The sequence below is a fragment of the Erigeron canadensis genome, chromosome 8 (genome assembly GCF_010389155.1).
Source record: "Erigeron canadensis isolate Cc75 chromosome 8, C_canadensis_v1, whole genome shotgun sequence".
Classification (NCBI taxonomy): domain Eukaryota; kingdom Viridiplantae; phylum Streptophyta; class Magnoliopsida; order Asterales; family Asteraceae; genus Erigeron; species Erigeron canadensis.
Window position 1 is genome coordinate 46,761,780 of NC_057768.1, and position 72,089 is coordinate 46,833,868.

Consider the following 72,089-nt stretch of genomic DNA (forward strand, 5'->3'; position numbering starts at 1 on the left):
TCATAAAATAATTTCAAAACAAATGAAAATATCGGAAACATCCAAACGATAATACCAAAAAATACCGGAAATATCGTCCGACATTGAATAGTGAAAATACTAAAAAGACACCGAGCTCAAAATACCATATACTTTCCGATACTGATAATACCAACCGGTATATATTGGTTTTTAAACATTGGTTACACGCGACGACTACCTGCCTTGGTCCGTGGTACACCGTCCTCACCAAATAAAAATAAAAATATTGAACTTTGTCAAAGTCCGATTGTTTGGGATTTGGGTCGGATCGGGTTGGGTCAACATTTACCAACAACGGTGTGAAAATAATTAAACTTATCGTTATTAAAGCAAAACAGAATATAATCACATCCATTACTGTGTCTGGGCGACGTGATTAAAGCTTCTAATAAAAACCCTAATTTTGATCTGTCAAGTAAGTTTCTATCGTACTGATTCATTGCTCGATCTCTACTATGTTATTATTATGTAAAGTTATTTTATTATGATAACAAGGCTTAGGATGTATTAATGTAATATTTTTTTTGCGGGGAATTAATTAGCACAGGTCAAACAGAATTTAGGAATTAATTAATAATTATTATTAGAGACTTGCCAAATTAGGTGTGTTCAAGATAACATTAGTATTATTAGCTTCCTTACTTTTTGAACTTGTAATGTTATAGTCTTGAAGCTCGTATTATGCTTTTAGGTTTTAGACTTTCAAAATTTGTGATATTGCAGTTGCCGATGATTAAGTTAGGATGTTCGAATTAAAAAATAATCAAAATGAGGTGGATTTTGAACATATATTCTACTTTTAGAATCTTAGTACACCATCTTGATAGCCCCTTTGTGTTATATACTCCAGCAATATGCTTCAGAATGTGGCACATCTTTACCAGTTTTCTATTTAAATCTTTACACCAGTTTTCTATGTTTGGTGTTTTTCTGGTTTATTCCTTTTTTTGAAAGGAAGAGATTTACGGGCACACCTACAAGTCTACAACTACCTAATGGTTATAAAAATTATTGGTGCTTCCAAATTTCGATATAATGAACTGTTTTTTCCACCAATTGTCTCAAGTAGTCAAGTGAGACTTGAACCCACAACCTCTAAGTTGATGGGTTGTCAGTCACTCGGTTGTATAAGAGGGGTATTAGAAATGGAAAGGCGGGTTGCTAAAATGTAGTGAACTCTTGTTAGAGATTTTCAACCGTAAAAAGGCGGGGTATGCTAAAATGTTAAATGTTCTATAATAATGCAGAGTAGATAGATGTGAAAATGGATATTGTGATATTGGCGCTAAGCTTTATGATGTTAACATATTTGGAAATGATTGTAGGACTGGAACAATAACGATCTACCTTCCAAGTGAACTTTAAACTGACTTACAATGGAATTGGCAGATAGGGTTGTTGGATTTGTTTTAGCGAGCATCAGCGTGACCATTTTCACATATTACACCTTTTGGGTTATTATATTGGTTAGTTATGCTCTTCACTTAATTTAATATCTTATATAATATTAATCAATTTTCTTGTGACTTGACCATCAACTAAATTTCCATGATTTTTCAGCCCTTTGTTGACAAAGACCATTTTGTACACAATTACTTCTTACCTCAAGAATTTGCAATCTTGCTACCTGTTTATGCGGGAGTCGTTCTCATTTGCTTCTTGTCCGTGTTTATTGGGTATGTGATGCTTAAATCCAAGAAGAAGAAAGCCTAGCTAATGCAACATCTGCACTGAAATTTTGAGGTATCTTAGGATCCCTTTCTTCTTCTGTTCAATGTGTCACTTTAGTCTATAGTACTCACTGAGCATTATTTGAACTAATGCTATCTGGCCTTGGTCTTGTATTTGGAAATTCAGTGATAATGAATCGTGTTATATGCTTTATATATAATTCATTTCCATCTCTATTTTTGTTATTTCTTTACAAACTTTCTATAGGGTTAACAGAATGCTTGATTGTTACACTTGCATCTCAGTTGCTACTTGCTATACATCATACATATTTTTCTAATGACTGCAGTTGACATCTAAACACATATAATAAGATATGATCAAGAAAAGGAGCTGACATCTCAGGCACAATACATCGTAAATTTTTTAATCCCTAGGTTTGCTTGTATAAAAATGTCGAACACATTAGCACCTTGTACAATATAGCATTAGTTGTAGATATCTGGAACAGGCTCATGTTGTAAGATCTGTTTTTATGGCTGTTTTAGCCCTTTTAAACTGCACCTTGCACCTACTGGTTCTTTGTAGCTTTTTTATGTGGATGGTTATGGCACAACTAGGTTGAATCTTCAACACTTTTTGCTCTTGTAAACATGTCGAAACAAACTTTGTTTGCAATTTAAACCAGGACTGATGGGAAAAGAACCAGTCTGGAAGATGAAATATAATAAAAGACCAAATACTTTTTGTAACAATGTAATTGTGAAAAAGTATTTCGATTCTTTCAACTTCGAGTCTACTTTGATGATGGGAAATTTTTTAGCTTGATGTGGTCTGTGATTTAGTTTGACGAGATGATCGACTAAGTTCTATCCAAATTTTTGGTAACTCAGTGTAACTGAGACTTGAGAGTACATTAACCTAAGTTCTAGTCAAAGATGTGGTAGCACTGACACAGTGTAAGCTATCTTTAAGATTACATACTTCTATACTAGACGTAATTGATGATTATATTTGAACGGGCTCCCAAACAAATTTTTGTACCTGTTCCATAAGTTTGCAAGGTAAAAAAGATGGTAACAAGTGAAAATACACCGACTTTTCTGGGTAGTTTTTTTCTCCAGCAGTTTTTGTTCTTTCAGATTTAGTTGTTGAATACAATGGTTACAAAAGTATACGGACTCTTATTTTCTCTGTCCAGATGACATCCTAGCTCGATGAAATAATTTATGTCATTGTTTCCTGTTTGTGTGTTTGGTTCATATTTTGGAGGAGTCTGATCAAAGTTATCAACCAAATTTAAATGTAGAGCTATGGAGTTATTCTGGATATATTATTTGGATGGTGGTATTATGTGTGGCATTTTAAAAATCTCAGAATCTTTGGTTTCTAAAATATTCGTCAAAAGTTTCTAAAATACACACATATTTCGGGTGAAGGGTCTGTGAAAACGTATATTCGTATATTAGGCATCTGAACCTGCAAGCTCAAAGTGACTGGGGAACTGTTTTGAGTAATATGAACAGGTGAAGGGCACGTGAAATAGTTTTACCTTTAAACTTGAGATTTGACATCTTCTGAATTTCATGATAACACAATTGAGATTTTGAACCCCCTATAACATCTTTCTATCTTCTCAAAGGCACATATCAAACTTGCCTAAAACTATATTGTTGGAAAATGGACAGGCTTATAATTTACACTGAAGATTTCACAAACTAATAATGTTTAAGTGATAACTGATAACACAATTGTGTATACAAACATCTTTCTATCTTCTCAAAGGCACATTTCAAACTTGAAACACTTAAACACTAGTTAATTTAGAACCGACACCGAGGGAACAAGAAGTTCCCCTTAATAACAGAGCAATCTGCTGTTCAAAAAAAAAAAAAGAACAGAGCAATCTTGTTATTACGTCTTTCCGAGTCACCTCTCATGAGTTTCAGGTTGAGAACCGACCAATATTCAAATTTTTCCAGAAACAATTATTGGATTGAAGCTACTACAGTTGAAAGTGTCGGTACAATCACGTGTCCTCATTCAATGCATACTCAATTTGTAAAGACAATGAGTCGCCATCTTCAAATGATCAAAGTAAATTTTTGCATAAAGGAGGCTGTAACTTTTCTGTCTTGGTATTTTGAATGCTTTGATGATATTGGTGGGTGTCATGATCTACATATTTTAAAGAAGAAAACATCTACATTCTACACACACTTATCTCATGTAAAAAGTTAAAATTACTACAGTACAAATCGGAAATGATAGTAAACAAAAATATATGAGTTTTCTATCTCAAATGCAGACCAATAATATCATGATGGGGAATTGGGAAAGGGAGTTTATATGGATATGGTTCCAAAAGTTTGCTTATTGGCAACACCACAAGCAGTGAATATGAGCCAGAAACAGATGAATTCAACCACATAATCTATCACCAGCTCTCTGAATAAGCTTAACCACAAAAAACTAGCCTAGTAATGAAACAAACAACCTTTTTGCAACGTATAAAAACTAAACGAGTCTTCAATCACGGTGTGGAGATTTAAGCTTCTTCGTCGACAAAAACCACCCTAAAAGGATCACATGTGAACCTAGAGAAGAAATGAGAATGATAAATAACATAACACACAGAGTATGTAAAATTCTAAAACAGAACTAATGACCAAAATGGCTTTAAGTTAACCTTAAACTGTTTATTGCAGATGAAAATAAAATCAATCTAATTAAGACTGTTTGACATGGTCTAGAGTACTGTTCAATTTGTTTAGATAACTTAAAAACAAAAAACAATACTAAAAAACATACCTGCTGGAAAGAGCAAAAAGTAAAACTTCAAGAAAAGGAATTATCAAAAGCAGCAGAAGTGATCGCGCGACAAAACTCCTGGAAATTAATCCGACCATCACCATCAGTGTCGGCTTCCTTAATCATCCCAGTGAGTTCCTCAGCAGTCAACGCATGTCCGAGTTTAGCCATAGAATGAGCCAACTCAGCTGCAGTAATATAACCATTCCCATCACGATCAAACATCTTAAACAGCTGTTTCAGTTGATCATCCGTGTAAGGCGACTTAGCTGGCAAAAGCTCGGGTGCAACCAATGCAACAAACTCAGAAAACTCGATCAGCCCGTTGCTATTCGTATCAGCCTTTTGTATCAATGCATCAAGCTGGTCAGGGCTCGGTGTGAGACCTAATGATCGTAATAATGAACCTAGTTCGAGTTGTGTTAGGCTGCCGTCGTTGTTTCTGTCGAAAGATCTGAAGATTTCTCGTAACTCGGACAGTTGTTCGTCGTCGAGTTTCACGGTTTCTTGCTCACTGCTCATGTCTTATAATTTATCCTTATATATATGTGTTTTGTATGGAAATTATTAAGGAATGTTTTTTGTGGTTTTTAAAAATTCGTGGGGAAGAAATAATATATATGATAGAGGAGGATTTGAAGAGGAGATTAATAGATAAAAATGAGAGGGTGGATTGATGATGATCCAACAAACATTCGAAAAAGCAATTATTGTTGTTATTAATATTTAATCAATTTAGTGAAATTTTAACGAAAATTGAGATGAGTTGTATTGTATTGTGTCTGAAAAATGGATTTTGGAGATGGTAGTTTTTGAACCTTCTCCACATTTAACGGATCCATCGAATTGTGGACAGAGGACCATTGACGCATTTTATCAAAATTTATCTATATTTTCTAATAATTAATATTAATATGGTGAAATAGTTATGGGTTTCCATTTATAAATAACCAAGTGTGTGTGGCTTAAATGGTAAGAATTTCATATAGCTGAGCTATATCTCTTTGATATTGTGTATAGATCTTTTTCCTTTTTACAGACACGATAATTCAATCTTATCCTTAGTATTACGATTTTTTTTTTTTTGAGATAATACATTCATTTTAGCATAAACCAAAAATTTGTTACAGTGATATATTAATTTCTAGCTTATTTCTAACATCAATTTATCACTAACTTATACTTACATATACGATGATACGTTATTATTGCTTTTCAACATAGATTTATTTTTGAGTTGAAAAATTAAGTTTGGAATATTATCTTGTAACTAAGGATAAAAGTAATAGAATTGAATTAATAATGTACACTAGTAAAGACAAAAATGGGGCGCCAATCGCGTGAAGCCTCGCACGTCTTTTGGACTTTTGGAGCTGGACTCTTTCAAGACCGCTTTTCTGATAATAATTAAAATAAAATAAGAAAACGTCATCAACCTTGGTTGGGCTCAGATCGCCTGCATCGCCTATAAACTTCCATCACCTAGACCTGCATGTCACTGCCACCCCATTAACCAACAACAAATATAGTTTATGGTTATGGTTATCACACTGTCTTTGACTATATGTAAAGAAAATGGAGTAACTTTCAATACGGTCTTCTATGGATTAATGGTCCTAATACCGTATTCAACAATATATAAGAGAAGTTAAGATTTAGACAATTTTACTTTTACCAAAGATAGAGATGCTATTTTCAGGTTCTATCAAAGGTAGAAAAAGACTTTCAGCCTTATTAGGCATGGATCAAATCTATACCTCTGTCTCTAAAATTAAAGGCTCCAATCACTGACACAATCTAGTTGGTTATCACATACCAATTATGTCAAAAGTGAAATTTGATAGCATGTTTACACTTCACACCACTTTCTCTTTCAATCAATTTGATAGCATGTTTACACTTCACACCACTTTCTCTTTCAATCAATTTTATCAATGTTTTTGGGCGCCCTTGGATGCCCTTGGATATTCTTTGCGCTTGAAGTTTGTTCAAAACTAAAGATTTTTTGATGCATGCTCTTACCCAAGGGCATGCCCTTAGGTGCCCTTACTTATATTTTTTTTTTGTTTTTAGTGGAGTTAAAGGATATGTAAGGATGTTTGTATGGTTGGAGGTAAAATTATAGGATTTTAAGGATTTATAAGGATGTGTAAGGATTTGTAAGGATATGATGTGTCAGCTCAAGGACACCCTTAAGCGTCCTTAACATTGGAGATAGCCTAACACTTTTAAACAAACACACTAATTAATAGGTCTTGTTAATAGCACCTCTTTATTTCTCTTATCATTTTATTTCATACACATATAAATACATATACATGTCTCTTTATCGATCGATGAACTAAACTAAAGAAGACGTGTTAATGACATCTTTAAAGTTTAAACTAAAGAGACTGATGAAGCAACCAGATTACTAGAATCATCTTTGACACCGGTCTTAGTAACTAATAAGTGATGAAGACACTTGTCATGATAACTAAGAAGATAACGAATGAGAAAAATTGTAAAATAAGTGTGTGTGTGTAGCATATGAATTAAACATATTTTTAGATATAAAAGATTGAATTCATGTATAATGCTCGGTTCAAGATGATTTAGAGTTTTAGACACTAAAATTAATGTGAGCATATAAAAATCGTTGATAGCTTCACATCTTATCTTATCTTAGTACTATCTTACGGTTTACCTTATGATATAATAATTTAGTACGAGTAATATACGGTATTTGAAAACAAAAGATCATAGAGAATATGTGTTGTAGGGAAGTACACATAAAAATAGTATGGTCCGGCCCCGGGGCACCTGCCAAATGCAGTTGGCTGCCGTCCCTGCGAATTTAAGACTTAATGTTCCACACGGTCTTTTGAATTACTACAAAAATAGGCCCTGAATTATTGACTTCTACTTACTTTGACTTTGACAACCGAATTGGTTTGACCAATTGGCATTTTTGAGTGTCTTGCTATACATTTTATGGACCTTTTAATTTTTATTTTTTTTTTGAATTGCGATATCGGAAAAACCTCACCGTATAATGGTGAAGCCTTGCACGTACTCTAAACAACAAGATGTTGACCATGGACCGTTACAAGTATTCAAAGGGAAAACCCCAAGATTTTGTTATTCATAAAGATCAAACACAAGACTTTGAGTAAAACCGGGAATGCCTCTCACCAGCTGGGCTGACGTTCATGGGCAACCTTTTAATAGATAACATTCTTGCTATTGTGATGACAAGTCTTTTGCCAACCCTAAAAGTACTTGGAAACAATCATGTTAGGTTAGCCATAAAGGTAAGTAAAGCGGTTTCCTATCTATAAATTCCCAATCATGCAAAATTAAAATATAAAGAAAATCCCAATCATGCAACAACCCCATATGATTAAGAAGAACACAAGTACTTGATTCTATTAGATAGCATTAAATTAAAGACATTTCCAAAAGGAAATGGTAAATGGACTACTGATCTATATGTTACCTATCTTCAAACGTTTGGTCTCAAAACAAGCAGGGTATTTTAGGTTAAGCCAACACCTTTTTATCCATTTCTCCAAAATTAATATTGCAAACGTGTAATTCAAATAACAAAAACCAAATTATTTATTAAAAAAATAAAAATTTGTTAAAAATAGATCAAACTATAGCAAATTACCCCCAATCGACCCATTTCAATGAAAATGCATTAATTATCACCTCTACTTCATTTGCTATATTGTAGGGTTCAAGTATTGATACACATTTCAGCAGCAAAACATTGGATATCACAAGAGCATACAAGACAAGATGAGTAATGCAAATAGCAGAGGAGATTGATTTCATTGTCAATGGTAACAGTAATTTACAATAACATTTACACATAAAAGCCCTTCAATCTATTAGATCTTTCAATGAGATCGATATCTCTCTGACCACATAATTGTTTTCAGCTCTATCCAATAAATAAATATATTATATATGAACTCAAAAGCTTGGAAATCTTCTTTCACTCACTGACCTTTATTTCCTGCACCATAAGGCTGAATCTGTTCAAGACAAACAACTTTTTGAGAGATGCATGGATTACTCATGACGGGATATCAAAAAAGAAGAAGAAAAACACTTCAGAATAAATCTCTTGATTGTATGATAAATAAGATATATTATCAAAACAAACTCAGGATTATAAATATGATTGTCTTTACTGGACACAGGAGTGACAGGGCACACTGCAAGTAGATAACATTTGGTCTGGTCAACTAAATCTATCAACAGTTTTGACCTGAAACGCATGGTAAGTTTGACCTATAACTCAAAATTTACCCATGTCCGATTAACCACCATGAAGGCACAAAAGATTGCATGGGTAAAGATAAAGGTGAATTGGTAGATTTAAAAAAAATGGGCATAAGGGTTATGATCAAAAATGGTAAACTTGAGTAGGCGTTGAAATAGGCCTTCCTAATTGGCTGGACTGGATATCAAACAATTCTCTTCTGTATTAAGCTTCATAAATACTTAATGTGTTGCTAAATACTACAATAATCAAACTTACTTTTACAAAACAAAATGGGGACTTAAAAAATTTTAATTACACCTATGGGTGACTTTAATAGAATCTGTCCCATTCAGCCAGTTGAAACATTTTCATTTAAAATACACCTTTGGGTAACTTCCATACATTGTCGTCTGGCCCGTTAGACAACACATTAAAAGTTTTAAACTAAATGACGCATTTAACCATAAATGGGTCTATATTGTCACCTCTTACTTATTAGCTTATTTTCTTTGGGCAATCCATATACCTGATCATTGGTCCAAAAGAGGACTTCCTTCTTTAGCAAGAATAAAGAGACCACCATCCCCTCTAGATATCCTCAAATCCTTATCAAGGTATGTGATTAGAAGCCAAGAACTTGAACGTTCCCCAGGAATGGGAACCTTAAGAGGAGCTTGACCCGATATTAGGCCTGATAGATTTGCCACAATCTCTTGCAAAGGGTTGAGGGACTGCTGTACAGCTGATAAACTGATATTTTGACCAAAAAGATCAATACTCTCTGGTAAGCTTACATTTGACTTTATTTTTGGAGGCTGAAAAGTCCCTTCTTTAAATTGCACCTGAAAGTTCTCAATAAGGCAATTCAATAAATTAAATTTTAAAGAACCAACGTTAATAAGTTTATAAAAATAGTGCACTAAGTTCGAATGTCTAATTTAGTCTTCAAAAGTGACAATTGCTCAAGTCATGTGGACCAAAAATCAAAAATGACAATAAGAGGTCTACTTAATAGAAAATTTACATGAATTTAAAACTATACAGCTTGAATAATAATCTAACTTTCATAACAGAAACAATTTAGTATAGGTTAAAAACAAGTAGACTTAAGACCCATTATTGTAGCCAGCTTTAACTTTTATAATTTTTTATGCATATTTAGTTATGAATACTAAATTACTAATTTTGGAAATGCATTTTTTATAATCGTATTTACAAAACCTAAAAATGAACCCAACCCAAAACTGATTGACCTAAACCATCTGTACCCGTTACCTAAGCTGCCCATTTTGCCACCTCTAATTGCAACACAATACAGTTAAAAGTAAATACATAAATGTTACAAACTTACAATCTCAATCTGAAGTGTAAAAGAAAAGGAAGAGCATACCTGTATTCTTGAGGGACTTCGGACTTCAAAGTTTGCAGATGCAGTGGACGTAAAAGTAGCAACAGGGCTAGATAATGTAATGGAATTATCTATGGTAAGGGTACTGGTAAATATTTCTTGGCAAATCTTGTCGACCTTCAACAATGGAGTTGTGCCCAGAGCCAGCAGCGGTACTAGCTCGGAAAATGCAGTATACCTGACAGATTCAAAGTCATGATTAACTAACGTGCAATACATATTGCAAAATAAAGCTGAATAGAAATCAATAAACTGAGACGATACTCCCCCCCCCCCCCCCTTTATGCAGAAGACCATATGTGGCGAAAGAAACCCGTTGTACGGTTTGGGTAACAAGTAACAATCAGCAACTGTTTAGGGCATTTCAATCTAGTTTTGTTAACCCACCAATATTTATTTGTCCTTGATTTAGTTTCATAAATTATGACTCCGTAATATACCAATTCTCACTTGTTTTGTGCATACTCTTTGGTATCAAAACAAGTTGGTCTACATTCTAGAGAGCACCAGATATCTCAATACGTATTTTAAGCATTGCCTGGGTGAGGGACCATGAAGACACAGAGTTTGCCAAGTTATTTTCATTGATTTAAAAATGGTATAATTCCACATCCATGATGTTTGTTTTTTAAATAGTACAGGTCAATCCAATCATAAAACGTATTCAAGATTATAGGAACTATTGCACCATAAGTTCTTAAAAAACTCTAGTTTGCATACCATTTGTATTCTAAAAATATAGTTCAGATAAGAGAAAGCTTAACTCAAAGTTCTACCATAACCACTCACACTGATGGATATCCATAACTTTTAAAAAAATTGAAAATACAAGATGAAAAGAGCATGATGATTCAGATTGAATCAAAGCTATGCTTTTCTCTAGCTATAATGTTTGTTAAAGATCAAGGTCCTGAGACAAAAAAGTTAAGTTAGGTTTATATTCCATCCATGAAGGTTCTTAAGATATATGCAGCAGTACTTATTTTTAGTTCACCCTAAAACAAGTCCATATTTTGGGGCTAGATGCCATTCTGATATTACTTCTTCACAGTGGTGATTCATATTAATATTTCTCTCTAACTATTAATTATATAAGCTTAATACGAGGGGGGCAAAAAGTTAAGTTAAGAGTTATACTTGCTTCAAGAAGGTTCCCTAGATATATGAAACCAACTTTTTGGCTTAGCCTAAAACAGGCGCAAGTACGCAACGTGTTTTGGGGTTCTAAAAGAGATAATACTTATCAACCAATTAGTGACCAAAAATAGTAAATTAGTAATAGCATTGATTTTCAATTCTCGAGATTAACATGTTTGCTTCCGTTCATGAAAGATGTTTTATGTAAGGTTGAACTTTTTCCCTAAGCCGTGTGCCCGTGTGTAGTCAAGCATTACATTTATGTAGGCCATGGAAAGCAATTAAGATGAAATACATTACAAATAAGAACCAAAATTGATAATTCAACAGAAGCTAAACAAATAACAATATATCATGATATCACAAACCTCAAGGCCACAAACAAATACAAGCTTTGACATCTCGTTTCATATTGTGTATAAACTATAACTGGAAGCCCCTTACAAATCCTAGGTCATGGTTTCTAACAACTTTCAACCAGGTTTTAAGTTGATTTGCAAGTTACGGAGTATTGAATTCGTCTACTACTTTGGGCCTCTTTTTTGATTTCGAATGTCTAATAGATAAAGCAATTTATGAGACTGAAACACTTGATTACACTTTAAATGACTTTTAAACCAGTCGACTCTTTTTTTTTAGTAATATATTTTAGGATTTTTCCTATTTGGGCCGTTGTCAATCCCATTCCTTTCCTAGTGTAGTACAGCCATACAGGTCAATCTTCATGCCCTCGTAGGCTCTTACATGTATGTACATTCAACCACAAAATAAGCTTACACATGTAACTTTTTTGTTGGCCTAGTTTTTTAGTCGATGATCTGCAAGCTTCAACCATCATGTTCCTATAACAAATTTTGTGCTGGAAGACAATGGTCTACGTTCAACACTATATATCTCAAATGCTAACTCGGGTGCTTCGTGGTTGATAACTTAAGAAGGCAAGAGATTGAGGAAAGTGATTTTCATTGGTTAAATTATGGTATAATTACACATTCTGGATAAACATTTGAAAGTTATTCTATTCGACGACTACTAAAAGCATCATTTGAGTTTACAAAGTATTATGCTCTAGAAGTCAAGATTAATTAAAAGAATCAAACAGTGTGGTTTGGATCATTGGTAAACACGCTCACCTCTGCCAGAGGTTCGATTCTTATCCCATGCAAAGGCCGGAGGTCCTTTTCTACCATTTAGGTAGAACCTAAAAGCCTCCTCTCTACCTAGGTAGAGGTAAGGTCTGTCTACATCTTAAGCTCCAAAATACCCCGTCAAGGTATGGGGGCCCAAAACCCATACTTTCCTTTCCTTTCTTAAATAACTAAAAGAATCACAACATTACAGAATCAACTAATATCAAAGAGCTAACAAACAATAGACGGAGTTGTTTACTTACAACAGAACCCAATTGCCATCAAGAAGCTCGACGGCATCAGTAGGTGCAGGAGTCGGGTTAACCGCCTCCAACTGCGCAACGAGCTCCGTAATCTCAGCCCGTTCCTCAGGCGAAGCCCTGAACCCTAACCCAGTCCCATAAACACTATCCACCAAACACCTCTTTAAGTCTTCAACTTTACCATCATTCTCAACAACTCCAACACCAGGGCTTCCATTACTCGAATACCCATCATTCGATTTCACCGTATCACGTGTTCCCCATTCATCATCATCTTTTGGGGGATCTGAGGCTGGTAGCTTGGATAACTGTTCGTTTTCGGGTTCGGCCTTTTCGCCCCATTCGTCTGTGATAGTGGGTTGTTGGATTTTGTCTGATTCTTCATCGTCGTTAAGGGTTTGGTCAGATTGGTTCCATCCTGAAGGTGGGGGTGGTTTGTTTGATGCAAAACGAATGGATTTGGGCTTTCTGAAAGATAAAGAAATGGGCCGGAATATGGTGGTGGGTATCGTGGTGGTGGCGGTGGTGGTGGTGGTGGAAGGGTTTTCAAAGATGAGAGATGGGTTATGGGAGGTGAAGAGGAGAGACATGTTTCGTTTTTTTTTTTCTTTTTTTTTGGTTCTGGTTCTTTTCCTGGTTCTGATTCGTGGGTGTATGTGTCACTTGTGAGTACTACTACTTTACTATCTTGTTTTCCATTTGTCGACATTTTTTCGTACAGAAACGCCAAACATGATAATAGAAAATTCCCAATCGAACATTTGTTTTTTAATTTGAGAATAAATTTAAATTATTTTTTTTAACTAATAAACATCAATCAAACTAGTCAGAAACACTTTCGATTTTATCGAAGCTAACCGCTTCTCTTTACGGGACTTCTTATTAGGGCGTGAAAGCATTCTATCAGGCTTCTCGCTTACTCTCTATATTTTCAAATATCCAATTAACCATTATAGATATTTAGATATAAAGATTAACAACAATGATTTTTATTATATATATATATGTGCTATCATTAGAAAAGATAAAATGAGTCAAGCTTATTTTGAGTCTAAAAAAAGTCAATTGATTTCTTCCATCTCCTCCAATTCCAACCACCTCCTACCACAACCACCATCATTTCCGACCACCACCATGATCATCCGACGACGGCGACCATCTCCGGCGAGACTTACACATGTGTAAGTACAACTTATGTACACAACAATAAAGGTTAAAGGTGTAGCCCGTCAATCAATGGCACTATGGCAGGGGCCAAGGGCGGAGCCCGTCAGTCCATGGCGGAGCCATAACGGCTAAGGGCGGAGCTTGTTAAATAGATCACCCATCAACAGTCACCCCCTATGACCTATCACCCTCAATAACCTATCACCCCCACCAGCTTTGGTTTATGAATATCCTTAAGGGCGAAGCCCGCTCCGAATCATAATTTTTGACAACCACCACCAACCACCATCATCGCCGGAAAGTTAACTTACACATGTGTAAATTATGTATAAGTCTCGCCGGAGATGGTCGCTGTCACCGGAGGATCATGGTGGTGGCCGGAGATGATGATGGTGGTGGTGGTCAGAGTAATCTTACACATGTGTAAGTTACATGGACTTTTTTGGACTCAAATTAGCTAGACTTAATTTACCTCACCCCTATATCATTAAACATATCTTTAAGCTGTTGTATTACAACAATAATATAAGGAAAATGATTAATATTCTTAAAAAAATAGCTTAAAAATTTTCCTGATAACATCAAAACTTGACATGTGTAATTCACTCATAATTTTTCTTCATCTCCTCTCTTCATTTCTCCAAATGGCATGATCTTATTATTAAGAGGATTTTTAGGCTAATGTTTTAAAAAGATGAGGATTAATCATTTACCTTTTTCATAATATAAAATATGTTTGATGATGTATTGTTAAAATAAATTGTGGATAGATCACCACACTTTCAAAAACTAAAAGCCATAGTTAATTATGCGAAAGAGCAAAACAATTCAAAATATGGAAAAGAGTACATACATATGTGTATTTGTGTTTTCTTATTTACAAAATGCATAAATATGTTTATCTGCAATTGCATTTATCCAATAATCTATATAACATTATTTGTTAGATATTTGGATGTTATAATCTAGTATGATATTACATTTGTTCATTTGTATGCAAATACTCACAAGTCAGGTTTACTCCAGATAAGATAATAGCAATGTTATGTTTAAATAAAACGAAAAATAAAAAGCTTAACGAAATGAATATTGGTTTCGGTTCATCATGATAGACTAGTTAATTTACAGACCGATTATGTTAAAAAAATGAGTAGCACGGTATCCGTGAAATGCGACGGTTGTTGAGCGACAATGTGTTAATATGGGTGACTATTAGTGGTGGAGGCGACGTTACGTGATGCAGATAATAATTGTAAAAAATTAATTAAAATATATGTTATATCATGAAGTGTATTTGATTTTTCTTTTTCTTTTCTTCGTTTTTTTTTTCTAAATCTGCATGTTCATATGTCTCCATAAAATAAAAAATATTGGTTAAAGTTGAACAAAAGAACATATAGTGATTAAAAAAGAGAGAATGTGATAATATTTTAAATTTATTTTAAAAATCCTTTTTAATTATATAACATTTGACACTATATAAAATAAGATGAAGGATGTTAGATATTTTTTTTTTCCATAATGAATTGATTTTGAATACATATATTCATGTTTTTAATTTATTTTTATATCAAAAGTTGAAATAAATGTAATCTTTATCTCGGATCAACTGTCTGAAGTCATCCATGGTTTTATTCCCGGTTACGAGTTCGAATCACTAAAGTGACATGTCCTGAGGGTTTTTCTTTTAAATCACATATAACGATTTATTCTTTACATCTCGTAGTTTATAGTATGAGAAGGGTTTCCATTATACGGTGAGGTGTGCTCTGATGTTGAATACCATCTTGTTGTTCGAAAAAAATATAATCTTTATCAAAATTCAAAGTTCTTTAAATTAGTGTCACGTTTTACTGGTCATAAGATACACTAAAGTTTGTAAATAAAAATCGAAGCAGACATTACTTTCTAAAAGCTTTGACTTTCAAGATATGAAAAAAAGTCTACATACTTTTGTGGGCCATGATCTTTATAAGTCAAATCTGTAAAATCATATAATGACCAGTATATATGTCCAAATTCTCATAGATAGAAAAATAATAAAAATGTTTGTTTAGCTTAGTACATATTTTCAACTTTATTTATGACTATGTTTCTTACTTTAATTTAATGAAAAAAAGATAACTTAACTAAATTTATCATGATTATCAATTTTTATAATTTTTTATAACGGTCAGTCGGTATTCGACATCAAGGTACATTTCATCGTATAATGGTGAAGCCCTGCACGTACTCTAGACACTACAAATGATATTACATTTGTACAAAATAATTATAAAAGTCCACACTGTGAACTTTTAATTTTTCACACTTGTATGGAGAAATTTCTACACGCTTTTATTTCTACATATTTTTACACACATAAAACCGTGATAAAAATTTTTAATTTGTTTACACTCACTAAAAGTGTGGATAAATGCAATATTGTTTGTAGTTGTTACAGTTGATTTAAGGGAAAAGCCTTAAGGACATGTTACTTTAAAAAGTCGAACCCATGATCTGAAGTAAAACCAGGGATGACTCTAGCCAGTTGATCTAGCTTTCATTGTCATCAATTTTTATATTTAAAAGCTCAAACTGTTGTTTGTTATACGTGTTCATTTATATTTATCAACAGTTTATTATATAATGACATACGTTAACACTTTATTATATTAGCTAATGAAATACCCGATTCATAGATTCACAAAGTCACCTCCATATATATATATATATATATATATAAGGTAACACTTCAGTGAGAATACTTTTAAAATAAGAACGGTGAGAACATTTAAAAACATCATTTTGATGCATTAAAATTTCATAAAACTAACATAGTGCATAACTAATTATCATTATTTAAGTGTTTAACAGCACATTGATCCGTCAAAATCAAAAAAATCACATTTTTTGTTTTGTGCATCCATTTTGGATGCATATTCATCAAAAAATGTGATTTTTTCGATTTTGACGGATCAATGTGTTGTTAAACACTTAAAAAAATGATAATTAGTTATGTACTATGTTGGTTTTATAGACTTTTAATGCATCAAAATGTAATTTTTAAGTGTTCTCATTTGTTTACATTTTAATTTGGTTCTCATTTGATGGTCATTATATATATATATATATATATAGGGGTGGGTTAGATTAGAGACTCCTTATTTTAGAGACTGTGAGAGACTCGATCTAGACCGTCCATTTTCATCAGATCTAATCACCACTGATCATCTCCGGCGACATTTCCGGCCATACTCATCTCCGGTGAGACTTACACATGTGTAAGTACAACTTACACATGTGTAAGTTGAATAAAAATTTTGATTCGGAGCGGGCTTCGCCCTTAAGGATATTCATAAACCAAAGCTGGTGGGGGTGATAGGTCATTAAGGGTGATAGGTCATAGTGTGATAGGTCATAGGAGATGACCGGTGATGTAACATTCGAGAAATTTGACTTTTGTTGACCCGTTAGTTTTGTGTACATTTGATTAATGATGATCATTTACTCTATATATGATCGAGTTTGGCTATGATTTTAATTGTGTTTAAGGTGAATATGCATTTATATATATATATAAATATATATAATGATCGTTTTTAGTCAAGTTGTGTTTGCATGATATTCAAGGTGTTTTATGAGATCGAATGATAGTTAATGTAATGGTTGATTGCTAACTTATGGTGTAACTAGATTGATTAAGTAAATGAACTATCCATGGGTTAACCCATGCCTAAACCCATACCCAAGACCCAACCTCATCCTCTTGCATTCAATCCCCTCCCACCCACCAAATTCCTTTCACTATCTCTTTTCTCTCTCTCACTTATTGCAAGAACTCTTGTACATAGCTCTCTCTCTCTCTCTAAATTTAATACACAAAATTAGATGTTTCTAGCAAGATTTGGTTAGGGGTTTTCATCTTTGTCATCATAATAACAATATATCAAAATTTGGGGTTTCATAGTGCAAGGATTCATTCAAAAACGGGTCAAATCCGGAATTTAGCTTTTGTGGAAGATTTTTGTAAGGTATATCCATCTCAAATTCATCATTTAAGATTTATAAACTTGTTTCTAAGCTTAACCCCTCAAACTCTTGGTAAAAATCGGATTCAAAGTGTAATTAGGTCAAGATTAGGGTTCTTGGATGTGTGAAATGGGTCATGAACGATTTTAGACAAGAAATGATGTTATGAATCGAATTTATATAGTGGGTTATGTTTGTTTATGTTCAATTTCGTCTATTCAAGCTTGAGAATGAGTTTTGGGTCAATTTTAGTGTCAAAACCCGCTTTGAGCAAGAACATGCCCAGGTGTGCCACATTGAGTATGCATGTGCCACAGTTTTTGTGTAAATTCCGAACAGGGTCAAATATGTGCCACATGCATGTGTGCATGTGCCACATAATTGACAAAAATCCGAAATAGCTAAATATGTACCACAGGGAGTAATGCATGTGTCACAGTTTTTGTGTAAAGTCTCAACAGAGTCAAATATGCGCCACATGCATGTATGCATGTGCCACATATTTGCCCAAAAATCTGAAAAAAAGCCAAATATGTGCCACATGCATTTCCTGCGTGCCACATTTTTGCTAATTATGTATATTTTGTGTTCTAAAGTGTCTCATCCTTAGTTGCTTAACCCAAACTCATTCTTATATCTTAATGATCCTTAACAAGGCGCGTGTAACACTTTGATTTTTCTCCGTCAAGATTTAGTGTCAAACCTCAACTCGTGTTTAACCAAAGCATTTATATCTTTAACCAAATGTTTTAAATCCATCTTATAAACCATTCTTGGGGGTGTGGCATAGTGTAGGATATAATGTGACGATAAGATGTTGATGTAATAGGTTTGTGATCGTTGTGCTCCCCGCTCACCCGCTTAAACTCATTCTAACAACTTCTAAAGCTAAGGTGAGTTCGTAGCCCCTTTTCTCTATATGATTTTGGGGTGGAAAGTGTACAACTTGTTTACTCGTTTTGTTGATCGTTATGTGTTCGTTTAATTGTGAATCAAGGTTGCATGAATGATTGGCTATTTTATCAAGGTTATGTGTTTGTTTGTTTTGTGAATCGAGGTTGTATGAATGTTTGGCTAGTTACCAAGGTTATGTGTTTGTTTGCTTTGTGAATCAAGGTCGTATGATTGTTTGGCTAGTTTATCAAGGTTATGTGCTCGTTTGGATTGTGAATCAAGGTTGTGTGATTGTATATGTTCGTATCAAGGTTATGAGGTTCATTAAATGATCCAATCAAGGTTTCAAGGCTTGGTGATCGTTTAACGATCCCAATTATGAGATCATTTAATGACCCAATCAAGGTTTCAAGGTGTGTGATCGTTTATCGATCCAAATCAAGGTTTCAAGGTTTTATGATATTTAATGATCTAATTATGTTCGTATCAAGGTTAAACGGTTGTTATCCTGACACTTGTTTCTTATAGTCAAAACCTACGAACTCACCAACTTCATGTTGACGCATTTTAGTACACTTTTCAGGTAATCAAGTGAATCAAAGACGTGATGGATGATTGCATTGCATGTGATAGGATTGAGCTTGGACTTTTATGGATCTGTGATTCATTGCACCCGTTCATGGGTTATGCCTAGGATCGTTAGCCATCATTGAACTATCTTTTGTAAACTATTGATGGTGTTGTGCTCCTCGTGCATTATTTGATCCGAAACTTGTAATCGTATTTGAATTATGTATGGATTGCTCTAATCCTTGAATGCATTTAGTCGTCTCTACTTAATTTCCATGTCGTGCTGAGCTTTTTTATTAATGCCCCGTGTTTCCGCCTAGTTGGGGTGTTACAGGTGATGGATGATCTACCTAAAAAAAAATTGTCCTTAAAACATGTGTACACATGTGTAAGTCTCGCCGGAGATGGTCGCCGAAGGATCATAGTAGTGGTCGGAGATGATCATGGCGGTGGTCAGGGATGATGGTGGTGGTGGCCGAAAAAGGAGGTATATATATATGTTTTCAAGTGTTAATTTCAAACAAATAAAGATTGTTGCGCTAGGGATCAACATCTATATAAAAGGGACGATTTATGGTCTAGAACATGAAGATATAGTTTTGTATATATCATCGTTGTTGTTATTCAGAATACGGTGATGACTTGTACGTCACTCATTTTTAACCATTCATTTAGGTCCCATAAACCTATTCATATATGTTACACCTTGTAAATTTTGGATATGTTAATAAATCCATTAATTTGTTGCTACTGAGGAAAAAACTTGTAAGTATTTTACAAGTCGTAAAGATAGAGTTTATAGGCCAAATTAATGTGATAAATGGTGTTAGCTAGGTTTGTAGATTACTATATACATTTTTATCTTTTTAGATAGATGACTTTTAACTTACAAATAATTCTTAAAAAATATGATATAATTTCCATTAGTTAACCTGACACAAACACAAGTACATTATAATTTCATTACTTCTGTTATGTAATAAGCATTAAGTAATCCATAACCACTTTCGAAATTTTCCATAACCAAAGTTTTAATTATTAAGTTTTTATTTTTTGAACTACAGCTTAAATTAATTAATACTAGTTCGAGTGTTTGACTAAACTATACCTTTTTGTTTTCATGCTATTAATTAATAATAACTTTTACAAAAATTGTTGAGATGACTGAATAATAATAAGGAAAATGATAATGACAGCTCTAAGGATTATCATTAATAGCTTATTACATGCATAAAAAGTAAAATCTTTATATATTAATAACCGCTCTCTGAATTTTCACAAAATAAAATATAAATTTTAATGCATCAAATTAACTAATACTGAAGAATCCATATATATCATCATTTTGCATATATTTATGGTTACAAAATGAAGAATTGCTTTGATTTTCTTACACAAAATTGTTAGCTGACTTTCATATAAGAAACGCACGCATCGTCAAATGAAAAGATGCCACGTGTATGAAACAGCCAACTGTGGTCAAGAGTAGTCAATCCGTTTCCTCTCACTGTATTTAAGTTCTCATTTACCATCAAACTCGATACACAAAAATTTAACTTGTACATCTCTTCTTTACAAGAAAGAAAGAAAGAAGGAGAATAGGAGATATATCCTCATCATCATATCAGAAAATTACACCGACACCCCGGTAACTTCATAAGTCTATCCGGCCCAATTCCTAGCTCTATCTCTTTATAAAATGGTTTTATATCATTAATTTACTCTTTCTGACTCTCTCTCTCACAATAGATATATATCCTATAAATATGCATATGTATATGTATGTAATGTGTGTGGTAATCTATACCAAAAAAATAGATTTTTAGTTTTCAACTTTGTTTTAAGATTTGGGATCGATGGACCAATATTCTTTTTAAGGTTGAAAAAGTCATATGTTTTTTTATTTTGTTTTTTAAACTTTTGTATATCAGTATATGTGTGTCTTTACTTTAGTCATATTGAGTCACATATATATATATATATGTAAAATGATTTCATTGTTGTGTATTTTAATATCTTCTTCTGCTGCTACTGCTGCTTTTGCTTATTTTTTAAAAATAATTTATTGAAGGTTTTTAGTTAATTTGTGTATGCAACTGTTTATCTTTTGCATGGTAATTAATGATATGATTTTGGTTACATGAACAATAATTTTAGTGAAGTGAAATAATGGATGAATAAATAATCCAATATATGATCGAATTTGCATATATTATTTAATTTCAGATAAGGTAGCTTATATAGTCAGCTCGTAGTTATTTAGAGGGAGGGAGGCCGGCGGCGGGATGTTTGGAGATTGTCAAGTGATGTCAAGCATGGGTGGTGGAAGTGGGATGATTTCCTCATCCGACTCCCTTTTCCCCAACTTCATGCCTTTCTCTACTTCCGATTTCTCTTCCATCATTCCAGTATGTAGTACTGTAATTCATTCATCCTCTCTCCATCCATCTCTTATATATATATATATATATATGTAATGTTTGGAATATTGATATGTATATATATACACAATGATTATGTACGTAGAAAGAGGAGATGGAGAGCATGGTGCAGATGAGATCATCAGGAAAGGAAGAAATGGAAAGTGGGTCGGGAAGTGATCAAATCGAAGGCGGATTGTCCGCAAACGAGCAGGATACCGATCAACAACAACAGCCTGATCATCCTCCTACGAAGAAGAAGCGTTATCATAGACACACCGCTCACCAGATCCAAGAAATGGAAGCGTATGTATGCATGTCTCTAGCTAGCTTAATTAATTTTATAATATCTATATATATATCTGTATATGAAAAATCATTGAGATATATATTTGTGCCAGGTTGTTTAAGGAATGCCCACATCCAGATGATAAAAGAAGGATGAAGTTAAGCCAAGAACTTGGTCTTAAGCCACGCCAAGTTAAATTTTGGTTCCAAAACCGGCGTACACAATTGAAGGTACCGTACCTGCCTGCGCACTTTAGCACACATTCATCCCTCCCTCCCTCCCTCCCTCCCTCCTTACATGCGAGTATATATTATTGTTGCTTGTTGTAATGTACATGTTCTTGGCTAGCTAGACCTAAAATTTAATGCCAACTGTTTAAAACGTACTATACACACACACACCTCACCTTGCACATATTTCAAGAAGACGTGTTTTTGATTACGAGTACTATTTTGTGTTTGTGTACATGTATGTACATATATATACACACTTTTCATTAAATAAATTTACTTTGGTTAAATTTGTATCATTATTGAAGCTCGGTCTATATATAAAAATGTTGAAAGCTTATCTGATTTTTATTTATCTTCAAGTATATAAGTTCAGATTATGCAAGTACGGTTTGTGTTAAAATGTCTTTAGCTACTTATCATTTATAAGATGTGGAAATGATGTTATAAGTTTTCACGTGAGAGAATTACCATAAAGTGAGAATGTTTAATTTTCCTTTCAATTAATTAATTAAAGTATGACACACATACACATTGAATTAATTACAAATTATAGATTAGGAAAATAATATTTGTTGTATGATATTTGACTTAATTTGAAGGTTTATATTGACTTTGGATCCCTTAAATATTTGCAGAACGTTTTATTTTAAGAAGACTTTCAAAATAAAATTTTCAATCTATAATAGAGAAAAAAAAAGAATACAAAAAATAGAGAAATATGTATGTTAGTTATTATCGATACAAGGGAAAATACCTTCATGTGTTTTACTCGTACTATGTAACATTTCAAGTGAAGGCAAATCATTAATTAATTACCTTTTTTTAATTTTATTCTGTAGTTAATTAGGAAGCTATATAAAAATACAAATTAACAAACAAAGTAAAAAACATATTCAAAATTTCCGCCGACTATAAAGAATTATGTATTATTATATTCCAACATTTTATTAATTGATTTTGTCAAATTAAACATGTACATTTTTCTTTGTAGTTATTTTATTTCCTTAAAAAAATATACAGTAATTCAGTCTAAATATATACAGTAAGTTTGTTTCTAGCTAATTAATAAGTGTGACAAAATAATAGTAATAATGCATCTAGCTAGCTTGGTGAACTTGATGGGGTTGTCTACAAGCGTACGTTAACCACAACCATGCGTTAGTTTTGCCGGTGAGTGTAGAATTATATGTACATAAAATAAAATAATGCATTAATAAATTTACTGAATGAATATGGTTGCTAGCTTTGCCATTAAATATACGTATGCAGCAGGCAGCTGGTGGGGTGCAATATAAGTCAACCAACCCCAGCTACACCTGTAACATGAGCCTCCCACAAGGGGAGCACATTCTTTTATTACCAGTTTCTTTTCCCTTTTAGGGTTAGGGAGGGTTATTATCAATAATACTATTCACTCCATCCATATTTGTCAAACTATTACACTATACATATAATAATATAATATAATTGTGACTTATCAATTCATGGGCTCCATTTTCTTGTATTAATATATAATTCATCATGTATATGTGTGTACCACTTTGCCCTAGGGCAATTATATATTGTTTGTACATTGTGCATTATATCGTATGTATATTGACCGTCTAGGAGACAATAACTAATAGGGATTCTTTTAAATTGATTACTATATTGGTTTAATTAATTAATTATGCTTGTGTGTCGGGTTTAATTAGTTAATTAATACTTGTATGTACATATGTAGGCACAACAAGACCGGACGGATAATGCTATGCTTAGAAACGATAATGAGAATCTAAGAAATGAAAATGGTCGGCTGCAAAATGCATTGCGTGCCCTTGTTTGCTCTAATTGTGGAGGCTCTGCGATCTCTTTCGATGAACAACACCTTCGTATGGAAAATGCCCGGCTCAAAGAGGAGGTATATATATATAATTCTCGATCTCTAGTGTCTTTTGAATAATTGCCTCATATTAGTGATATAAATTATACTAAGTAATATGCATCAATAATGGTACACTTACAAACAAATTGTCATGACAGAGGTTTAAATGAACAATTTTTGCTTCTTCTTTGTGTTAAATCGGTTTACGTGATCAAGTTAACGATAGAAGTGCTTTAATCCACCAAGAATTAATATCAAGATATTATCGATCATTATTTGTATTCATGCATGCAGTTGGATCGTGTTTGTCTTATCGCGAGTCAATTTTGTGGGAGTGATCCGATGCAAACACAAGGACAGGGTCATTTACCTCCAATGATGAGCACTACGAATCTGGACTTGGATATGAATATGTACCCCAGACCATATGATCAAGATGGCTTGACATCCTGCAACGAAATGATGCAGATCAATCATTTGATGGCACCCGATCAAGGTCCCAATTTTGCTGCTGCTAATGGGTTAATGATCATGGAAGACGAAAAGCCTCTTGCAATCCAATGTGCACTATCTTTTATGGATGAAGTTGTTAAGATGTGCAGGGTTGAAGAACCACTTTGGACCCAGGTTAATGAATTTGGCAAAGAAATACTTAATCTCGAAGAATATTCCAAGATGTTCCCAACTCTGAAGAATGAATCAAAAGAGTCGAGATATGAAGCATCTCGAGCTAGCTCGGTCGTGATTATCAATAGTATCACCCTGGTTGATGCTTTTCTTGATACAGTATGTCACCTTATCACCTGTTCTTGTTAGATTTTTATGTTTATCTGGTGCAAACACATATAATAGATATTGTATTGGTTCTTATATCTTTTCTGATCATTGGATGCTAATTAATTTTAGGACAAATGGATGGAGTTGTTTCCCTCAATCATCTCGCGTGCAAAAACGCTTCAAGTGATCACTTCTGGCGTTAATGGAACTGCAAACGGTTCCCTGCAGCTGGTGTGTATTTAATTTATGCACATGTTTAATTAAGTTGAAATGAGTCAATGACAAATCAGATGGGTAAGACAGGTTGGATAATGGGTCAAACTGGCAGTTTTTTTGGAATGATTTTGGGTGGGTTAACCTAAACCAATTCATTTAAATCTGTTCCAAAATTTTACAGTTATGTCTTTTCACAGTTTTGATCCATTTGACGCATTACTTTAATTACGTGACTGTTTTTATTTCACTGATCATAGACTTGAATATGGCCGAAATTGACCAAGTGATAAGTTGATAAATAAAAATCGTCACATATATCTTAATTAAGCTCTGAGTTGATGGAAACTAAAGGATTAGTGGCTTAATTTAATTTTTTTTTTTTTTCTTGTTATGATCTAACAGATGTATGCAGAACTGCAAATGCTATCACCACTTGTACCAACAAGAGAAATTCATTTCCTTCGTTACTGTGCACAAAATCCTGATGATGGGAGCTGGGCAATCGTTGATTTCCCACTGGACAGCTTGCACGAGACTTACCAACCCTCGTTTACTAGATACAACCGTCGGCCCTCAGGTTGCATTATACAAGACATGCCTAATGGCTATTCAAGGGTGAGAAATCCAAATCATCTTTATCTATGTTTTAGAATATTCAACCAACACAGTATCTATCGACATGCACTAGCTGATCTTGTTGGATTCAGGTTACATGGGTTGAGCATGCAGAGGGTGAAGATGAGCCAGTTCACAGTATATTCACTGATTATGTTAGCAGTGGGATGGCATTTGGAGCTCGACGGTGGTTAGCTGTTTTACAGCGCCAATGTGAGAGGCTAGCAAGCCTTTTGGCCCGAAATATATCTGATATTGGAGGTATGATTACAGGATATAATAGTTAATTAGTGAGCCTAATGCTGTATTTTATTTGTCTTGTTTTTAACTATATATGCATGTATATATATGATTTGCATGTTTATGTACAGCAATACCATCTCCGGAAGCAAGAACGAATTTGATGAATTTGGCTCAGAGATTGGTACGGATGTTCTGCCTTAACATCACTGGCTCGTGTGGGCAATCGTGGACAGCTCTTTCTGATTCAACAGAGGACACGGTGCGAATCACAACCAGGAAAGCAACTGAACGAGGCCAGCCCAGCGGCTTGATACTGACTGCAGTATCCACAACTTGGCTTCCTCATCCTCATTATCAAGTCTTTGATCTTCTAAGAGATGAACGCCGCCGATCTCAGGTTCATTATCATATATAGATATATTAAGTGTTCAAAATTAATTTGATTTTGTTCGCTATGTAACATATGTTGGCGTTAAATTGAATCGATCTGCGTGCAGCTCGACGTGCTCTCAAATGGGAACCCATTGCAAGAAGTGGCTCATATTGCAAATGGCTCTCATCCTGGAAATTGTATATCTTTGCTCCGTGTCAATGTAAGTTTATCATTTATTCATATCATATATATATACTCTAAAATCCTAATTAATAAGTTATGTCATTTCAGTTATTTTAGGAAGAGCATAAAATTAAACATATTTGGATTAATTAACTGATTAAATATAATAAGTTGTAAAAACATGTATTATAATACTTTTTGTTTTATTTTGGGAACAGGTGGCTAGCAACTCGTCCCAAAATGTCGAACTATTGCTTCAGGAGAGTTGCACAGATGATTCGGGTAGTCTTGTTGTATACTCAGTGGTCGATGTGGAAGCTGTCAAACTTACAATGAATGGTGAAGATTCGTCGTCCATCCCTCTCCTCCCACTTGGGTTTGTCATTGTCCCAGCGGCACAGAACCCGAATAGCAGCATCATTGAGACAGAGTCTGCAGGAGGAGGCTGCTTATTGACCGTGGGACTACAAGTGTTGGCTAACTCAATGCCCACTGCAAAACTCAACCTCGCAAGCGCCAACACTGTCAACAACCACATTCAAACTACAGTACAACAAATCATTAATGCCCTGGGTGGGGTCGCCATCAATAACAACAACACTGATCATGCCACTAGTGTGATTAGTGCTGATGATGGCGACGATGTTGGTGACTTCCACGAGCCACCAACTGCTCGTCCCTTCACGAAAGTCGAGTCAAGCCCTACTTTAAACTAAAAAAGTTGATAGACTATATCATGGTTTCCTTTTTTTGTTGTTGGTTATTTGGGTTAAAAACTTAAAAAGGTAGGTAGCTAGCTAGGTCCATATTTGGGCATGCATGCAAGTGTGGTTTGTGTATTGAATTAGGGTAGGAGGAAGTCAAAGGGGGGTAAAAATGTCAATTAGTTACAAATGACATTATGGTGGTTCTGCAAGATTCAGAGAGTGTAATGAAGAGAGGTGGGTGGTTGGTTGGTAGGTAGAGATAGTGTCTTGTCAAACATTAATCAATGGATGGATGGTGGCCGGGGAAAAGAAGCTAGCTTGCATTATGGTAACGAGGGTAGTCAAGAGCGCACCAGATTTTATGTTGTTCCTTGGATGGTTTAATTTGGTCTTAATTTTGGGACCAATTAAGCGGCAAGGATATGTCATGATCATGGTTCGGGAATTGACTTTCTTTGTTTTTCCTTTTTCTATTTTGTAACCCCCAGCCGGCCCACTAATAATAACTTTGGGAAATATATATATTCCCGTTGATTTGATGAATGTTGTGGTTGACTTTGCATAATTTTATTAATTGTAGTCTTTCTTTTCGATCTCACCGTATATATATATAGATTATACACATATGCATACATGGACTCTAATTATGAATTGAATGCTAGCTTGTACTACGCGCATATACATATGTTTTATATCAAAAAACTAACCTTTATACAGAATTGAATATTGTATTTGCAGAAAATAGTTACAGTATATAATTATATGCCAACATAGCTATGTACGTATTTTGGTATCATGCATGTGTAACAATGTGTTACTCAAATTGTACGTGTCATAATATAGATATCAACAATAACGATAATATATAATCCTCAACTTCATTTATATATGTTTGTACTAAAAAAATAATTTTTACATAAATTCCATACCTGATCAGTTAGTTTCTAATTGCCGGTTTGAGTAAATAATTACTACGATCGATACAATATATGTTTTGATTGTTTTGCATTAAACATTATGTAGTTTCCAAATGGTATATATATCTGTGTTAGCATTTTCGTTTGGTACCATTGAATAAGTAATTAACTGTAATATGTTGTTCAAAAAAAAGTAATTAACTGTAATGCATGGTCAATAGCCAATAGGTAAAAGCAAACTGCTTTTTGTGGCATACAACTAGGTGATAATTTCTAACTATGATGTATAGTAATTGAAGAAATCGTAATGCTGATTAAATGAACAGCATGTAATGTGTCAAAGGTGGAGCTCACTACCCAATAAGTCGATAGTCAATACTCAATAGTCAATTATTCAATTGTCAATACCAAGATTCTTATTAAGTCTTTAATTTTAAAAGCCCATTACTCTGGGCCTTCACTTGGGCCCACTGTTAAAACTAGTACTTCGGCCATAAGCCCATAACCAATAAAAAGCTTCAAAAACTAGAATCACCGACCAATAACTACTTCGTGGAAGTGGATTAATAGGGATTTTTTTATAAGTTTTGAGTTTATCTCAAGCATGCATGTAATTAGGATTAGGAATAAATTAAAATGTCGTTCTAAAATATAATATAGATTTAGTACATAAAAAACAAATATCACAGTGCTCTCAAGATTTTAAACGGATTATGATAAAAAACGACAATCATTAGTGATCTAACAAAAGATTGTCCAAAACTATTATATTATGTTATTGTGGTTGTGTTATTAGAAAGTACACATAAGAGTTTGTTTCAGTAGTGTAGCAGCTTTCTTTATGTTACGATACTTGCCTAAATTTAGGTCTTCAATGAGTTTTATTAGCAGTGCTTAACCTTAACGTAATAAAGACCGTCAATTATTTGTTCGAGGTAGATAATTAGCCGCCGTTTTATTTTCCCATTTATGATATCTTGTGAAATAGTTGATCTCGTATTAGAGTCCTACCCAACATATTTGACGGTGATCACATGTATTAATTTACAATGAGTCTGAGTGAATTTTCTCCTCGATATGTTTGAGTGATAGACCAATAGGTAGGGGTGTTCACGGTTTCGTTTTTACCCGGTTAAACTGTAAACTGAACCGTTTAAAAAATCGAATAAAACCAAACCGTTTTTGAATTTGGTTTTGGGTTTGGTTTGTAACCGAAACCGAATTATATATTCGGATTTTGGTTTGGTTATGGGTAAAGGATAATGAATTTGGTTAAACCGAAAAAACCGAATAACTTATATTACAACTAGCGTTGTACCCGCACGATGCAACGGGAAATAAGAAAAAAACGCCGGTGGTTTGTGGGGCGGCGGCGATGAAAAAGAAAAAAAAAATAAGCCGGCGGCGGTGGATGGTGGTATTTGGGGCGGTAGTGGATGGTGTTTATGGGGGGAGAAAATCAGAGAAGGAGGGAGGGAGTAAAATCGGATGAACGTATGTGTATGTAATGAGCGTGATGGAGAAAAAATAGGGTAGTGTAAATTAGAAGGGCATAAAAGACATTTTAAAGGTAGAGGTGTTAAAAGAGGGTGGGGTAGTTTGCTTATTGAGTATAGATTATGTATTATTAAATATTTAATTCGTATCTTTTTTTTATGGACAATTATTAGTGTATTTTTTACTTTATATGTCTATTTGTTTATCATATTAACTTTTTTATGAAATTAGATAAATTCAATTTTGATGAATAATTTTTAATAATGATGACAAACAAGAGTTTAGTTGTTCCAGTATTTATGTTATTTGTTTATCCATATGGTTTAAATTTACTAATTTGGTGAAAATTGAAATTATGAACCTATTTTGGTTAATCACAACTTAGAAAAAAAGAAATGGTATATTTGTGTTTTTCATATTTGGTTTTTTTGGTTTTAAACCGAAACCGAACCGAATTTTAATTTGGTTTTCGGTTTGGTTTTCATATTTCGAATTAGGTTTTGGTTTTGAAAAATAAAAATAAAAAAAACCGAAAAATCCGAACCAAATAACAAAAACTGAACCGATGAACTCCCTATCGATAGGGTGTTTTCATCTAAAATAGAACATTGGATACATCATGTTTGGGCCTTTGGAGGGGAGGGTTTTTTTTTTTTAAGTCATAATATATTGAGCATATTAAATGACTGGATATATAATTAATGCTGTATGTATTAAGTAAAAAAAAATTTTTTTTGACTTAATGTATATTAAATTTTTAATTATTAAGGTTATTAAGTAAAATATAAATTTAAGATGCGTGCCAATGACAGTATAGATAAGACCTTGAAAACCAAAGTAAAAGTGGGCCTTGTATTGTCTGGGCTTAAAACCTGCTAAGTGATACTTTAACGAGTCTAATAAAGTAGTAATAATCTACTGTTGGACGGGTGGGTAACTGGTATGAATTTGTGATTTATAATCATTTATTTATTTATTTACTTTTGTTTGGCAATGAATTGTGAATGAAATAGTGTATAAATTGGTGTTTGTTAATAAATTATAGGGTGGTGTATGATATGCTTGTGCCAAACAATTATCTACATATTTAGCTGAGAAAAGAAGTGGAAAAAGAAGAAGATGGTGGCAGTAAAGGAGTTAATAGAAGCCTTAAAATTCAGTTGCACCATTTCATTTTGGAGAATGTGTTTTCTGTGGACATTCCCACTTATCGTATCTTATATAAGGTTGCTCACTCAATACATTTTTACCAACAAACCCATATATAACCGTTGTGCTGTTGTACCTTTGCCCCCATCATCATCATCATCGAAGTCATCCGTCAGACGGTTACCGGTCTGCATCATCACTGGTGTAAGTATTTTATCCGTTATGCTTACTCGAAAGTCTGAAAGTGGTTTCGGTTCTATTTGATTTAGTATGTTTGCTAAAATGTTTATGTTGTGGAGAGTTACCTAATTTCTAGTTCTGATGTATACAACCTTCTGTATCTTTTATTCGAAGTACTAAACTTTATTGCAGTGTATTATTTGTTTTAAAAACGACAAAAAGGTTTATGTCGGTCAGCGTAACCCAGCCTGGTCTATTCCAAAATTTTATTTGTTTTAACCCAATTGTGATTTAACTTAGAGGTGTTAATAGGGATTGGAAGAGTATAGTCAACGTTATATCAAGAAAGTGTATGAATAATGTTGTGGAAAATGTGGTAGGAAGGCTAATGATAAGTGCAAGTGCGTGACTCCATTAGGTTGAGGCTTATGGGTTTAAAAGTAAGAAAGACTGTCAGTATTATTGAAGACTGAAGAGTATAGAAAGTGGGGAATTAAGCCCAATTTTTTTTGGAAAGATGGAATAAATCTACTATCTGAAATGTAAGTATTGGTTTAAAAGGTTTATGGCTAAAGATTTAGTGAGCACAGTGGTTTAAATAATGATCCGAATTGGACAGAAAAATGCTAGGATGGCTAACATGATGCTAACTGCGTGGTTTGATGAAGTTGAGGGTTGGTTAATTGGATGAGGTTGTGTACAGAGTGTGGCACGTTGGGTGAATGGCTGATTTATAGATGGGATAATTTTGGCAAATGACTGGCTGTGTTGCTGTTTTGAAATTCTGTTTGGGTAATGACAGAATGGGCATCGGCCGAGTGAGTAATGCATCAAATTGGATTTTATTAGTATAGATCTTTATGAATGTTTGGGTTGGTGTATTGAGTTTTTGTATTGGTTGTGGATTCTGCTTGGCTGGCCTGTCGGGCATGTTGAATGTTACCATGAAGTAGCTATTTGTAAAATTTTGATGATTAATATATTTTCACCTTTTGGAGAAAAATAAAAGAAAATTGTGATTTAACTAGATTTTTAACATACCTGAATTGCCTATCTGCTACATATTGAAGTTTCAGTGGTGAAAGATATATCCTTTTTTGACTAATGTTTTAATGTTTATGGGTCACTACATGCAGGCGACATCTGGCTTGGGTGCAGCAGCTGCTCTTGCTGTTTCAGAGGAAGGCTTCTTTGTGGTCCTTGGTATGTCATACTATATTACCAACTGTGTAGTTCTTTGTCCATCTTTATCATATAAAGTAAGGGTACAAAAAGCACCGGTGCACATAGCTAGATGTAAGTTAGGACATAAAGTACTTGGTTCTCGCGTAGGTTATAAAAGTTTGAGACATAGAAGTTCAGAAACAAATTATTAGCAAGTCACACTCGCACTCTCTACTTCATTATGTGGCAACTATCAGAGTTTTATGCTGAAGTTTCGTTACATGCCTGCAGCTGGAAGATCTTTAGACAAACTGTCAAAGGTATACTTCATACCAGAGGCTTATTATGTATCACTTTTCTCTCAATTATGTCTTTTAACTTCTTGGCCGACAGGTTATGTCTGAGATTAGAAAACAGAGCAATGAGGCTCATCTTGAAGCTTTTGAAGTTGACTTATCATCCTTTTCATCAATAATGAGGTTTAAAGAATCTCTTGAAAAGTGGCTTTTGGACTCAGATATGCATCCTTCAATTCAGCTCCTGATAAATAACGCCGGGATACTTGCAACAACAAGTGGACTTACTGCTGAAGGCCATGATCGGTATGTTATCCTATATTTTTCTACTGTCATAAAAGCAACGGTTAGTGCTATAAGCAGAAAAATGGTAGGCCTGCCAGTGTACATATTACTTCCCGTTTTATATCTTTGTATTCAATGTACAAGTATATTCTAACATCAAATTTACAGTAGTAAAAAACATAAAAGGCTGAAAAAGTCCCAGCCCTGTTTAGGATTGTTGATGCTCAATCTTAACTCTTTAGTAAGGCAAAGTTTTTCCTTTTTATATTTATTTAGGTCTCTCTATTCAGGAAAGGGACATGATGGTTAGGCCAGGGGCTTTGTGCAACTTTATCACAATAATACTCTAAGTTCCAAACTTTTTAATGTGAGGGCCCTACCAAAAACAAAATATCACAAATGAATGCATGTCTATGTATTCTATGATTGGTTAAAAAAGATATTACTCGTCCCAACCAAAAAATTGAGTCCGTGTGTTACATAGAAAATCACATAGAGTATCTACACTTCAATGGCACATTCCATATATAAGATAACAGTATCTACTCTGCAACTCGTTTATCATCACCTTACTTCCAGCTGGAAGTGGATGGCTAGGACCACTGGATCATACAATATTTTCATCAAAAACAACTGGTCATTGACTCATTGATCAACAGTTTTAATTGAAACTGCATGTTTTCAAGGGAGTTAAACGGTACATTTTGGTTTACAAATAGTTATATGAATAAAGGTAGCAATATATTGTTAAGCTAAAGAAACCCATTATAGATGTGTATATGATATCTTGTTAACTGTATCCAGCTACAGGGATCAATATCATATTGCTTTGTATCACACATCAATTTATAGAAGCACTAAACATGATATTAAAATGACCCTCAAATATTAGAATATCAAGTAGTTGGTGGAATTTGAAAGAATTGAGACTTTTGAAGATAGCTAATATGACCCCAAGTAGTAATAAAATTGATGGGATTTGCACATATAAGATGAGAACTATGTTTTTTGTAGCACTGTCTTAACAATGAGATAACTAGATAAGTATTTCCCTTTCTGGCTCTTATAAGCCCACAACCTCAAGACATAAGTATTTATCTATACCATCTACAGAGAGTGAGAGACTTCAAAATACCGAATACTTGCTAATTGGTAAACGGGAAGAGATTCCCTCAAGTTGTTTTCAACTTGATTGATCAAGTTGGAAACATCTTGACCATTGGATTGAAATCAAGGGTTAAGATTGATAGATAGACTTCGAATCTTAACCCTTAATTTTAATCCAAGGGTCAAGATTTGGCTAACATGACTAGTCATGTTGGCAAACTTGAGAGAATCCTCTCCCTAACTGGTTTTCTCTTTTCAGAGATACCAATTTCATTCTTAAAACCTTCATTTAGTTAGATAATAGGTAAATTTTTTGAATAAAATGATCTGAGTGGTTATGTTACAAAGTCATCTAATTTTTTTTACCCAGGGGTGTTTGTTTATAGATTTGTTCCTTTTGACAGAATGATGGGGATTAATTACATTGGGGCATTCTCTCTGACAGAAGCTTTACTGCCACTCCTAAAGAACAGTCCAATTCCTTCACGTATAGTTAATGTTACATCCTTTACACATCGGAATGGTGAGTATATAGAGCTCTTTCAGTTTATTGGAAGATCATAATGCTATTAAACATGTGACATAGTATTAGATGTTTGTTAAAATATGCATTATACGCTTTCAAAGTGTTTCCTATTAAGTTCATTCTTATTGATATAAGGACAAGTTGCTTAAGCTGTATTGTTCTCCAGTGTCTAACTTTCAGGCAGAGAAAGAGACTGTTTCTGGCAAGCATTATTCAAAGTCTAAGCACTACCCATGTGCTGAGATCTATGAGAACTCTAAATGTGAGCAGATATTTACATCTTAAAGTGGGTTTAATAACTTTTTTAATCATTTAAAAATTTGAAACTTACTCTTTGTTTTGTGTTTAGTATGCATGTTACTTTTTGCATATGAACTCCATAGACAACTTCACCTCACTGAAGGATCTTATCCAATATCAGTAATGTATATGCTTTTCCGTTTTTTTTATTTACATATTTACAAATCCAACTAAATTTGGTTCCCTATTTTTTTTTCTCTGTTTTATCATTCTTGAAGAATACCTAAGACACATGTTGCTAATTTTGTGTGTGCATGATAACAATGAAGGGCCGCGGATCCTGGAGCAGTGAAAACCAACATCATGCGAGAAGTACCATGTTATATCTCACAAGTTGCTTTTACTGCCCTGCAGTTTTTGGGCCTTCTGCAGTCACCTCATAATGGTATCTCTTCAATTCTAGATGCATCCCTTGCCCCTCCAGTAAGTTTTTTGAGCTATTTTTAGAATCTCTCTTAGAGGCTCGGGTACAAGCACAAAAGAGGTTGACGACCAATGGAAATTTACTGGGTGCAGGAAACATCAGGGTTATACTTTTTTGGTGGGAATGGCAGGACTCTTGATTCTTCGGCACTATCATACAACCTCAAGCTTTCAAGAGAACTGTGGGATACCTCTTGTGATATATTTCAAGATTCATTGTTGAATTACAATAGACTTTCTAGTAACGAAAAGGTTGATTAGCTAAAGGGAAAATGTGCTGCATTTAGATATCAATGTCTTGTGTATTCAGTATCACTTTGTATGCAGACACTGTTTATTTTGCTCATAGGTCAATAGCCTTTTTAACTTTTATGTAATGACCTTATTGAAGCAAGTTTGCCGATTTTGTAATTACTTAATGTTGGATATTTTAGTATAATTGGGTTAACTTGTTTGATCAGTATTGTCATAATAATACATCATATAGGATTGGTGGTGCGGAGTGCACGCCTATTTGAATTTATTATGACCTTAGGGGCGAAGGCCCTAAGGTACGGGGGTCCGGGGGCAGCGCCCCTGGGAGCGGGGTCCAAGGGGCAGAGCCCATTTTTATTTCCGACATATTGCTATATTGAAAATCCCTCTGAAAATTTAATTTTCGGAACTTGAGGGACCAAATGTGGCAACTCGAAATTCCTAACAATAACTGCCCTTTTGTTGATAAAAAGATATCCCGTAACAGAATTGATCATTCGATTCTTTTTCTTTCTTCTTTCTGGTTCTATTTTCTCTCAAACACAAACGCACAGAAAATTCTTAATCTTTGATTGTATCCGATTGAATAGTTTAGGTGAACCGCCAAATTGATTCCAACTGAAAGCGATCACGTGCCTTCAAAGATTGTTTATATCCGGTTATCTGTTTGTTATCTCGAATTTCCCCAACATTAAAAGAGTATTACTTGTAGTAGCTAATTTGATATGCTTGGACAAGCTTGAGATTCTATTCAATGACGAAACCATGAACAGATATATTTGATTATGTTATCAGTTGAAATCACACATGATTAAAGGCAAAAGTTTGCCATCATTGTTAAGGGAAAAAAGAAAAATACATGTGTGATCCTTATATTAATTAAAAGGTGAACATGTATTACTATCTTTCCACTATGTGTACAGTGTATAAAGGTAACATTGGACATTCCCAATTAACCAATTTTTACTATGCTATAAAATTCAGAATTAACAAACACTTTTACTGCCAAAAATACAATCTGCCACTTATTTATCAATCCAAATATTATCTACAAAATTTGGTTGCACTCCCCAACTCTTATACTCTTATCAGTCCTGCAAATTGTAATAAACTCTTTAATCACATTATCACGTTCAACCCCACGATTCTCATTCTGAATAAGGATAACTATATGTTTAAATTTCAAGGGAAATAGTTATAACTGTCTAAATTTAGGGAGATAAAATAACTAAATCTTAAACTATTAGAATCTAAAGTAATATGAGTCACATATTGGAATGATCACAACATCTCTACGTTTGTTATACTATGTAGGCACATTGACTAGTCAAGATATTAAGAATTCAAGTTAAAGACTATAATATATTTACCAGTTTTGATGAGAGATGTCACACCAACTCCAGTTATCATCCTTCGTCATGTCACCAACAGTCATATCAAATCTTAACTCAGCCTCGTAAATTATTCTTCTACTTATAATTATATTAAGTGGCCCAAGTTCAGAGCACCATTAATCATGCCAAATTGAGTTTTTGTCGGCATTACCTACATTGGTTTAACATGGTATCTCATTTTTTCTCTGATGTCTAATAAACTTTTCACATTCAACTATTTGAATAATTAAAATAAAAAGTTTTACAACAATTTCTTGTTTTTCTCAGTATTTGATTTTTGCACTGATTTGTTTCATGTGATTTAATAGTGAAAAGAACAACTATTATTTGTTATATGTTTTTTTAAAAAAAAATTCTTTAATAGATTATAAATATAGCTTTCTGTAAACTATAGTATGATGTATGAATAATTTCATCTATATTATTGAATAAAATAAATTACCTTTTTTTTTCCTTAAACTTTCAGTCTTTAAAAAGTCTAAAATATCCATATATTTTATTAACTAATTTAAACATCCTTACCTAATATACTTATAATATCCTTAATTAAATAATTTACAATATATAACTGCACTATCACATCTAACATTAATTACTTTTACATTCACCGCCATCACCGCCCCACCACCATCACCACCTCCGCCACCTGTTGCCGCCATTACTACTCCCACCATTGTCGTATTGGTTAAGCATAAGTCTAGTTATAGTTTATGTATGTTTTTACTTTTTATAGGTGGAGTTTTTTATTTTAATAATTAGAACTAAAAATAAATTAATTAAATTAGTTAATATAAAAATGAAAAGATTGACTAAATATGGAAGTATTGATTACCGGTTATTTATACTATAATTTAAGAAATTGTTATATTATATAATAATATAAAGATATATAGTAGTGTGATTATAGTATAATTTTGTTTACATTTTTATTTATTTCATTTGACACAATAGTGAAGGTAGACCGGGTACAGAAATGAAATATAGAAGATCCGGATAGAGGCTTCGATTCCGTGTTTGGATTCCCTAACCAGCACATGACCAAAACTACACCGTTTAGTCATAAATCAAATATTCAACTAACAAGACTTCCCATTTTATCAGAGAAATAATTATCATCAGAATTAGAATTATAATAATAATAATAATAAAAAAACTTTCAATTCGTTTTCAGCAGAGCGAGCTACGATGGCGATGCAAGCTGGAATGGGTGTTTCCAAACTTATCTTCATTATTGGCGCAGGTTTCAAAACTTATACATCTATTTATTTGTATTTGTATTTGTATTTGTATTATTATAATAATCACTATGACTACATTTCTATTAGATTCCTAAACATTTCCAAACCCTAATAATATTTTTATTAATATTAATCATAATCAGAGATATTTTAAAATATTTTCTGCGTGTGAGTGTGTTTAGGATATACTGGGACGTTGATGCTTCAAAATGGTAAATTATCTGATGTATTGGGTGAACTTCAGGTAATATTTACTTTTATAACTTCATTTTTATTAGTTAGAATATATACACACACATATATTTCTATGGTTATGATTAAATGTTTTTGGTTGGTTGGCGGCAGGCTTTGGTGAAAGGATATGAACAAAAGAAAGGGGAAGGGGCTGAAGATCATGCCGATGCCATTGCTGCTCAAGTATTTCGTTTTTCGCTGTTTATTTTGATATATGTTCTGATAGGGATTCTTTTGTCTTTCTTTATTTAGTGTAGTTTTACGATCAAACTTAGACAGACAATACTAGTACAATTGTTCATTTTGTTGCCTTTTTTTAGAAATGTACTGTGACAGTGACTATAAAATGTACTGTATTCTTCTATGCTTAGGAATAGGAGTATTATAATTGTCTTTGATTTTATGCCGACTTAATTTGCAGGTTCGGCGATTAGCAATGGAAGTTCGTCAGCTGGCATCTTCCAGGCAGATCACCGTTCTGAATGGTGGCGCTGGTGGTATGTGCTTTTAGTTTGCATGAGTTTTTTACGCATTTCTAGTGGATTGCTTCAGAGTTCATTGTGTCGTGCATTTTTCTTGTTTGAAGTTATACATGTGTATACTATGGTCTATGGTGGACCACTATCTGCAGTCTTGGTTTGAAATAGCGTGTGGCGACCCGTGGCGATAAGGTCCCTGAGGCCACAAGCGTGGCGTTGCGAGCACGGCGAGCGCAACACGTACTCGCGGCGATAGTTTCTACAAAGATGATAATACTCTACATGTAACAATTGAATACCAAAAGATAACATTTCATATCATAAGAAAAGACAATAGTTTGTGATTTCAAATCACCAAATCATAATAGGTTGCGATTCTACGACACTAAATGTATAATAAGTAGAAAACAAACCATAAAAGTAGACTAATAGACTTGAAATTGAAAGTTGAAATCAAAACAGTGGGCCCAAAAAAGTGAAAACATAACTTTGTACATGTTGTGACGCAACGCTCGCAACGGGCATGTTGCGCTCGCAACATGTAACCTGGTCGTCACACCCTTGGCGTTGCGCACTAGGGTCGCAACACACAACGCAACGCCTGTTGCACGCTATTTTAAACCAAGTCTGCAGTTCTCTAATTGTTTGAGTTTCTTAATCACAAACTTAATGTTGATGCAGCTAATGCGACATCTCTAGTGGTACCAGCTGCTGCCGTGGGTGCCGCAGGTTATGGATACATGTGGTGGAAGGTTTGATTGCTTTTTATTTTCTCCTCCTTTTGTTCTTTCTATACTAGCAAATTATTTAAGAGAAATAGCTATTCTAGAGTTAATGCTTATTCAACCACTCGATGTCTTGATTAATACAAAACATTTTTTTTTATTTAGTTAACATTAGTGCTTTTGGGTTAAAGTAGAGTTTGTTTAAAAAGATTTCCTCCCACTTTTGGGATGATTTTGGAAGGAAAGAAAATATACTCTTTCTATTCATTTTCTCTTCTTCTCCTTTCTTTACAAATATAACTCAAGAACATACAACAAAGTTTGACACTTTCTGTCAATGATTTTTTTTCAGGGTTTATCATTCACGGACCTGATGTATGTGACCAAGAAAAATATGGCAACGGCTGTCTCAAATCTGACAAAGCATTTGGAACAAGTATCAGATGCTCTGGCTGTAAGTTCCTACTAAAGTGATTAAGGCTAATAACTTAATTTGTATTTTGCATTTTTGCTTTGGCTTTCGTATCAAAGCTCCTTGTGAATTTGCTAGTTTGTGAAAGATTTTACTCTCAATAGTCCTATTATTCATGTTAATTGTAATTTGGTAGTAGATGGGTCAATTAGTAAAAAAAAAAAAATTCATACGCTCTGTTATATATATGTGTGTGTGTGTGTGTATGGCTCTAGATTATTTTTATTTGGTTTTATTGGTTTATTATGGAAGGTGTATTGGTGTAGGTTTTAGGCTTTTAGCAGACATGTTGAGTGGTTTAGCCTTTATCGTCTCCTAAAGAAACTTTTTGTTGATCATATCCTCAAGTTTTGCTAGTCTTTGAAGTATTGAAATATTGTAATATAGTAACATTTATTGAGATTACATTTTTGCGATCACATAGAATATCTATAATTCCCAGTTTGCCATCACAGAGATTAAGTTTTAGGTGTAAGATCTCCAATGCAAGGAACAAGCATTTATATCAGCTCTCAGTTCTATTAAATCATGTCTGTAGCAAAGCACCTGTCTTAGTTTTAGCAATAACAAAATGAATATTTCTCTTTTTATAGGCAATTCTACTGTATTATGTTTTATAAATAGAAATCATTGTAAATAAGTAAAGGAGTTGTTTCCAACCTTATGTGAGTATGATCTAAGATTCTACTTTGTTAGATTTCTTGTTCATGCGTGAAGTGTGTCCAAAGTGGGTTCTAGTGTTGATCTACTGGTCCCGTATGTGTATGACTTGAGCCTTCTCCCTTTCTGCTTTGTGTTCATATGTATATTTGCTTAATGATTTTAAATATATCTGTGGTAAGTTTTGACATCGGCTAGAACTTGTTTCAGTTGCATACCATAAGGAATTCCTACTAATATATGTATATGTATTGGTTCCGTTATTGGTCAATACATACCTCTCAGTTGTTATAACATAATGCATTTAACACTTGCTAATTTAAGACATAAGTTAAGATCAAGGTATCAAGGTAATATCTCATATTACAACTCCAAACTACCTTCTTTATTATTAATTTAAACATCTCCACCTAATTTGCCTATAATACCCTTGTTGGCCTTAAATGTTCAACCCAAGTTTGATTGTGTAAGGGGTCAAAGTGTCATTTGACTTAAGTATGTATTTTATGTTAGGAGTGTATTGTTTATTTAGATAAGGGGTGTTATTTTTAAAGTTAATAAACCGGTTTAGAGAAAGCAGTTACTTTAACTGCTAATGACTCCTATATGGAGCGACACATCCATTCGTAGGTAGCAGTTCAGTGTATATAAATATATCCCTAGGCGTATGTAAAATAAACAACCCACAGACAGTGAATAAAATATATATTGTTCGGGTTTATTCCTTTGTTTCTTGTTCTTATAGTTATGTTGCGATTCTTGATTATGGATTGGCAATGATTTTGGGACAATAACCCTTAATGAAATAATTTACAACATAAACCTCTCAATCCTTAAAATAACTAAACTACCTCTTTTAACATCAATTACTTTTACATTTACCACCATTGCCGCCCCGACCACCCGTCACCGCCACCACCTATCGCCGCCGCGTTGCGCGGGCATATGACTCATAACAATGAATGCAGTTCTCTATTTTGCAAAGCATATGGAATCTTAAAAGCTTTTGTATTCAATCTTCAGTATTGGCCTATAAAGTGTTGTATGGGCTGCATAGCACAGGAATTCTGTTATTGTATACTCAGTATCTGCCTATCTCGTGTCATTCTACTAGCCAAATTAACATTCTTTTTTGTTAGATGTAATATTTAAATCATGTTGATGTGTCTTTAGTATTCCATCCAAGTTTACTGACATGCTCTTAAATGTTTTTCGATAATCAGGCAGCCAAGAAACACTTGACACAGAGGATTGAGAACTTGGATGATAAAATGGAGCAGCAAGTGGAAATGTCCAAGTTGATCAGAAGTGATGTATGTTTATGAGCCTCGATCATTAGACCATCAATAGTTGGTCAATGGGGAAAGTCTAGATTCTGCTATGATCTTGCTCTATAAGTATAACTCGTTGAATGTGTGCAACAGGTAAACGGTGTCCGCGATGATCTTTCCCAAATAGGCTATGACTTGGACTCACTAAATCAAATGGTGTCTGGTTTGGTGAGTGTTATGGATTTTTCTCAATAATCATGGTGGACATCTTTAACAAGAGTTGTTAAAGATAAGGCTTTTTGTTTACCTTCTATAATACACTATTGATCTTTTTATTTTGGCAGAATGGCAAGATAATGACATTGGAAGAAAAGCAGGTAAATATCTGAGGCCACTTAAGTTATTGTTTAATATTCCTTTTTTTTTTTTTTTTTTTTTTGAAGATTTACCCTTTTTAGATGTTTTTTGTTATTTTCTATTTCGTTGGTTATCAACACTACTCCTTATTGTAGGATATACTTATGATTTTATTTTTTTTTTAATAAATAGGACTTAACTAACCTTGGAGTGTGGTACCTCTGCAACAAGGCTGATGGAAATAAGATCTCTGGCAAGGCACAAGTAATTCTTCTGTTCTCTTTCTAAGTTGCAACATTTGGTTAGTTTTATTTATCTACACAAGAAGGAAATTCAACTACAAAGATACTGTTAACCAGAAAACCAACGGAGCGAAAAACAGCTAGTGATGCTTAGTGCCATAAGTAGACATTTTTGGTTGTATTAGCATAAGGACAACAGATTTGATTAGTTGCATGTCTGAGATCGTGTTACATGCTATAACATTAAGATGCATATATATATATATAAATATATATATGGGAAAGATAATTAGGGGATGGGGTAGAAAAAAGTACCAAGGGAATTCTCTTAGCCGTCCGATCAATGCATCTAGATGGCTCAGATCACTTCATCTTCCTCCTTCTCCGGCAAGATACAGCAGCCGCTACCTGGCTCTTCTTCGGCGAGATAGCGCCGCCAGCCACCACCTCTTTCTCCGGCGAGACAACCACCACCCCACCATCATCTCTGACTACCCCAACCACGGCGTCGGCAGCAAAGGATACGCTCGTATCTTATCAAACCGCCACCATCTCTTGGATCGCCGTCCATCAAATCCTTACGGTTCTCATATGCGTCCGGTTACAACCAGTGTTGTAAATAACGGCCTTAACGGTCGTTATAACGGTAACGGAGGTCCAGCGTTACGTTAAGGGGGTTGGAGGGTAAATTTAAAGGTCTGAGGATTTAACGGCCGTTATAACGGTCTTAACGGCCTTTATAACGGGATTTAACGGTCAAATAACGGAATTTAACGGAGCTTAACTGTCAAATAACGGTCAAAAGACATTTTTTGACTAATTTTGTTAGGATATTGCTAATATATATTTTTTGTATAAATTCCTTTATATTTTATAGTCTCCGTTATAACGCAGTTATAACTCCGCGAAATGAAATTTAACCTTAAAGGTGGTCGACCGCCGAGCGTTATTTACAACCTTGGTTACAACCATTTTAGAACAGATGAAGCCAACGATCGTAGCGTATCCACCGGAAAACGAAACTGATGATTGCCGGAGATGATCAGTGGTGATTAGATCTGATGAAGATGGTCGGAGATGTCGCCGGAGATCATCCTCTCTTCCCATCTGATCTCCCGATCCAACGGTGGAGATTGATTCCCTTGTACTTTTTTGATTGCTTGTCCCCTATTTAACCCACCCCTATATATACATATATATATATATATATATGTCGGGAAAAGTGAATATAAGGTTGTCCGGCACCTAAGCTTAGGTGTAAAACTCTTACATACCGATATTTTAATATTTTTTTATTAATGAATAAATGTTTGGGCCCCCATGAATTTTATGGATTAAAAAAACAATATGTGAGTGTTCCACACCTAAGCTTAGGTACCTAACAGCCTTATATTGCCATCCCTCATATATTTATGTGTGTGTGTGTGTATGTTCCATATATCCTTAACATAAAAGCATCGATTTGCATGCTATGCACTTTGGAATGGGCATCTAATCTTTCAGTTAATCACGGATGACCTTTCACTCTCTTTGTTTTACTTTTGGACATCAAAACCTTTTTGTTTTTGCGGATCTTCTATTTTGATTTTTCTCGATGGCTTTTTTTGGTTAATTTAATCATGATACAAGTGTACAAGCATCAGATTTACCATGTGGTTTATTTCCGTAACAACAGTTCTTATATGTGAACTATATATTTCTATTATTTAGATACAACTATCCAGCATTTTAACTTTTTGATACAACCATAAAAAAATGTATCTTAATTTTTTTCACGCTTTTATATTTGTCTTGTAGTTCGATTTTTGATTGATTGTCTATTTGACAATACAGGAACAATTTAGACTTGCTGGCAGATCTGCTGCTGGTTACCTCACATCTGGAGGAACACTGAGTCTTGAGGTGACCTGTTCTCTTTTATATTTTGTTCTAGAGATAGTACATTAGGTTCATTTGTGTATTGCCTGTGTTGGTGATGGGGTGCATCATATACTTTTTCATGCTGCCCCTTCCATCTGGAAGTGAGGGCGGACAATCATTAACGAATGCCTCAAAATAGACTAACATTGTTTTATTCGGCGATAGTTTAAAAACCACTTTCCCGTCGGTAACTGTTGCCATGGTTTTATTTGGCGAAAGTTTTGAAGCCACTTTTCTATTAGTAACGTTAGTTAGACTTAAAATTGGGAAAAAGTTCCATAGTAAAAGCTTATGGTTTTGGGACTTCATAATTGTTTCCAACTCTTGAGACTATGATGTTGGTAATTATTGATTTTGTGGGTTTACTATGATAATGAACTAAGAACTCAGTCATTCATTTGACATGTGACATTATTCTTCTCCAGGGTGTGAAGGAAATTGTCGACAATTTGGATTCAGAAGGTGGTCCAGTTGGATCTGGCAACCAATCGAGAAAGCTGACCAGGTATTCTTTCAACTGCATTCGTGTACGCCAATAAACTCTTATTTTCTGTGCAGCTTCTCTTTGTATCATCCCTGGTTTGTTTCACATACTCCCTTCAGCTTTTTGAATCTGGAAAGGTGGGTAGGGGATGCTTGCTTCATTGTTTTTCATTGTTTAATGAATAGTAGTATTAGAGTGTGTCAACTATGAATCTAAAAGTTATATTTTTTTAAACAACAATCTAATGTTTTGAAAAGGATGTCGGAGGTTTTATACATTAAGAATATGCTTTGACAATTGACACAAAAAAAATTATCTCGAACAAAGTGTTCTGGTCACTGTCACAATTAATCACGCCATTCTGTTTTTTGTTAGACCGTTGTTGATAAAAAGTGGGAAGTGAGTATTGGGTTGTCCCCCATGCTTAGATGGGGAACCCCTCACATTTGGTTTTTATAATTATAAAAATCATGGGGGGCCATGTATGTATTTAAAATTCAAACAAATATTAAAATATTTGTATGTGAGGGGTTCCCCATCTAAGCTTAGATGGGGGACTACCCCATACTCACTTTTCCCTATATATATATATATAGAGAGAGAGAGAGAGAGAAAAGTGAGTATGGGGTTGTTATGCACCCAACTTGGGTGAAAAACCCCTCACATACCAATATTTTAATATTTTGAATAAGTGTTTGGCCCCCATGATTTTTATGGTTTAAAAAAAGGTATGTGAGGGGTTTTTCATCCAACTTAGGTGCCTAACAGCCTCATATTCCCTTTCCCCATATATATATATTTACTATATTTGTGATGAATCATGTTCTACCTTTGTTTTTCAGAACGTGAAAATACGGTAAACAAACCAATATGTACAGTACATATGATACAAACCAATATGTACGGTACACCAGTAACGATGGTGTCCCTGTTTTGGTTATATTGTGCATTTGATGTGCAGTTATGTTACTATTTTGTTTGAATGCTGCTTAGTTGATAATTGATTTTGTTAATATTTGAGACTGAATAGTTGAGTGTATCGTTTGATTTTGTTCTACCTTTCTTGTGAAACAGGAAAAATACAGTGAAGTTCAGCTCTTGAACCAACCAGAGGATAATGCCGAGGAGTTACTATGGAAATTGTAACTTGCACTGAACTTATTTTTTTATGCCCAATAAGCGAAAGCATTGAGATGTACTTTGTCCTTTCGTGGGTAGTATATAACTAAGTATACCTTGAAGTTACCCAAAAAACTATAATATGTGGTCACATATCTTCATGTTGTAGCCGTGCTTTTATCTATATGATCAACTTATATATGCATTTGTTGTGCTGTTGTGCTCATATGAGCATGGCTGAAACTCTGAAAGACATCTGATTCTGAGGTGAAACACTATTCTTGATCAATCATATGAATCTTTATACTCATATTTATCAATAGCGTTGCCAGAACCTAAACTCTTGTATTTTATATCTTATAAACTTGACGTGAGCTGATGTTTGTGTTTCTTTTTGCTTGTATGCTGTTTAGAGGTATACAATAGATTAAATGATGCTAGTATGCTACTCGCAACCTTTCTGTGTTTGATGATTAAATTTGGTTTGTAAAATAGTTCTAAGTTTTAGATTTGGCTTTGATGTTTGGATATTAATCTGCATCTAATTATTTTTATTAACATTATTATAAACGATCATGTTGGTAGCAAGTCTCAAAACGAAAGAATGCTGTTTCATAAACATTTGGCTTCGTCATTGTTAAATTTTAAAACAACCAATAGTCACTACGTAATACACTATCTTGTAACAAAAGAAAAAAAAAAACAATATCTTCTATTTATCATGTTCTTTTTGTGGTAAAAATTTAATGGCAAGCATTAAGCATGTATAATATATTAACGGAGTCTATAAGTTTTACAAATTAATCTTCAAGATGAGAATTTGCTAATATACCTTGTTAACATTAATATCAGTTTAGACTTTAGTGAAAGATTTAGTCAAATATTTTCGTTTATATTAATCTCATTTACTGGGGTGGAGCTAGTAGGCGGACTGGGGGTGTTAGCCCCCGTCAACCTTTCATGCTTTCCATTGCAAGGCTACTTCATAGCCAACTGATACAAATGTGTTTTTGAAACAAGCCACTCCCAATCTATAAATGTTTGATTTCTAATTATGACTGTTCAAGTAAAACCTTTATATTTGGTCCATAAATATAAACCGTCGTAATAAAATTCTATTTTACTAACATTTTATTAAAATGTTATGTCTTTCGTTTGATATTATATACAACGATTGGGGGAAAAAATGTGGTTGAGCCCCCTCAACATGAAATCCTAGCTCCGCCTCTGCAAGTCATTTAGCTACAGCTTAATTTATTGTAACTTACATTGTATAACTTCATGATGAACTTTTTTCGGTGATTATACAGAAAGTATTGTTCATAACTTAACATTCTGAAAATACACCTGGCAAAACTTACCCAAACAATAAAATTTGGGTAAGTTTGGGCAACTTTTTCAGGCATTTGGGTAGACATGGGCACCCCTTGAATCATAGAACGGGTCTAATTGGGTATTTTAGTTTAGTCTTGAAATCCTCAAGCGGGTTGAGCGGGTAAGGAATCACTCGCCCATTGTTATAAAATGATTAAAATCACTCCTTGGTTGAAAACTTAAAGTGATGATTCTTCTTTGGTCTCTGTTCGAAGCAAATGTATGTTAAAGATCTATACATAATTTACAGGTATGTATATATATAATTATATATAGAGAGAGAGAATGATATAGACAGAGAGATGCCTATCTTGAAGAAATACAAATTTAAACACTCTCTAAAATGTAATATGTGATTTATTTTCAGAAAAAAGAAAAAAAAAGATAGGACGTGTCAATATTGGAGCTGAGGTTAATTTTTGTAGATAAGATCACCTACCTATCTATCAATAAATTTGTATTGTTATTTAGAGGGGTCTGACTTTTTTAAAATTATGTTTTCTTAATTTATAAAGTAACAATTTATCTCTTTAAATAATTTAATTTATATTTTATAAATACATATTATAAAATAATAATAACAATTAAAAAATGTGGGTCAACCCGCACCCGACCCGCATTGACCCGCACCCATTTGACCCGCATTCCTAAAACGACCCGCTTGGACCCGCACCCGATTCAACCCGTACCCGTTTTGACCCGTTACCCAAACCCGCCCGACCCGCCCATTTTGCCAGGTCTTTTCAGCAATCGAGTGCCTATAACAAAAGATGTCTAGTCTTCGATGCATTACAGGGATAAACCCTTTTGGATGCCATCACTAAAAAGATAAGAGAAAAATTACTATACATACAATAGAAGGACTTGCTCAACTTTCACATGTTCATGACTCGCGAGTTATTGGATGGTTAATCTGGGCTTCGTAACGAGTCTGCGTAATAAAAGGTTATGGATTGGCTTTTGGGTAAAACCAAAAGTTTCAGCTTTTGAAAGTTAAAAATATTTTTGGTTTTGTTTTTTAGTTTTTTGATTTAGTTTCAATTATTCTACTTTATTTAAGTCTTTCTAACTTGCTAGAAATAACAGTATTTACATTTCACATTCGTCATATCGTATCTTTGACGAGATCTTTTGATGATCGGTCCATGTAGTCAGCCTGCATTGTGGCGTATGATTGTGGTGGTGGTGGTGAGTGTTCATTATAAAATCGAGTTGTAGTTTTTAGTTTGATTATTAAGAAATTAAAACCGAATCGACCTGTTAAATTTTTATACTCCTATCAGTGTCGGCTCAACCATAGTAATGGATTAGGCATGGGCTTAAGGCCCTCAAAATACAAAGGCCCCCAATTTTTATATTTTAGGCTTAATATTTTAACTAGGTTTAAAATTTATAAGCTAGCTACAGTAAAACCTCTATAAATTAATAATGTCGGGACCAGAGTTTTTTATGAATTTATCAAGATATTATTATATCGATAAATTAATAAAATATTAATTTAAAGAATTTATTTATGACCTTCAAAATCCCCCTTTTTAATAAATTTGATAAATTTTGTAATTAGTTGATATCAATAAATTTTGATAAATTATATTCACACATTAAATTAAATCAACTTGTCAAGTGCATTGTTTTAAATTAAAGATAGTTCAACGTACATGATTCTAGATTTCTCATTATAAAATGCCCAAAGATAAGTTTTAAAATCACATCAACTATGGCTTTGAAAAAAAGCATTGCAAGCGGCAACAACACTTCACAACTTTTTGTTGCAATACGAGAAGACAATGCCTATAACTCTTAAATGCGATGAGAAAATTTAAAGATGAACTCAATATAGATTTCAAGTTCCAAAAAAAATAAGTGAGAATGGATTATTTTTTTACTAGACAATGTTAGAATTTTTAAATATTTAAGGAATTATTAATTTATAGTTTTATTGGGACTAATATATTTACATTGGGGTCTAAAAAAAATTATTATCTTATTATTTTATTGATTGGGATCCAATTTTATACTGATCCCAAGTTGGGACCAGACAAATTATAGTTTTATCGAGGTTATTAATTTATCGAGTATTAAATTATAGAGGTTCAACTGTATTAGTGTTGTATAGACTATAATTCACAACAAACTACGAACTAGCGGTGACACCACCACATCGGCATGTCTACAACCACTAGGTCCACTGGCATTCGTGTCACTAAATTCACTGCTTGCCTTTTGTAATTCTCTTTTATATTTATTGTTATTAATGTTAATTAATTTGTAAATATGATTTTAATGATTAAAAAAGAAAAATTTGTATTGTAGTAAGCTAGGTCTCTAAAATTAATCTTGTTTAAGGCCTCGAAAAAGCTTGAGCCGGCACTAACTCTTATAAACAAAATCTTAGGTTTAATGTTTGGTTCGTTTGTCTCCACCTGTTATTTATATTTGATACTGTGGAACTTGCCGTTTTTTTTTTTCAAAATTAAGTTTTATGCTCACCTTATTTTCTAATGATAAGTTAAAGATACCAAAATTGTAAAAAGAGATTTTTTAATTTGAACTAAATACTCAACGTGTCGAAAAAGTTATCATAACCAAATATTTAGACACTTGTTTTTTGTCTTTCTTACAAGTTTTAATCTTACAAAAAAAAAAATTTGACAAAAAAAAAAAATTGACTAAGGATTTGGACTAATTCAAACTCAAAAGATGCTCACTATGATGAAGTCATGGTCATCAACACCCTTTGAGAAACATCGCTATCCAATCCATAATACTTTGTCAACTTAGAAGGTCAATGTTTATAGCCACTCTTTGAGTTCGTCCAATCATCCAATTTGGAATTCAAGAAAGTTTACACCTTTTTATAAATATATATATATATATTATATATAAATATAAGGTTGTCCGACACCTAAACTTAAGTGATGAACCCCTCACATACTAATATTTTATTATATATTGTTTAATGAATAACCCTTATGATTTTTATGGTTTAAAAAATTAATATGTGAGTGTCTGACATTTAAGTTTAGATACCTAACAGTCTCATATTTTCATCTCCTGTATATAATATATTATATATATAAATAAAGTAATTGAGAAAATAAACTAGAAAGATAATGTATTAATTTTTGTGAGGTGGGTTTGGTGGTATTTGTTTACATTGTTTTCATAACAATGAATATTGTTTATACTTTATGATACCCTCAAGATTCTCTTTCAGGAAATATGGATTCTTGTGCCCATGTCACCAAAAGGATAAGGTTTTGTTTCCTTTTTCATTATATTAATCTTTTTTTCTTTTTCTGAAATAAGTATATATTTTCGATTGGTTAATTTTCCTAATAACTTACGTTAGTTTTTGTTAAAAATATATGATAATACTAGTGCTCAGATGCGTCCAATAGACGGGTAGTCCCAAAATATATTAATCAAAATTAAAAAATTAAAATTTAAGTATATAAAACATATACTGAATAAAATTAAAATACTCAAAAATAAAACATAAATTCATTGATTCCACGTGAAGAGACACACAATTATTTAACCTCACAACATCCTTGGTTATAAAACCATAATAAAATAAATATGTCAAGTAATGAATAATAATAGGTTCTGACATAAAAACATACTACAATTTAGTTATCACACACTTCTGACACACAATAAACATCAATAAAAAACAGTTGTTTGATATAAAATAAAATTTTAAAAAAAAGATACATGACTTAGACGATTTAGAAATTCACACAGTAACAGTATGATTCGAGCAACCATCAATATGACCAATATCACAATTTAATCAATACGAAAATTAAAGAAAAACCACATGAAAGTTAACTCCATATAAATATTGATTTCAGTTTACCATTTTTTTATTCTAACTTTAGTTAAATAAATTTTTTGCAGTTTATTATATCTAAATTTACTACAGATACAAACAATAATTTAGACTAAACGATTTAGAGTTAAGCTCAACAGAAAGAGAAACAAAAAGTATACAGTATATAATTTGACAAATATATACTAATTCATCAACAAAGACAATCTCGAATGTTTTGATTTGGTTAACATGTATTGGCTTAAGATCTTCAAGATGAACTAATGTGGTCTTATTTTTTGTTGTTAAAGAAGAAGTCATAATGAACAACAAACTAAATTGAAAGAGATAAAAATAACAATAACATAAAAATTCAATGTTAAATAATAAAAACAATGATTCAATATGAACAAAGTATATAAATAAAAAAACCTTTTTGATATTCGACCAAAGTAATCAAAATTCTGATGTGATAATTAACTCTATATATGTAACTTTTTCGTTATTTATTTTTAAGCATGCGTTACCATATAATTTGGTTCTTGAATTTTATTTTTTAAGAGTTGATAAGTGTTAAGTTTCATTATTTTATTATATGATGTTAATAAATTTATTTTATAAACGTGGATCGGTCTTGGTTAAAGTTGAATTAATTATATTATATAAAAACAATAGATAAATCAAGTCATAGTTTAACTAGATAATTATCCCGCGTAATACGCGGGTGAACATATATAACTAATGGCATTTTAATTTTTTTAAAAACTATAGATACATAACTATAAACAAACGAGATGGGTACCCGCACAATGCAACGGCGGTGATGGCAACAGGTGGTGCTAGTGGCGGTGGTGGTAACGATATGGTTATTAATCTAAAAGTAATACACGTAAATGGTAGTTTAGTTATTTTATGGTTAAGAAATGTATCTTTTGTAAATAACTTTATTAAGATTATTATAGAGATATTAGGTGGAAATATTTAAATTAATTAATAAAGGAGATAGATAATTTGGGAAAATATGAGTGTAAAATATTTTAGGGATATATTTGGTAGATTTAGTGTGCGAGTTAAGAATGTGTTAAAAATTAAGGGTATTTTGGGTATTTTAAAGGTAGAGTGTTGGAAATTAGTGGGGAGGGTAGTTTGTTTATTAATATAGCATAAAAGTATTCAATATGTATCAAGATTATAATCTAACTTTGTTACAGTATGTAGATTTTCATTTAATTATAGATTTTGTACATATTAATATAATATAGAGTTAATTACAGAAATCATCTCTGTTGTGGTACCTAACTTGCAGGTTTTATCCCTAACTTTTATAAATTACACTTTTAGTCCAAAAAACTTTGTTCCATCAACACTTTTGGTCCTACCCCTTAGTGTCCGTTTAAAGAGTGATCACGTGCCAAGCACATGATAGGTATTTCAATCTTTTTCCTACAAAAGTGTAATTAACTCAAATATCTTTTAATATCATCATCATCATTATTTCAATGTAGATTTTGAAACCAATAATAGATCTACAAATTGAGATTACAAACAATGAAATGATATAATCTAGAGACTTGAAATCTTCAAAAACAATATAAAAATAAACATATACATACAAAATCCCATGTCAAAATCTGTCGGACACACAAACATAGAACACAAAATTTTCATATATGTATGTATATATATGTGCATATACATACATGAAACATGTTGACTACCGCTGCAAACTGCAACAAAACACAATCAATTACTACTGTTGTATCTTTCAACAACCACTATCGGTCCCGTCGCTACACCTTTTAACAACCACCACCATTCTTGTTGGGGCAACCTCCAAAGACCATTACCCATACCATCTAAAACCCCAAAATTCATTTTCGACCACAACCATCCTAAAATTGATCTGTTATATATATATATATATATATATTCTCAAGGGGGACAATCAAATAAGAACAGTTTTAAAATAAGAACGGTGAGAACACTTAAAAAACATCATTTTGATGCATTAAAAGTCTATAAAACTAACATAGTGCTTAACTAATTATCATTATTTAAATGTTTAACAACACATTGATCCGTCAAAATCGAAAAAATCACGTTTTTTGGTGGATGCATTCTTTTGAAGAATATGCATCCAAGATGGATGCACAAAACAAAAAACATGATTTTCTTGATTTTGACAGGCCAATGTGTTGTTATACACTTAATTAATGATAATTAGTTAAGCACTATATTAGTTTTATGGACTTTTAATGCATCAAAATGATGTTTTTTAAGTGTTCTCAACGTTCTTATTTTAAGACTGTTCTCACTGGAGTGTTACCCATATTCTCAATATATTTATAATATGTATATTTGATATTGAAAGATGATGATACAGAGTATTTAGATTTAGATGTATGTATGAGCAGATTGTTATAGATATAAATGTATTTAAGGGTTCATAAATTTTGTGATGGTGGTGGTAATATGATGTATTGAAGGATGGATGGATAGATATATACATGTACTTGTACTAGATATAGATATAAATGTATACAGACTATAGATATATGGAAGATGATGATGATGATAGGTGAAAGAATTTAGAGTTAATTACAGTTTTACTCCTTATGTTATAAAAGAAGACCAAAATGCCCATCACGTGCAAATCACGTGACATGGTTTTAAACGGACGTTTATGGCCAGGACTAAAACTATTGACGGAACAAAGTTTTTTAGACTAAAAGTGTAACTTATAAAAGTTAAGGATGAAACCTGCAAGCTGGGTACCACGACAGAGATGATTTCTGTAAATAACTCTATAAGATAATTAATTATAGATTTTTTTATTTTTAATTAAAAAAATATAGATTATAGAGGATTAATTAGGATTGAAAATTAGGCTCAGGGAGGGAGATTACGAGTGCCAAGTATAACCCCAACCTGCTCTTTAATTATATTATAGATTCTGTATAATTATTTATACAACATAATAATTAATCATTTTAGTTGTATTTTTAAATTTTAAGTTTAAAATACATGAATTTTAGTATCTTATCATTTTATTTAGCCCTTTGCTTATAATAGTTTTCATAGAGCGTCTTCGACTTGTAGGACGGAGGACACTATACGCATAGAGCGTCCATTTGGTGCATCCTTGATGAAAAGTCCCCTGGAAGAAGCTTGAAGACTTTTGAGAGGTGGGACCAAAATGCAAGGGAGACGGGGGGGGGGGGGGGGGGGGGGGGGAAGAGAGAGAGGGAGAGAGAATGTAAAGAGGTGGGACCAAGTTTTGAAGATTTAACACTTGCCTTGTATGATTTGAGCTTGACAGTTATTCGTTTTATGTATCAAAAAAGTTAAATGTTGAACTTTAAAATATTGAAAACAATTATTTTTAAAGATAAAAAAATTTGCATAGTACATTTTTTGTTTAACAGTTACTTTAACAGGTCTTAACAGGTACCCAATTGTCAGCCTTAGTACTCATATGTCCGGGCGATGCGACAATGCGGTATTGATGACGGCGGTGACGGGTGGTGATGGTGGTGACAGCGATGAGGAGTGACGGCGACGGTAATGACGTGGTTATTAATATAAAAGTAATTATTATAAAGGAAAGTATCGTACTTATTTTAAGGGTATGTTGTAAATAATTTTATTAAGGGTATTATAGATATATTAGGTGAATATGTTTAAATTAATAAATGAATGAGATAAGTAATTTGGATACATCAAGTTATTCTTTGAAAAAATAAACTAAACTTTGATTCTGTTTCCATCTCTAAATATAAAATTTATAATTTCATTCTTATTTTATTTGTTTTAATTTTATGTATCCCAAATAAACTATGCTATTTATAATATGCAACTTTCATATCCAAACCATATATGTTGATTATCGTAAACTTTTTTTTTTTTTTTAAAGATGTGGATCATTTGCTCGTAACAGGGGATCTAGCTTACGTTGTCTTAACCGATTGCGCGCTAGAGAGCTCCCTCACCCTGAATACCTAGTAGAAGGAGAAACTCCCAACTAAACCGCCTGAAGGCATGACATTTAATTGGCATAAAACCCTACCATTATCGTAACTCAAATTTATTTTATAACTAATTGTTAATCTAATATATTATATTTTATATTATAAATATCTATTTTTTCTATATATTTTCTTTATTTATTAATCTTATTTTAATTTAACTATATTTATTTGATTTTATTTATTTATACTTAAGTGTAAATAGACAAGTTTTTGATTTTTACATATTTATGATTATATTTACTTTGTGAAGTAAATATAAATTGATGAATTTTGAAAAATATTAAATATTACATTCTATAATGTTCAATTGCCTAAATTACACGTATGCCTGTAAGCTAGGACTCTCGAAAACCCCCTATTAATCCACCTTACAAATGTGAGAAGTGAGACTCGAATACAGGTGAATCATTTCAAGGCCAAATACCTGCCACCAACCCCATTGGCCATATTAAATACGAGTAAATTTTAATTAACACAATCTTTCATGTGGTTAATATGTTCATAAACTCGTAGATATATTTTAAGAATTTAAAGTAGTACAAAAACATATAACTCATAATGTACCTTTATTTAAGCTATATGTGACAATATTTTAATGACTATTATTGAAGGAACCCGAAATTTATAAATAGAAGAGTATCGCATGATAAAAAGTGAAAATGTGGGATGAAGTTTTCGACAAGAATCCCTATATATCTGCAGATTATGCTATTATTTCATACTACAAAATAAGAAAAGGGCCAAAAGCGAAAAGCATTAAAAAAAAAAAAAAAACCCCACCACTAAAAGGGGGAGAAAGTGGATTCATTGACACCAAAAGCAGATTTTATATATATATATATATATATATATAAAGTTAAGTTATTACGAGAACTAAATAATTGTCGAGAACCATGAGAACCAAATAATACGAGGACAGTTTTGTAATTTAATAGAATTTAAATTAGAGCAATGCTAAATAACAAAATCCCATAGATATCTCTTTGGTCACTACTGTAAGTGTTAGATTGCAACCATAATTGTCATCAAAACACACAAAAAAAAACCTTTTAAAATATTAACTCTTGACCAAATTAAATTAAAGTGTTCCAACGTAATCATCGCCAGCCATTACTTAGTTTTCTTTATTTTTTATCTATTTCTACATCGTCAGTTATAACTCTCGACTTTAATTTTCATTTTAGCTATTAAATTCTATAAGTGCTAAATAATTAACTGAGATATCATATAAAATGTTAGACAGTTAATTAACTTGCTTATATTCTATTAAAAAATAAATAAGACTTGGATAAATTTTTATGGAAAGTCATATTAAAAAAAACTATTAAATCACATCGCACAATTAATATATATTAAAGAATTTTTATTGAAAAAAAAGAGAAGAAATGTTTATATGTGCAAATTAGATGTCCACATATGTACACTTACACGCATGTGTACATTTCACATGTATGCGCATGTGTATATATAAAACTATAATTAGATATGCACATGTGTACGCATGTGTATATTTCACATGTATACGCTTTATATATCGAAAATAATTTTTAGAAAAAGTGATTTGTTAAAAAATGTTGTAAAGTTATTGTATGTATACATGATGAAGTCACACTAGTTTATATGTGCACAGAATTAAATATATTAGTAGAAATTTTGATATTATTCTTATGTGCACTTATCTAATGTTTATATAAGACTATAATTGTTCATTTGTAAATGCAAGACACTAATGATAAAGACTTTTGTTTAAAAAACTTAATCTTTGTATTAGTAGTTGAATATAATTGTTTTAATCTTTTTGTAAACATTAGTTATCCTAAAAGAAATACACACTTGAAAATTCTGGGGAATTTTAATTTCATTCACAATAAGAAATTTTTTTAATATGGTATAAGTGGCATGTCGTCAAATGCCGTAAAGAATCGTATTACTACACCTTTAAAAATAACATGAAACTTTTATTAGCAAAATTAGTAAATAAACTAAAATGTTCAAAAAAAAATATAAATAAACTAAAAGGAATTTAAAATAATAAATATGGTCAATTAACTACGGACGAGCCTTTGAAAGCGGAAACATAATCTTCAAATTCGTGAGTCGTGACTTCCGTTTTCTAAAATATATTCCATTTATACCCTTTTTTGCATTTTTAATTTTAAAGTATTCAAAATAATTACTTAAATATCATCAAAACATTTTAGCCTTTGATTTAATTAATCCATTGGATAAGATTAGTTCTCAAAGTTCTTGACATTTGTTGGATAAGGTTGAGTATTGTAAAACATTTATTAAAGTAAATAAATAGGACAAAATCTTGATGCTTAGATCATGGTTAAATTGATATACGAAAATACACGAAACAATTGATGCATGATGATTTTTATAATGCACGGTGATTTTCAATAAAGAGAAAATATATTGTTTTATTTGTTTTACTTTAATACTTGTTTTATTTTACCTAAAACTTATATGTGTATATATATATATATATATGGGTTGGGTTGTAAAACAAGTATTGAAGTAAAACAAATAAGGCAAGATCTTGACCCTTAAGTCATGGTTAAATTGATCCATGAAGATTCACGGAGCAATTGATGCATGGTGCACAGTAATCTTCAGTGAAACAAAATCTATTATTTTATTTGTTTTACTTTAATACTTGTTTTATTTTACCTAAAACCTATATATATATATATATATATATCCAAATAAAAATATATGTATATATAAGTGTAGGGATGGGTTAAATTAGGGACTCCTTAATTTAGGGACCATCAAGGACTGTAACTTACACACGTGTAAGTTCTAACTTAAATGTGTAAGTCGTGGTGGCGGTGGTCGCCGTCTCCGGAGGATCATGGTGGTGGTCGGAGATGGTGGTGGTGGTGGTGGTGATGGTGGTTGTATAACTTACACATGTGTAAGTACAATGTAAGTACAATGTAAGTTGTACTTACACATGTGTAAGTCGTAGTGGTGGTGGTCGCCGTTGCCAGAGAATTATGGTAGTGGTCGGAGATGATGGTGTGGTGGTAGTGATGGTGGTCGGAGATGATGAAAAATGAATGATTGAGAAGTGTCTCTAATGGTCTTTAAAATAAGGAGTCGCTAATTTAACTTTTCCTTATAAGTCTAACACCCATAAGATTTAGAAGATGTTAATAAATAAAATGACACTCAAAACGATTTAACTTCTTTTTGTAGTAATCAAGTAATGAGAACATAATTCGTGATAAGCCTATGACATCAAATATGTATGAACTAGAAGTGATGGAAAGAACAAATTAACTTGTGGCAAATTACATACTCTTTATATTCAATTGATGATCGAGCAGAATAATAATTATTAACTTCACAATACCTATTTATTTCTAATTTTATTTTTTGGATCGAAATCAATAATTATCACTTTAATACAACCCCCCACGTTTTAATTAATGGATCCATTGTAGTAAAAAAAAAAGGAGGAGGAGGTGTCAATGTATGACTATATGTTACAGTCAATTCTAAGGAAACATCATCAAACAACGTACTAGATAACAAACAGGTAGTAAAAGTCATTGGTCTTTATCTTTGAACGTTAAAAAAAAAAACCCATCAGTGACCTTACATTAAATTAATTAATTAAATGGTGTATGGCATCTACGATGAAGAGAAGAGCACGGAATATCTATCTATCTATCAATAAACTAAAACAGAATTAACATGTTTTTGAAACGATAAGTGGCGTAATCTTTGATCGACACGTGTCATTTTAATTTATTTATTTTATCAAATTAGCTTTTCTAATTGTATATAGATTCAATTTCCTTATTAGACTTATAATTAAACTCCAACTCTTGGCTTATAAATAAAAAACACATTATAACCTTATTTGATTATCGTTTTTTCATTAATAAAATTATCTTTTTTTCTTTCTCAATTCTTCAACTCCTATTACTTTAACTTCGATCATCAGTTTACTTTAACCACCATTTTTTTTTCTGCTCACGAATCATGTATGATGCAGATTTAAATTTCTTTTTGATACAATTTATATAGCTACCGTACATCTTACGAGTATTACTATATTAGGACTAGTAATGATATATATATGGGAAAATGGAATATAAGGTTGTCCGACACTTAATCTTAGGTGTGGAACCCCTCACATACTAATATTTTATTATTTATTGTTTAATGAATAAATGTTTGGGTCCCATGATTTTTATGGTTTAAAAAATTAATATGTGAGTGACCGACATTTAATTAAGGTACCTAACAACCTTATATTCCCATATATATGTGAAAAGAGAATATAAGATTGTCCGACACCTAAGCTTAGGTGTGGAACCCCTCATATACTAATACTTTATTATTATTTTTTATGAATAAATGCATGTGCCCCCATGATTTTTATGGATTAAAAAAACAATATATGAGTGTTCCACACCTAAGCTTAAATACCCGGCAACCTTATATTCGTATCTCCTCAAAATAGGTTGGACTCATTTTATCTTTTTCTTAGGGGATGGTCCCATATATATATACCATATATATATATATATATGAGGGATGAGAATATAAGACTGTCGGGTATCTAAGCTTAGGTGTGAAACACTCACATATTGTTTTTTAATCCATAAAAATCATGGGGGCCCATGCATTTATTCATTAAAAAAAAAATAATAAAATATTAGTATGTGAGGGGTTCCACACCTAAGCTTAGGTGTCGGACAACCTTATATTCCCTTTTCCCTATAATATATATTTTATATATATATATATATATTGACAAGTCAACTTGGAGACTTTGGTCAACAGCTTCTAATCTTGGTTTGTCTTTCTACGAAGAAGAGAAGATCACTGAAATAACTATATCCTTATTTATTACTGTATAAATGTATAAGGTTTTTTTTTTTTTTTTTGAAGGTTTATTACTCGTATAATGTATTTAATTTAATGAATGATGATATGTTTAAAATTTGGATTTAGACACATGTACGTTAGCTTTTTTTTTTTTTTTTAGATCCACGTACGAAATTATGCTCTTGTGTTATTATTTTTCAAAATTTAATATTTAACGTGACTTTTAAGAGTCTATCTTACACATATATTATCACTTTTTAAAATATCATTTCTATCCTGAAACAGGAAGTTCACTCATATGCTTTTACTTTTGTATTAATATTGCACTATATTTATATCATTTTAAATAAATAATAATAATAATAAATTTGATTATGATTGGTACAAGCTTTTCAAGAGTTTTAGCTTTTTAATTTGAATAAAAAGCTCTTATTATATTAAAAACTTTATTTGGTAAGCATTGGTTGTAGCTTTTATTTTAATATTAAAAGCTTTTATTTGGAACGCTATATCAATGAACGTTCAAATGAAGATGTAGCTTTTGAACTTCAAATTTACACAAACACCCTTATTTTGACTCATGCAATACCCTACGACTCTTCTACAGAGTATTATCATTCATCTATCTTTTAGGATTTTATATTCTTTATAATAATTATAATAATAAGCATGCTTATTCTAACGATCTTTTAGTAAAAACATCACATTTCTATTTTTCATCAATATCATCTTTGTGTCAATTTGCTTTACGTACAAACAACACACAAATGTTTTTGAAGTTCTTGTATATTTAATTCCGATTATTACAAATTTAATATTATTACGATTATTATATTTTTAAGCTTTGCCGTTATATTGTCTAGAAATATTCTACACTTAAAAGACTACAAAGTAAATAACCATCTAAAGACTACAACAAGCATGAGATAATTTTTTGTCCTTTTTGTCATTTTGTAATTTCAAGTTACAGCTACACCTACAGAGTCAAACACCTTTAAAAAATAAAAGTTATAGCTAACAGCTTCACTTAAAAGATACAACTATAACTAAAAGCTACAACTAGTTTTAACAAACATACCCTTTATATACTACGAGTATTAATTTTCATTAAAAAACTACACAATATATGCGCATCCATTCATGTTTTAAGCCCGTCTATGGGTTAATACTTCCCGTGTCTTGTTTTTTCATTTATTATTAATCATTTGGGTATCTACCACTATATATATAACAAGGTGTTAAATTCATTCATAAATAAACAAGAATCATTAGATGGATTTCATCTATGATTTAGAACCATTAGATCATATTTAATTATTTCATCTTTATTAGATGACAATATTAATACTTATACTTTTTAAACTATACAAAAAAATCCCCCTTTATATTTAATTTACACTTTTTGATTTTTCATCACAAATTTACACTTTTTACCCAATAATTTTAATATAATATAATCAATAGATTAATAGCTAATATATATCTTAATAATAAAATAATACTATCTATCTTATATCTTATCCAATAGAATAATAGTTAATATCATATAAAAAAACTAAAGTATATTTTAATTTGAAATATTTAAGATATGTTTCATATAAAATATATAGATCAATTTTCTATTAATAAAAATATAGTAAGCTATATTTTAAACCATAATAAAATAAAATTGAGTATTAATAAGGTCATAACACCCTATATCTACAACATATATATATATATATAATGTCGGGTTTAGAAATTATCAACGACAGTGTTAAGAAAATGGAGTTTAGCTTAGGTGAGTGACAACTTTGGGAATGTCAACCTTTAACATTGATCTGCAATTTTGGAGCATGTGGTGACGGAAAAGTTACGCTCTATTAAACAACACAAAATAAATTATCAAAATTAATGATATATAATTTAACTTCTAAATATGCATGACCATTTGGATTACTATTATAAAGGATTTTGAAAAAAATATAATGTTTTTACATATAATTATATTATCAATGTACTGTACAATTACCTAAACAAAGAAAAAACCTTTTTTCCAACCTTTTTTCCCCCTATTTTTATTAAAAATAGAACAACTTAAAATTTTTATTCTACCATTAGAGAGGTTTATCTTAAAAATAATGTTTCCAACCAAATAATGTATTTCTAAAAAAGAGGCCCATGACAACAAAGTCAATGTTTATATGTATTCTTTATTTATTAATATTTTAATTGTAGGAACAAAATTATTCTTTTTTTAAATAAGAGCCCTAAGAATGTCGATAACATGAATAAAAAGAATGATATGTTATTCATACTAAACGTATACCCACGCGATGCGGTGACATTGGCGATATGATAGTTGTGACGGGTGGTGGTGGTTACGACGGGTGATAGCGGAGTCAATGCTAACAGAGTGGCGACCGTAATTTTTTGATTTAAAATGAATAGCGTAGTTATTTTACAAGCCTGGGTTGGAAATTGTATAAGGTTTTTTGGTAGATTAATGGTTAGATGTGATGAAAGTAAAATGTTTAAGGGCATGTTATTCTTTCATAAGGGCTGAAAAATTTGAAAGGAAAAAAAAAAAAGTAAAAATGCTTTGTTAAGAAGTTAAGAAAAGTGGAACCTTTTTTTTTATTTGGAACTTATGTAACAACAATTGATAAACCTGTCATTATTAATAAAATATATAAATATTTCTAGATATAATAGATATAATGTAGGCCAAATTATTGTCGCAATTTTTATATTCTCTTTAAGTTGCATGTGAAATATTGTTGGCTTGTATTGTCAAAAATAAACTTTGGAAGGTCAACATCAACAACATATATGATAAGGAATGCTATTAATAATGGTATGAAGCTTTAATTACTAGTGAGTGATTGTTATGTATTTATGAAAAATATTTATCAAAATAACTATTTTAACATCACATGAGGGTCTTAGGCCTAGGAAGACTCATATTACAATCCTGAGAGGGCAAAGTTTAGTTTTATTAGTTGTCGTGTTGTTTGGCGGATTATTAAGATGTTTTATTCCCTTCATGGTTCCTTAGAAATTTGAATGACGTTTTGCTCGAAGGACGTAGGGGCCGCTAAGTAAAACGAAAAACTGTAGACAGTTCAAACATTCAAAAAAATAAAAATAAAAAATAAAAGAAGTCACAATACAATGCAAAATATATTTCAATAATTAAATAAGTATACATTAAAAAATTACAATATAAGTTTTCTATTAGAAGAATACATAGATCAATTATTTTTGAATGGTAACATATTTTCAAAGTATCTATCATCTTTAACCCTTTATAAAAAGTATTAAATTAAGACATTAAGCATTTTTTTCCCTTAAAATATCTCTTTCAGCATATTTATGATCAATTAAATCTTCGACACTCATCAAGAAGTAATAACCTTCTTTTAATTTAATGGCTCACTTGATTCCTTTACACATGGTGACAGGACTAGGCTCGATAAACCAAAAATGCCAATTTTTAAAAAAATTTTTTTACACCCCACTGCGCCGCAGTGGAAAGCCTCAGCCGTAAAAGAGAAAATGCCCTACTGCGCCGCAGTGGGTTTGACACACCAACAAAAATTCTTTACGTGGGATTTCACTGCGCCACAATGGGCAAAACCACCCCCACTGCGCCGCAGTGAGCCACCTGATCAACAACCCTAAACCATTTCAACACTTGAACAAACTTGCAACCTTCACAATTCAACATGAGCTTCATAAAACATATTTCAAAGATGACCAAGAACAATACAGACACATTTTGAACAAATTTACAACATCAACTAGTTTCAAAACCCATGAACACCATCAATGGGTCATTCACCCATTTTGACGCTATTTTCATCCAAAGTGCCACTTCACAATGTGCTAAAACTTTACACTTGATCATTTACACACATTTTAACAAAAGTATGACCAACAAAACAAATTGTACCAAGAGCCATGAGGAGGGGGATTTCTAGGCCTCTAAACCAAAAGTTAGTCATTCAACCAAGAATGACCTAATACCTTCAAATCTTGCTAAATCCAACTTCAAGCTCAAATCAACTCTTTCCAATCAACAACACTAGTTCCTTATTCTGGAACTACCTATAAAAGGGTAAACAACTAAAATATAAGCAAAAGCTTAGTGAATATACTTGCATACATTTACGAATACGAAGGAGGGCAAAGTACAAGGACTTTTACATGTAACCTATGACACCGTTATGTCACATTTACATGTTCACCTTGCACACTAACAACATATATATGGATCCATATAAGCTAAACAATCATAACAATCACATTTAGCGGGATTCTTAGGCCCCGGAGGTTCTTAGGCCTCATAACATATCAACTATCGTGATTCTTAGGCCCCGGAGGTTCTTAGGCCTCATAATCACAATGCCCCACATGGGCTCATGCCATATCAATTACCACACATGGATTTACAAACTTCAACATGAAATGGTCAAAACCACCATGGACAAAAGGCTTCAACATGATGTGGTCAATTGATCCAACATAAGGTATGCAAATATACTCACCTCCTCCGCAAAAAGGACAACAACGCTAAAACGAAAAGCACAAGCAGACTTCAACCTATAACCATATCATAAAATGCATAAGCTTACATTTACAACTTGACTAGCTCAACCTAGTCATACTCAATCACTAGCTTTTCTAAACCCAAAACCCAACCCATTTGTCATTGAGTTACTTTCACCATTAACAACAACATTAGGTAGTTCATCCTACCTTTTTCATCTATATTTCAATAACTAGCAAAAAATCATCTTTTCTTACAAACTCAAATTATCACTTTGAACTTATAAATTTCATAATCAAACACATCATGTAACTCAATGGTAACTAGGTTAACTAAGGAATTGGGGAAAATTAATCCATAATTCATTTTCTAGCAAAACCCTCAATTTGATTCATCCATGAACCCTAATTTCTCAATAACATATAAAATAATGAAACAGAAATCAATACCTCACTATGGAAGATAAAGCTTAGGGTTTTCAATTCACAAATTCTTCCCCTTTTCCTCTTAAATTTTCGGCCACCACCACAACCCACAAACCCTAACTTTTTAATTCTAGAATAAAAATTATTTGATGGTGATGATTATTATGGATGTTTCTTATCCTTGAATTTGAAGGAAATGAAATGCATGTAGAGAATGAAAAAGAAGAATAAGATAATGGGTGGAAGAGTGATTCATCACAAGGGAGATGGCTGGCACATCAGGGGCTTGCCACACCCTCTTCTTTTTTTGTGGGTATTTTTACCCGCTATCCGTTAAAATTCCAACTAAATTAACCCCATAACTAAAAACAAAATATTAGGAAATTAATTTAATGTCAAAAGTCAAAACTATAAAAAGGGGTAATTTCTTTTACCTTAAAATCTTTGGGGTGTTACATATGGAAAATGAATAATTCTCTTAATTAAATAACTTAAAAATTTTCCTAATCATAGGATGAAGACAAGTGGCAAAATCAATATATAAAATTAGGAAAGAAAATGAATGAAATTCACATGTCACAATTTTAAAGTTTTAGGCTAATTTTTATGAAGATGCATCATTTCCCTTTATATATTTCATTGAATCAAAAATTGTGGGTTGATATTCTCTTTTAAGTTAAAATTTGTATTAAAAAAAGAAATGAGTTCTTTGCTTATTTATTAAGTAGTGGATCCTTTAATCATGTTAAACGTTTATGCGGAATGATGAATTCAGAAATCTCAAACTATTCATAACAATGCATATTTTATACAGTTGTAAAGTGTGTAATATAATATGTATATTTGTTGTAAACTACTAAAAAATATTGTAGATTTGTTATTGCTCTTTTTTTTATTGGTTAAACACTTGAACATGATTAACTTGAAGCATTTTAACTTCGGAAAATTTCAAATTGAAAATTATACATGTTTAAGTATAATTTTTTGGGATATAAGTATCTTGGAATGTAATAAACTTTGGGCGTATGTCTATAGTGTGAAATAAATACAGTTGTGTTCATTGTATGTAATCTTCCTTAAATTATGTGTGTAAGAAAATGTATCCAATCAATAAAAAACTAACAAGTGATAGCTATATATGGTTTGTCATGTATGTCTTCTTACATACAATAGACATAATTTAAATTGATAACATACAATGAACACAATTTTATTTATTTTACACTATAAACATTCATTCAAAGTTTATTACATTGCAAAATACTTATTTTAATCTTTTTGAATAAATTGATTAAAAGAAGAAATTAACTTTTGAGGGGAGTGCACTACTCTTAATTATTAAATAAGATAAAAAGTGACAAAGAGAGTCACGAGAGCTTGTGAGTTGGTGAAAGTTTTGGCAAGCACAAGACTGAAGATGGAACAAGAGTATGGGAAATCACTAAACCCGATAACGGGACCAGATGAGCTTTTGTTTGGCAACGTTCCCAATTAATCAACCTGAATTTTAGTTGGTCCAACCTACGAAGACTACCTGTTGTAATTTGAGAGATATACAGTTATACACTTATATAAATGGGAATAATTCAATCATACAAAAAATTATTGATATCAGTGGACAAATGTGTATGGTGCGAAAAAAATTAATACTATGCTCATTGTATGTAAGAGGGTTGGCATCCCATCTTTCATTTCCTTTTTCACCACTCACTTTTAACTAATCACAGCATGTCACCTTAACTCCACCACTCACTCACCACTCATTCAAATTTCGTTGGCATCCGATCACTCACTTCACCAATCATTTTACAATTTTCATTTTGTTTAAACATTAAATTTTCATTAAACTAAAAACATTACATTATAAAAAGAAATAAAACATACATAATACTTAAAAAACATTACAAACACATTACATAATAAATAAAAACATAACTAACAAAATAGTTTGAAAATACATAAAAACTAGAGAGTTGTGTGTGTAAATATGTAGTTAGTAGTATATATAGGAAAGGTAAAAAGATAAAAAAAATAAAAATAAAAAATCAAACGGCTCAAAATTTCGAAATGTAACCGTTGGCATACCTCGAAACCATGCAACATTTGAGTGGTGGACCGCGTGGTGTGACCACGCATTCTCACCCCGCAACGCGTGGTGAGGCGTTGGCGGCGGTGTTGAGTGGTGGTGCCGCGCCTATAATCCATCCACCATCCATCCGTTGCCAAACCTCTAATAACTTTTAAATCTTGTCTATTGTTTATATTCGGTATATGTGACAACTATATAAGCTGACAATTGTAATTTTTTGATTGGTTGGATACATACAATAGACAATATATGAAAGTTATTACATATAATAAACACAACTTTCATTATAAACATTAGTCAATAGTTAACACTTAACATTCCGAGATACTTATCCCATAATTATTCTTGCAAGCCAAATTATGCATAGTATTAGCTTACACGAATATACATATTCTTTTAACAGCCAGATAATACGATGTCAGGTACTCCTTATGCGGCTCCCAATTACTAAAGATACGCACAAATAGTTATGACGTAAATAGAGGGAGCCCCTCGGGAAAAAAAAAAACAACTAACCATTCACCTGTATGGCTGTATGCATGACAACAAATATTAATAAGCCTTAATTGGTGAACTCCTATGTTAGTCCTTCTATGAAGTGATTAACAAAATCTGAATAATTAATTTTACTATCATATTAGGTCTCAATGACATTACTTTTTTATATATTCAACTCTAATTTTTAAAAGAAATTAATCATGAAAAAACTTGTCTCTCCAATCATAAGAGCAATTTGTTCACATGTACTTTGATTTGAACCCAAAACCTTTAACTCCCTCCCTCCAAATCATATCTCTTGTAATCGATAAATCTAAAACATCTGATTAACTTATACAGCAAAGTCTCTAAAAGAGGTTGAACTACCATTGGGATGTTTCGCAACTAGTATGCCAATTAATCCACCTCCAATTCAAAAGGCTAAATATAATTAAAAAGAGAAAACATTTTTCAAACAGAGGCGAACATTTTATTTTAAGAACTCAGTAACAAATTCTATAATTGTGTATATCATCTAATTAAGGCCCGACAACTCCTAAAACTCTTTTGTAGTATCTCATTTCTTTTTCTAGTTTTTGTCTCCTAAAGATTGTGTGAAAGAAGCACATATAAACTTTATAAAGGGACAGTGTTGGTGAATTTACTAACATAGAACCAACATGCTTATGAGTGTAATTTGTGTGTAACATATGATAGGGTATGAAAATGACACACAATAAAGCAATAATATAGTAGATGTTTAATAGGAGTATCTTCATTTATAATATAGTAGATTTTTTGTTGTAAATAACAAGTTCGATATATAGGTTTGTCTAGCGCCTTATTAGTTCATGTCCAATCTCTACATCGATCTTCACATTCGTTATTTGTTCTTTGTTGTATTCTGTCATTAACAACCACTTCAATTCGTGGTTCCCTCAATAAAATTCTTAATTTTGTATTTATAGCTTTGATATTAGATTTAGCAATTTCAGAAATGAAGAGTTGTGATTGATAATAAGTCATTTTTTAAGTGTGAATTTTAATCTATATCTCTATTTCTGTTATAAATAGAAGAGATTGTTTTCGAAATGTGTTTGTCATCTTATAAACAATTTTCTTTCTTTATTTTCTAAATGTCCTATTCAATTTTTTAACTAGATGTATTGTTTTCTTTTACATATTATAGATATGATTCTTTTATTAGTAGTTACCTATAATGTATCTTAACATTGTCGATTTTCAGTTTTTTTAAGGCTACTTTTATACATGTATCAATCGAAGTACTCAAAAGTTTTAAATATACAATATATATTGGTGTTTTGAATTTTTTAAATAATTGTTATTTTTTAAAATTTATAAATTCACTATGTGGACTCAAATGACTTGGCTTATATATTGTAAAATGCATCCTATGATATATTGGTTCGGTTCGTTTGGTGTTCAATATTTATGGTTATAGATATGTGCATTGTGTATAAATTAAAAATTAAAATATAGTTGACCAAAGTTATAGCCAAAAATACCCCAAGCAATAATGAAAAGAATCAAACAAATGGATATTTAGACTTGTAAATTTGTCTTACTTTTGTAGTTGACCTAATTCAGATTACTAGGACAATAACATTTAGTACGAAAAAAAAGCTTTTACCAAACTCGAAGTTTCCAAGGTAGAGAAATGTACAGCTCATGAAGTATAGCTTACAATTGATGTATACACATATCACTTTTTATTAAGTAATTTTAGCTTCCAAACGGGAAGAGGAAAAAGGAAAAGTCGGCTGAGCCGGGCCTAGTGAGAAACCAAAGCGACCGGCCAAACCGCGTTGAATTGTTTTTTGACTCGTTCTAAAAGCCGAGCCGAGAAAAATACAGTAGACTAAAGAATCGAGAAATTACACATAGACCCCTTGGAATAATAAAAGTGTCGTTTTCAGCGTCTGTTGAAATCTAATGATTAGTGCCAACTTCCAAAGTACAGCTGTCACATGAATGTACTTACACGTTTATATATGCCCACAGATTCAGCGCTTAACCTATAGGAACTACAAACTACGAAGTATGATTACTTGATTAGTGATGTATAACTTGCCGTTAGAAAAAAAGTGATGTATAACTTAATTGATCAACATAATTATTTTCTTAATTATAAAATCAATTTACATGAAAAAATTTTACAAATAAATTATACATGTCAAAATTTTATAATATTAAAATGGTTATTAGACTAAAATTTTTAAAAGATAAATCATTTTCCAAGTAATATATATGCAACTATACAGACAACTAGTTAATAATTATGATTAAGAAAAATCAAATTAAATAATTTTTGAAATTTTTATTACGAAAACCACTAGCAATAAGCTAGCGAAAAACAAATAAAAAATAGTAGAATTTACAACATAAAGTTACATCAAATATCCAGTTAGCTTTTTACAAATTAAAACGATGCAGATATGATAATTTTAATGATGTAATTTTTTTTCTTCTTATTTTCGGTTTCGATTGATCTATCTGTCTCATTGTTTCTATGTATCACAAACATGATCCAACATAAGCATACAATGAGAAACGTAGATTTTGGATAGACTTTACGTTATATTGATACTAGTTAAGTTAAATAATGGGTTAATATTAAGTCGTTGGGTTTTTTGTGGTATAAAAATAGAGAGAAACATCTTATATAGTATATCTTAAGAAAATTGGTGTAAATTTAATTTATTGTAAATATTGTACTATATACCGCCGGTGATTTACCGGGGTTGATATGAATATAAAGTTCACTTGTCAAAAAATAAAAAATAAAAAATAATGGGTTAATATTAGATCAATGAATAGAAAAATAAAAGTGCAAAAACATCCAATGCACAATTTTTATTTATTTCTTTTTTTTCAATGAGAAATATATTATTAATAAAAAAAAACCAATCTAATAAGATACTAGAGGTCTAAATACAAAATTATTACAATTCCAATGCAGAATTGATTGTTTGTATGTTTATCTCATAATCAAGATGCATGTAATTGTACGAGATGGGTATCCACGCAATGCGACGGCGGTGGCGGCAACGGGTGGTGGTAACGATGTGGTTATTAATATAAAAGTAATTGACGTAAATAATAGTGTAGTTATTTTATAGTTAAGGAATGTATCTTTTGTAAATAACTTTATTAAGAATATTATAGAGATATTAGGTGAAAATATTTAAATTGATTAATAATGAAGATAGATAGTTTGGATAAATATGGGTGTAAGATATTTTAGGGATATATTGGATAAATTTAGTTTGTGAGTTAGGAAGGCGTTGAGAATTAAGGGTATTTTGGGTATTTTAAAGGTAGAGAGTTGAAAAAAGGAGAAGGTAGTTTGTTTATTAATATAGTATATAGATATAGATAGATAGATATAGATATAGATGTAAATTTTATGTAGTTATTTGACTCAATGGGCAAGGAGTTTGATTCATCCCGAAATTTGGATTGTAATTAACAATTATATAATAAAATAAAACTTATATATATTTACTCTTTTAAAAAATTGTGAAACAAAATATTTAAAAGCATATTCTATGACGCCTTTTGTAATGATATATTTGTTCAAGTTCTGCATACAATCTATATCTGAATAATAACCTTTTTAATTTATAAGATAGAATTATACGAGTGACAATTAGCTAATCACTGTACAAATACACAACTAAATATCCTTATATTAGTTGTACATGACCGACGCAAGTTCTACCCAATTGGCATGTGTCGCCGAATTTGGCATGTCATGTTCGCCCACAATTGTTATCCAAAGATTTGCATTTTGACACATCATTTTACGTCATATGTATTTGGTAGCATCATGTTTCAGATATATATGGCCAATCACTATATAGTCGATACTTATCTTTCTTACATTCAACTAACCGAGCTACTTTCATTTCTTATGGATGTGACTCATGTTAATCCCAATGCACAAACATACATTTCCTTTCGTATATATATATCCACCATTTAAGAGTTATGTTAGGAAACATATATACTTATTTTCATGATAAAAAGGCGGATACTCTATGCATAAAACTTCAAAATTGCCTATAGTAATATATACTTGCTACGTTTATGTGAAATTTTTAATAATTACGTTGCTACTGTATTTAACACAATTGAATAAGACTGTCTAAATGTATCAAAAATTGTAATGAACTAATGATGACTAACGACAACTTAATGACAAATACATTTAAAGCACATAAGTAGATGCATAGAATATATAAGCAGTAATCAATGCATTTAAGTAACTAAAGGGAAACTCGTGCAAAATAGTGGTGGTGGTGTGGTAATGACGGCGAAGTTTGGTGGTGTAAGGCTGGATTTGAAGGTGTTCAACATGCGTAAATGAACAAGGCTTAGTTTTGTTTAAGGACACAAGTTCAATTATCTGTTTACTAATATTAAATTATATATTCGTATTATAAATAGAGAGATCAAATAATAAGACTGCTTAAGGAGAGAAAGTTGATTTTTAATTTTTTTATTCTTTATTTTTTTGTTTTCAATTTT

The 72,089-nt window shown here is 32.2% G+C and overlaps 6 protein-coding genes across 8 annotated transcripts; 4 read left to right on the top strand and 2 right to left on the bottom strand.

Moving 5' to 3' along the window:
• Nucleotides 1-203: 203 nt before the first annotated feature.
• Nucleotides 204-2,266, top strand: LOC122579742 (dolichol-phosphate mannose synthase subunit 2). 2 transcript variants are annotated; one of them, XM_043751969.1, is made up of 4 exons: nucleotides 204-436; nucleotides 1,347-1,487; nucleotides 1,582-1,764; nucleotides 2,042-2,266. In XM_043751969.1, the coding sequence occupies exons 2-3, from the start codon at nucleotides 1,398-1,400 to the stop codon at nucleotides 1,732-1,734; spliced, it is 243 nt and encodes an 80-aa protein (XP_043607904.1). In that variant the 5' UTR covers nucleotides 204-436; nucleotides 1,347-1,397; the 3' UTR covers nucleotides 1,735-1,764; nucleotides 2,042-2,266. The 2 variants fall into 2 exon arrangements, with proteins under 2 accessions (XP_043607904.1, XP_043607903.1); XM_043751968.1 differs by lacking the exon at nucleotides 2,042-2,266 and having other exon boundaries at nucleotides 1,582-1,926.
• A 1,637-nt stretch (nucleotides 2,267-3,903) lies between these two features.
• On the bottom strand, nucleotides 3,904-5,313 carry LOC122579433 (probable calcium-binding protein CML11). The gene is made up of 2 exons (XM_043751609.1): nucleotides 4,504-5,313; nucleotides 3,904-4,289 (listed from the first exon to the last, which is right to left on the bottom strand). Exon 1 carries the CDS (start codon nucleotides 5,023-5,025, stop codon nucleotides 4,531-4,533), a length of 495 nt encoding a protein of 164 aa, XP_043607544.1. The 5' UTR covers nucleotides 5,026-5,313; the 3' UTR covers nucleotides 3,904-4,289; nucleotides 4,504-4,530.
• A 2,978-nt stretch (nucleotides 5,314-8,291) lies between these two features.
• LOC122579191 (plastoglobulin-1, chloroplastic) lies at nucleotides 8,292-13,367 on the bottom strand. The gene is made up of 4 exons (XM_043751306.1): nucleotides 12,697-13,367; nucleotides 10,149-10,344; nucleotides 9,285-9,600; nucleotides 8,292-8,525 (listed from the first exon to the last, which is right to left on the bottom strand). Exons 1-3 carry the CDS (start codon nucleotides 13,284-13,286, stop codon nucleotides 9,289-9,291), a joined length of 1,098 nt encoding a protein of 365 aa, XP_043607241.1. The 5' UTR covers nucleotides 13,287-13,367; the 3' UTR covers nucleotides 8,292-8,525; nucleotides 9,285-9,288.
• Nucleotides 13,368-20,934: 7,567 nt separating this feature from the next.
• On the top strand, nucleotides 20,935-27,851 carry LOC122579243 (homeobox-leucine zipper protein HDG5-like). The gene is made up of 12 exons (XM_043751365.1): nucleotides 20,935-20,986; nucleotides 21,565-21,746; nucleotides 21,865-22,064; nucleotides 22,160-22,277; nucleotides 24,004-24,180; nucleotides 24,439-24,930; nucleotides 25,051-25,152; nucleotides 25,540-25,752; nucleotides 25,845-26,013; nucleotides 26,124-26,392; nucleotides 26,493-26,588; nucleotides 26,770-27,851. Exons 2-12 carry the CDS (start codon nucleotides 21,624-21,626, stop codon nucleotides 27,265-27,267), a joined length of 2,457 nt encoding a protein of 818 aa, XP_043607300.1. The 5' UTR covers nucleotides 20,935-20,986; nucleotides 21,565-21,623; the 3' UTR covers nucleotides 27,268-27,851.
• A 2,670-nt stretch (nucleotides 27,852-30,521) lies between these two features.
• LOC122579084 (dehydrogenase/reductase SDR family member on chromosome X) lies at nucleotides 30,522-35,550 on the top strand. 2 transcript variants are annotated; one of them, XM_043751177.1, is made up of 10 exons: nucleotides 30,522-30,612; nucleotides 30,718-31,025; nucleotides 32,138-32,204; nucleotides 32,457-32,485; nucleotides 32,559-32,767; nucleotides 34,258-34,376; nucleotides 34,546-34,641; nucleotides 34,729-34,804; nucleotides 34,949-35,102; nucleotides 35,196-35,550. In XM_043751177.1, exons 2-10 carry the CDS (start codon nucleotides 30,792-30,794, stop codon nucleotides 35,361-35,363), a joined length of 1,152 nt encoding a protein of 383 aa, XP_043607112.1. In that variant the 5' UTR covers nucleotides 30,522-30,612; nucleotides 30,718-30,791; the 3' UTR covers nucleotides 35,364-35,550. The 2 variants fall into 2 exon arrangements, with proteins under 2 accessions (XP_043607112.1, XP_043607113.1); XM_043751178.1 differs by having other exon boundaries at nucleotides 30,586-30,601.
• A 2,261-nt stretch (nucleotides 35,551-37,811) lies between these two features.
• LOC122611350 lies at nucleotides 37,812-46,262 on the top strand. Its single transcript, XM_043784369.1, has 13 exons — nucleotides 37,812-37,991; nucleotides 38,172-38,233; nucleotides 38,335-38,406; nucleotides 38,645-38,720; nucleotides 39,384-39,454; nucleotides 39,780-39,881; nucleotides 41,783-41,872; nucleotides 41,984-42,058; nucleotides 42,175-42,207; nucleotides 42,380-42,451; nucleotides 44,263-44,331; nucleotides 44,775-44,854; nucleotides 45,908-46,262. Exons 1-13 carry the CDS (start codon nucleotides 37,937-37,939, stop codon nucleotides 45,933-45,935), a joined length of 885 nt encoding a protein of 294 aa, XP_043640304.1. The 5' UTR covers nucleotides 37,812-37,936; the 3' UTR covers nucleotides 45,936-46,262.
• Nucleotides 46,263-72,089: the final 25,827 nt, after the last annotated feature.

Coding starts and splice junctions, on each gene's coding strand:
- LOC122579742 (XM_043751969.1), top strand. CDS start 1,398: ATGGAATTGGCAGATAGGGTTGTTGGATTTGTTTTAGCGAGCATCAGC. Junction 1,488..1,581: donor CCTTTTGGGTTATTATATTG/GTTAGTTATGCT, acceptor ATGATTTTTCAG/CCCTTTGTTGACAAAGACCA.
- LOC122579433 (XM_043751609.1), bottom strand. CDS start 5,025: ATGAGCAGTGAGCAAGAAACCGTGAAACTCGACGACGAACAACTGTCC.
- LOC122579191 (XM_043751306.1), bottom strand. CDS start 13,286: ATGTCTCTCCTCTTCACCTCCCATAACCCATCTCTCATCTTTGAAAAC. Junction 10,345..12,696: donor GATGGCAATTGGGTTCTGTT/GTAAGTAAACAA, acceptor TGAATCTGTCAG/GTATACTGCATTTTCCGAGC. Junction 9,601..10,148: donor GAAGTCCCTCAAGAATACAG/GTATGCTCTTCC, acceptor GAGAACTTTCAG/GTGCAATTTAAAGAAGGGAC.
- LOC122579243 (XM_043751365.1), top strand. CDS start 21,624: ATGTTTGGAGATTGTCAAGTGATGTCAAGCATGGGTGGTGGAAGTGGG. Junction 21,747..21,864: donor ATTTCTCTTCCATCATTCCA/GTATGTAGTACT, acceptor TTATGTACGTAG/AAAGAGGAGATGGAGAGCAT. Junction 25,153..25,539: donor CAAACGGTTCCCTGCAGCTG/GTGTGTATTTAA, acceptor ATGATCTAACAG/ATGTATGCAGAACTGCAAAT.
- LOC122579084 (XM_043751177.1), top strand. CDS start 30,792: ATGGTGGCAGTAAAGGAGTTAATAGAAGCCTTAAAATTCAGTTGCACC. Junction 32,205..32,456: donor AGGCTTCTTTGTGGTCCTTG/GTATGTCATACT, acceptor ACATGCCTGCAG/CTGGAAGATCTTTAGACAAA. Junction 35,103..35,195: donor ATGCATCCCTTGCCCCTCCA/GTAAGTTTTTTG, acceptor TACTGGGTGCAG/GAAACATCAGGGTTATACTT.
- LOC122611350 (XM_043784369.1), top strand. CDS start 37,937: ATGGCGATGCAAGCTGGAATGGGTGTTTCCAAACTTATCTTCATTATT. Junction 38,721..39,383: donor TCTGAATGGTGGCGCTGGTG/GTATGTGCTTTT, acceptor ATGTTGATGCAG/CTAATGCGACATCTCTAGTG. Junction 44,855..45,907: donor CAATCGAGAAAGCTGACCAG/GTATTCTTTCAA, acceptor CTTGTGAAACAG/GAAAAATACAGTGAAGTTCA.